Source organism: Heloderma suspectum, chromosome 1 (assembly GCF_057233095.1).
Source record: "Heloderma suspectum isolate Gila_16-S chromosome 1, 16-S_ref, whole genome shotgun sequence".
NCBI classification, from domain to species: domain Eukaryota; kingdom Metazoa; phylum Chordata; class Lepidosauria; order Squamata; family Helodermatidae; genus Heloderma; species Heloderma suspectum.
The window spans coordinates 267,434,447-267,506,044 of NC_139458.1; the positions used below are offsets into that span (position 1 = coordinate 267,434,447).

Here is a 71,598-nt window from a genome sequence, read left to right on the forward strand (position 1 = left end):
CTGTATTCTATATCAAATTTGGTGTTGTTGTTTTTAGTTATTACATGACTGGGTTGTTGGGGTTTGAGCAAACTGCTTTGAATTTGGTGTCATGGGTGGAGTGTTGAATGAGGACTAGGGAGACCTGGGTTCTAGTCCCCACTCAGCCATGAAGCCCACTGGGTGACTTTGGGACGGTCACAGACTCTCAGCCCAACCCACCTCACAGGGTTGTTGTGAGGACAAAATGGAGAGGGGGAGGATTGCATATGCCCTCTTGGGCTCCTTGCAGGAGGAAAAAGGGTGGGCCATAAAAGTAATAAATAAATAAATAAATAAATAAATAAGTGGAATATAAGCACTTCAAACACATAAATGCAGCTGACATTGACACACCTGGTGAGTGCTCAGGGATGTTGTAGCACTGCTGAAGCTGTGGAGAGGTTGGCCTGATTGGTGACTAGCTAAAGGACCAGAGGGGGTGCTCTGATCTTTCTGAGCTTTCTAATGGAAGAGCAGGACTGACACACAGGGATGTCTTCCATAGGCAAATGAGATGACACAGCTTGTAGAATGAAACGCACAACGACTTTTCATTTCCATTCAACGGCATGTCAGAGGTGCCCCTGTTCTTGTTTAAAGGGCTTAGCAAGATGGACAGGACAAACATGAAATCAGAGGATGGGCTTGACGGAGACAGGACCGGCCCTACCCTTAGGCAGAGTCGCCTCAGGCCACCGATACTGGGAGGCAGCACCAAGGTGTCAGAAGAGAGAAGTCTGTGCCAAGCGGCCTGCCGTGTGCCCTCTAACCTAGTCTGCTGCCTTCAAGCATGCTTAAGGATATGGTTTCATTGCCAGTGTTGAAGAAACAGTCCAGGTGGCTTTTGCATATCGAATGGGAGAGGGCAGCATTCTGTTCTTCGCCTCAGGCTGCAAAATGCCTTCGGCCAGTCCTGGATGGAGACGTAGTACGGACAGAAGAAGAGGGGGCAATGGGTACAAGACCAGAGTCCTTGTATGAATTCTTGGTGCTGGCCAATCACTCATGATGTGTCCTTCCTTGCCTCATCAGAGCCACAGCTCAGGGAGGCACAGCAAACAGTCAGTGGACTGACCAATTGCCAATGCAGCTCCCTGCAGTTTTACTAGGATTGTGCTACTGTCAATATAATCTTTCCCAGAGAACCATCTCCAAATGGAAATACCAGGGAAGCCACAAGTTCAATGAATGCTGACCCAGTGAGAGGGTGGGGAGTCTGACTGGGGTAGGCAGATGGAAAAGCAACTCGATGGATGCACCCTTTACCTACAGCTAGGAATGTCAGAGAAATCTGCAATGGATTCAAATGAGTTTGGATTCCTATGAAACTGCCCCATGGATTCCACAGCAGACCAGCTTTTTCTGAGTCATGCAGATTCCACGGACTTACAGCCCAGTTTTTTACCGAGGTGAGGGGGTTCACACAATTGTGTTCATTTGCAAATGTGCATCAGTGCTTGTATGCAGTTGTGTGGATGAGCATTAGTGCAAATGCCCATTTGCAAATGAAAACATTTGCCCTAAAATCTGATTCTGTCCGTGAGCGAACGATGGAATGAAAGACACCTGACAATCCATGAAACACAGACGGAATGGATTCAACACAACCTGTACATCCCTACCTCCAACTCACACTCAGTGGGCTCCCAGCCACAGCTGCACCTGCCCTCCATTTTGCCTCACTGCTAACTGGTTTGGTTACACACTGATTCATGTATTTATTTATTTTATTTATATGCCAACCTGTCACAAAAAGTGCTCAGGGTGGCTCGCACAATAAAACAGTTTGAAAAAGAGGCAATGATTAAAATCTAAACTATCTGGACTGTCTAAAATGCCTGGGAGAAGAGGAATGTTATCACCAGGCACAAAAAAATTGCAGCATGGGCACCAGGTGAACATTCTTGGGGAGGGCATTCCATAACTGGGGAGCCAAAACTGAGAAGGCCCTCTCTCTTGCAGCCACCTTCCTAACTTCCTTTGGTAGGGTCACCTGGAGGAGGGCCTCCAAAACTGAGATAAGGGGCAGGGCAGGGTCAGAGGGGATGGTCCTTTTTTGAGCATCCATGTCTAGGGAACTGGAAAGTGAATGCACCTGCATCTGGATAGATTGGGTCCCAAAAGTTGGAGCAGCACTCATCAGCAGGGCAGAGGGATCTTGTGGCTGGGGCACAAGAAGAGTCAATGGGACAGTGAAGAAGAGTCAAAGCTGATTGAGGCACTCAGGTCAAGGTTTGGTGAATCTAAAAACAAAAGGAGTTCCAGAGCTTAGAGTAATGATTTAGTCCAGGGGTGGGCAGAAAGTAAATCTCCAAATGTGTTGGACTTAGCTCCCAGCATTCCTGACCATTGGCTTTGCTGGCAGGGGTGTCTGGGAGTTGAAATCCCAAACATCTGGAGATCTACCCTCTGCCCACCCTTGATTTAGACAATACCTCTCTGTGTGCAATGATTTCTATGGAACATACATCCAACCAGTATCCCAGTCCTGAACATATACTTCTCTAGTCACATGCAAGTAGTCCTTCACCAGTGCTAGTGGTCACGGACAGGAGATGTGCATCTCCCCGCCCCCCACATCAAAAGATGTATTGTGGGTTCAGTGTGGCCAGATGAGTGTCCAGATTCATTTCTATAAGTTGCCTTGGATGCAGGTTTCCTGTAGAAAGGTGATAAATTCATTATTTATATACACGGCTATTATGTAGTGTATATAGTTCACTACAGCTGCATCTGCAGAAACCTACCACTGCACATGGCTCTTTCTTCCTGGATCAGGGTGTATAGGTGCGGTTTAGGACATTCTGGCTATAAATCGTAGACCAGCTTATCAGGGAGTAAGCCTTACTGAGCTCAATGGGACATACTTCTGAGGAGAACAGATATAGGACTGTGCTTTTAGGCACACGTAAATCTCCTTGTAATCAAACATAGTTAACTCTATACATTGAATTCAATGGGAATTAAAAATGCATCATTGTGTATCGGATTGTGGCCCTTGCATTTAGAGAGACATTTTGAAAAGCTGGTATTTGACCGGAGCAACCATAATGGGTCCAGAGGAACCACTGAGTCATTACAATCCATCAAATAAATGACTGCTTGGGGACATCTAAATCCTCAGATTATTTGACTGCTGTACAGGATGCACTAAAAGGAGCTGCAGAAAAGAGCCCCAAATCTGCAGGCAAAACATCTGCAGATGTATAGAGCAGCTCATGCATATTCACGCTTGTGCACAGCAGTCTGATAACTTGGTCATTTTGATCTCAAATACTCTTGAGTACCCAGTTCACATTATGGATGAGTTACTAGCAAATTATGGGTTTTAGCAAAGAAGGCTTTTTGACAGAACAGTTTTAAAAAGTGATGTTTATAGGACTCACTTTGGGAGGGGGAGGAGAGAGAAGGTGCTTTGATTCTGTACAGCCTGATAACTTTTTGTCTGCTATTAATTATACTCTTCAGTGTCTTCTCTTTTTCATATCTTGGGCAGAATCCATAAAGCAGAGTGCTATAAAACATATCTCTGTGTTCTCCAAACCCTGCAGTGACTTCCTTTTGTTGCACTCTTGCAACATAAAAGCAGATAGATGGCTTCCTCTTTCAAATGAAAGAAAGAGACACAGAGAGAGAAAGAACAAAAGAAAGAAAAAAGAGGGAAGGAAGGAAGAAAAGAAAGAGAGAAGGAAGGAAGGAAGGGAGAGAGAGAGAGAGAGAGAGAGAAGGAAGAAAGAAAGAAAGAAAGAGAAGAGAAAGAAGGAAGGAAGGAAGGAAGGAAGGAAGGAAGGAAGAAAAAGAGATAGAAGGAAGGAAGGAATAAGAAAGAAAAGATGGAGTGAAGGGAGGGAGGGAGGGAGGGAGGGAGGGAGGAGACAGAGACAGAGATGGGGACTCCTGGGAAGACTCTTAAGATACTGCAAAGTTTGAATCTGGATTTAATGTTTATAGCCACTAAAAACTCCCCCAAATAAGAAATAACCATGGAAATGCTGGATTTAACAGCAGCGATGTGAGGAGGCATCACTGCGGCACTAACCCTCAGCTAGAAAACATGTGGGAGAAAAAACAAGGCAATTCACACAGCTGACACAGCACACAAGTATCCAGTGATACTGTCTTCTACTAAAGTGATGCCCTAAGTCAGTCTTACTCAGCACATATGGGGGCACCGAGCTGGGGAAGGCTGCCCTAGGTTTTGTGGAGAAAATGTTCCTCTGATCCTAAACATAATTCTGTGGACATCAATCCCACTGATTTCCTTAGCATCTGCTTTTAATTCACAGCCTGATGGTATGCAGAGCTAGGTACACCTACCTCCATTGTCTTTTGCTTCTGCTCCATTGTGAAGGTGGCATGGAAAATGTCAGAGCTCCTTTCACATCTCTATAGGGAAGGTGAGAGAGCCTTTTCTAATGTTCTATCATGATACAGTCTGAAAATCCTGCTCATTACAAGTAGGACCTGCAACAAAATTTTGCAGCATAGAATGCTGCTGTTAGGATCCCAGTCAAGCAGCAGGGAGGGTCCTTTTCCATTTGTCTCCCATGCCATGCCAACTGAACATGCTCAGTCCTCACTGAGCTGTTTGGGGCTCCCCCACCCCCACCCCCTGCCACCTGTTAGGCTTTTTTTTCCCCCTTTTGCGGGGGGGGGGGGTATTTCTGCCAACCTTTGGATTTCACCTGCACCCCTGCACACAAGCCTGCTAACACCTCCCTTTTCTATGTAGATGGTCCCCTTTCTGCTACATAAAGATCCACACTGAGAGAATGAGTTTCCTATTAGTACATAGATTGAATAATTCCAATAATACAGCCTTCCCCAACCAGGCTTCCTCCAAATGGGTTGGACTTCAACTCCCAGCATCCCCCAGCTTATGCTGGGAGTGTTAAGTCCAACCTACCTGGAGGGTACCCTGTTGGGGAAAGCTGCAATGATATGAAATCCAGAAAATATTAGGTGCCCCCAGGGTGAAACCAGGGGCACTCAAATAAACTTTGAAATACTTTTAAATCCTATGGGTTCAAATCAGATTTAGATATGCCTGCCCTTCACCTGGATTGCCCTGCAGGGATCCAAAAAAAGACAGTTCTCTACTTTAGTAGAAGGCAGTTTCCCTTCCAGAGCTTCCATGCATCATGCATAAATGGGAGCGTTCCCAGTTTCTTTTTCTTTTTCTCCTGCTGCAGCCAACTTTCAAGGGTGGCTATTTGGGCAGTGCAGTAGACAGTTGGATGGGGAGGGAAAAGTTATGCTTCAGTGTGTGTGTGTGTGTGTCCAGGCCACTGGACCTGCCTGATTGGTCCATGGTCTCTCAGTGGACTTTATGGCTTCTCTGGAATTTGAGCCTGGGCAAGGAAAAGAGTTGCTGTAGCTCAAACCTGTCTAGAAACAGATATCTTCTCTGGCATGGAAGACCTGCCTCTCCAATCCCAGAGATAGGGCAAAGACACTCTGCACATGTTCAGAGGTACTCTCCTTTGCTATTACATTACATGTTTCTGGGCTAAGGCTAAGTCACCATAAGCCCTGATTCAAATGAATCTGAGCCCCGCAACATGCAACCCACCCACCCTCTGCTCAAGTCATTCCAAGTAATCAATTCCCACATAAATGGTGTTGCTATTTGATATACTGCTGGTACTGTACATTATAAATAATGATTAACCATACTGGATTTCCCAGTACTTTGGGGATAAATGTTGTTGTACTCTATATTACAATGGGGCTAGTGTGGGGTGGGGGGTGTAGGGGCAGTTGCACAGTGACAGAACAGTTTCACCAAAATATGATCCTTCTGCTTGTGTTTATCGTTTGATCCGCCTGACTGCTCCCTGTATGTGCAGGAATGAATGATGGCCATGCAGTTCTAAATGCACAAGAAGCCCGTTTTTACTTTTTACAACGATCAAGGATCATGCAGGAAGGAGTGTTTGCATGCTGGTTTGAAACTAAATGTTCTGTTTGAACAGATGACGGGCTCTCCATGAACGGTGTTTCTTGCTTTCTGTATCTACCAGCTTCACCAAAATGTAATATAGTTTCCATCATAGCCATAAAAAAGCTTTTGGCTGGTATCCCCTTTGCCCCCAGACCAGAAGTCTGGCAGAAGCAGAATGCCCTCTCCCCACAACAACAGCAGAAACAATGGGAGACGTGGTGGTGGGTTAGTTTCTGTACTGTAGGTTGGGCATTGCAGATTTGGCAGGGGGAAAGGTGAGAAGAAATGAGTCTGAGATATAGTGGTTTACACTGACCTTGTGATGTAGACCAGTCTTGTTATCTCCATATTACAACCACCACCTTGCTTTGTGATCTCTGCATTTCAGATAAGGACAGAGAGGGTTGATAGACAGCGATCTGCACTGATTTATTTTATTACATTTTTAAAAATCGGCCCCTTCCTCCAAGGAGCTCTGGGTGGTATATAGTTCTTCCCCCCACCCCCATTTTATTCTCACAACAACCCTGTCAGGTACGTTAGGCTGGAAGAGAGAGTCATTGTCCCGCGGTCACCCAGTGCGTTTCATGGCCGAGTGGGAACTGGAAGCTGGGGCTCCCAGGCGTTACTCCAGCACTCTAACCACTACACAGCACTGCCTCACTCGTTTTCCAGCTGCTTCTCTTACTGATTGAGGTTTCTGTGGAGTCAAACGCTGCTGCTACCAAGAGATTCAAGGTCCTGGCCTGCAGAGATACTTGACGGGCTGGGGCAGAGTGGGCGGGGTGGAAAAGGGTTGTTGTGGTTTGTTGCTTTGCGTTTGAGAGAAGAACTGCAAAACCGGGAAGCCTTAGGAAAGACGGGATCCCTCCCAAAGCTGCCGCCCTTTCCCCGCCGTTTTCATAGCGCCTGCCTCGGAGTCGCGCCAGTTGGAGCTCCGGATATATGTATCGTAGCGGACAGCTCAGTTGCGGGACCGTGAAAAGGACGCGGCAGCCGCGCCAGTGTGGCCGAGCCAGACCGAGCGGCCTTTTACGGGCGCGCGGCGAGGAGCGCGGGGGCGTTGTACGGATCGGGGCCACAGCATCCAGCAATCTGGGCTCGATTGGTCTATAGCGGGGGGGGGGGGCAGTTGCGCGCCTCCAGCTCAAACGCTTTCGCGCTCGCGTTCCCCGGGCGCCTGGCATCCTGTAGGCAAGGATCGCGCCACGCTTCTGCCGCCGCCGCCGCCGCCGCCGCGCTTTTTAGCCCACGCAGCCCATTACCAGGACACGTTTCTGCGACGATCGGCTTAGTCCCATTCTCCTGGTGGGAGCGGGTGGGGTTGCCTTCTATGGCTGCGATCCCGCGCACGTTCTGTGGAAGAAGTTGAATTCAGTTGGATTTCCTTCTGAGTAAACATGCCTAGGATCACACTGCCCCCTGCATTTCCCTCACACCTTCCCTTCCCGTGGATCATGTGCACGGAAAGTGAGTGGAGATGGTGGTGGCCGAGGAGGAGTCCCTTCCAAAGGCAGAGCAGTTATCAGGGGATTTACCCAAAGGCCTTGGTGGCAAAAGACCAGGGGTGGGCAGAAGGGAGATCTCCAGATGTTTTGGACTTCGACTCCCAACATTCCTGACCCCTGGCCAAGCCGGCAGGGGCTACTGGGAGTTGAAGCCCAAAACATCTGGAGATCTCCCTTCTGCCCACCCCTGGTGTAAAAGCAATCAGTGGTCCTGTCCTGGGTACATTTCAGGGCACACACACACACACACGCAAAGTTTTTACTCGGAGGATTTTCAGGCTCCAGTTTATACAGTTTTATAGCACAATCCAACACAGGTCTATCCAGAAGTCAGTCCCAAAGACTTCACTGGGGCTAACTCCCAGGTAAATGGGTACAGGATTGCAGCCATACACAATGGTCCTTATAACTCAGGGCGCAATCCCGTGCATGTTTAGACAGAAAAGTCCTACCCTCAGCCTCTAGGACGGGAGAGGGGTCCGACACGAAACTGAAAGGCGGCGTCCCTCAGCTCTAAAGGAGGCACCAGGAGAGTATGAAGTCATGAAAAGGCCCCGCTAGACGTCCTTCCCCTCACATCTCTAGGCAGCCTCTCTGATCTAGTCCTGATCCTCCAGAGTCAGATTTCCCCATTCTGAGGTTTTGGACTTCAGCTCCCCAAAGCCCCAGCCAGCATGGCCAAGAGTCAAGAATGCTGGGAGTTGTAGTCCAAAACATCTGATGGGCGGGCAGGCTGGGAATGGCCGACCTAGGTCATGTACACGGGGAGCGGGGTGTGTGTGTGTCACATAATTTGATGACGAATTCAGAATAGCGACGACCTCTGAGCTGGTGGTCACAGCGACTAGCATAGAGCGGGATCCTCCCTACTTCCTGAAGCAGAATGAAAGATTTGCCCTTTCACCAGGGGGTCAAGCGCATCACTATCTAAAGAACACGTGTGATGAAGGTTTGGTTGATGTGCGATATGTAACCCGCCTGGCGCGATCTTGCGCCTGTTTTCGTTCTGAAGTGTTATCTCTGAGGACAGGGGGTTGTATCCAACGTTAGTCTAACTTAAGTCCGGTTCATTAATCATTTCAGTGGGTCTACTGTAAGGAGGACGAACCTTGGATACAACAACCCGGGCGGCGTGTGCTTTTCCCTTAAGGAAGCCAAACAAGCAACCCCTTACAAGGTGCTGTAACGACGAAAGCCCCCAGAGGACCTGATGGAGGCGGACGTCGAATCCTGCTCTACATGAGGCGGATACCCCGGTCCTGCCAATATTTACTGAGACACAGCAGTTATACCGTTATCATACTGCAGTGATAACTATCGCTGCCCATCGGTGTCCCGTTGTGCACCCATAGTTATCATCGCAGTATGATGACGGTATAATTGGTAGGTGTAGATTCAGCCCTATACCTCACCTCGGTCACACAACGGATCTTTCCGGAAGGAGTCCGTGGTACGGAGAAGGGCTCGGAGCCGCGGAGCGTTGCAACCTTACGCGCCCCTTGCGTGGACGGGCTCCGCGGGACTGACTTCTTCTGAGTCGATGGCGCTGCAAGCCAGTGGAAGCAGCAAATGTCTGTTTCGGGTCCCAGCCGAGACGGGACAATGGCTCTAAATTAAGAGAGCAGGAGCGGGGCAGGAAACCGGCTTTCATCGGGCGGCAGATAACCGCGTTAAAAATACTCGCACGCAGCGCCAAGCCGGGTTTCCTGGAGCAGCGCCTGGATGCAGCGTGGAGACGAACACCCGGTGGAAAATGCCCACCTGAGAGGCTCGGTCGGTCTCAGTTGCAGAACGCGGGTTCACGGTCAGGCGCTCTGCCCGATCGCTCCCCGCTCCGGCTCCGGCTTCTGCCTCGTCGTCTCCCTTCCGGCGAGCGAACAGAGAACAAAGTGACCCTTGGGTTGGTGCCTGTTTGGGGGCTATGGGAAATCCAAACCAAACACCGGGTCCTCCAGGTGTGTTAACGACAGATGTACTAGAAGGTTTAAAAATAACATTAAAAATTAAAATTAATAATAACAATAATAATAATACCAATCAAAGGCTCGGATAGAGTTCATATAAGGACTACACCGTTCAATGACTGAAGTGGGAGTAAGACAGTAAGTCCATCTTTCTAGTTAGCTCCCTCGGGATTCCTGGCATTCGATTTTCCGTTGCGTGATTCTATATGAGGGACAGCATTCCTGAGCTCATTCCGAGGGGGCTAACCGGGTTTATAGTCCAGGCTTTTGGTCTGACTTCGGATATGGGTGAAAGCGAAGAATATTTAGAATTGTTAACCTTTGGGGCAGCCAGGGACCATCTCCCCGTGGATTCTGAGTAATTCTGTCAGTGGGATTTACTTTTAAGGGTGCAATCCTGTGCACGTTTAGACAGAAAAAAAAGTCCTACAATTCGCTGGCTGGGGAATGCTGGGAGCTGCAGGACTTTTTCTGCCTAAATATGCATAGGATTGCGCCCAAGTAAACAAGTTTAGGATCTCACTGCGCCCAAGTGACAGCGGGAGAGGATTTAAATGGCTACGCCTGGAATTGAACCTCCTAAGCCTGCGATCCTATGCAGGAGAGAAGGCATCATTGACTTACTTCGGACTAATCGTGTTTTGTCTGTAAGGATCTGGCTGCCACAGTGCCTTCCAGACAAAGCCGTACACCGGCTAAACTTGATTTTCACAGCCCACCTCTCGGTGAAGTCCACCATTTAAGCAGATTTACAGCCGGATCCTAAATATGCTTATCCCGAAGTAAACGTGGCACCGAGTTCCATCGACGCCCTAGGATATAAAAGGGAATCGGTCCCTCCAACCCAAAGTGGACGCGTTTAGTTCACTTTGGAATACCAGACAAATGGGAACTCAACGGAACCAGCTTGGCTGTACTCCCGAGACTTCCCTGTCGTTTCGGATTCTAATCCGTGAATCAGTTAAAATCCGTTTATTTCAGCCTGAAGAATTTGTGCAGCGGAAATTACTCTCAGTCTAAGAACACCCCTCTTTCCTACCATCTTCCTTACACACACACACACACACACACACCACTCCACACCCGATGTATCTCGGTTGCACAGTTTAAAAATGCCTTCGGCGAGAATTCCCGCGATTTCCGACGGGAGGAATTTAACACTTCCATCCCGAGCGCGCAAGGTTTGGAAGCAAACCTTACCGACCTCCAGATTCGTGGGCCAGACCTCCAGCTAGTAATATGTTTAGGAAATAAACGAGAGGCTAATTTCAACACAACGGACACGATCCAGCCAAACAGAAACGTTCAAGGCTGCAATCCTATTCATACTGACCTGGGAGTTAGGCACATTGAATGCGATGGGACTTACTTCTGAGTAGTCATATATAGCAGTGCCCTGTAAGTCTTATGGGACAGTGGTTAACTTTCGCCCTGAAGGCGCTGAAGCAGGCTGCAGTTTTAATTCAACCGGACTTACTTCTGAGTGAACATGTTTAGGATTGCGCTGAAAGGGTAGGATCGGCCAAGCCGATCAGGACCACTAGGTTGCAATCCCACACACATTTACCTGGGAGTAAATTCCATTCAACTCAATGGGGTTTGCTTTTGAGTAGCCATCCATTGGATAGCACCGCCAGCGCTTCTGAATTCGCGCACCCAGGATCAAGAATCAACTTGGGGGCGTCACCTGGGCTTATCCATACTGTTGATTTTAGTGTGCCGCTCGGAAAATCCAGATGTTAAGGGGGACTGCTGTGGTTGGGTGTTTTTGTTTTGCTTTTGTTTTATGGTTATGAGCTCACTCTATACGTCTCCTAACACTTAAACCTGCCTTTGGGATCGGCTCCCCCCTCCTTTTTTTAGAGAGGCTGTTTAAATCCCAGCCTTCATTCTTAATCGCCTGCAGATCCTTCCGAGGGAAAAGACAAGGGTATTTCCCGGGGGGGGGGGAGGGGGGTTGTAGTAATATTGGGATGATGGCGATTCCGCTCCCGGTGTCCCTCTTTCTGCCGCGAGCGAGAGGACGAATTTAATAGAAGTCAACGAGACTCAAGGACTTGGTGAAACTAAAGCACAGCTCACGGGAGAACTGACGGTTTTCTGGAGCGATTCCCACGCCCGATTATTCAGTCAGCAGGTAGTGCGTACACCTCTCGCCTCACTTCGCTTTCAGAAATCCGCCGCCTCGAGAGACTATACCAAATATTTCTACTTTAAGCATTCAGTATTCCGAGGGGAGCATCCAGTGGCAACTTGATTCAGGGTGTTGGTTTGTTTTTTAAACCTTTATGGGGCTGTTGGATTCCCACGACCCGTTTTATACTCCGGTTAAATCCTTCCAGTAATTAGAACTCGGGTGACCATTCTATCGGCCTCAAACGAACCAAAGATTAAACCGGCTCGTCGCCACCTTTCTGAACATTTTTTTCCTTTCTAAATTTGGAATTAAAATAGAAATCAACGGGCTCCAAGCCGTTTAGGATCGAGTGTATGTATCTCGACTTAAGTTCAAACACACCCCAAGTCCTTAAACACATCTACATTGACTTTTACTACAATCCTATGCATGGTTACTCAAAAGTAAGTCCCACTCTGTTACCTGCGGATTACTTCCTAATAAAAAGCTGTATAGAATCGTTACCTTAGACTCTTTGGGAGGCATTTACTGACAAGTAGATGCACACTTACCATTGGACTGCGTGAAACGTACTTGCAAGTGAAGGTGTTTAAGGTCGGGATGTAAGTAAACCTTCTTGAGGAGTAACAGTGTTATCCTATACATGTCTACTCAGAAGTAAGTCCTAGTGAGTTCAAAGGGGCTTATTAGGAGCGCTGCCTATAGGAGCGCAACCTAACAGCGCAATCCTATACATGAGTATTCAGAAGTAAGTGGAGGTAGGGCTGCAGGAATCAATTTTAGTGGCACGTACTTCCAAATCAGTGTTCCTTCGTTGTAACCGGGTTGTAGGACTAACCTATAAACCAGCGTTTTAAGGCATTATCTAATCTCAGGTTGTTGGTGTGGGTTTTTTTGTGTTTTTTTGCGGTATCATAGATAATTGTGTGTTTGAACTAAAAGCGTTGATTATTTATGAGAGCGAGTTTGGCGGAGGAGTAAAGGAAGAGTGGGGAAAACAGAAGCAAGGAAGTCACAGGCGCTCCAAATTGCTTTGTGGTTAGCTTTAAAAAGAGCAAACTTTTTTGTTGAATTCTTCAGTTTTACGTTTCTCAATGGGTATACAGAATTGAAGGATGTCTAAAAATTCCATTCCAAGCTTGTTTTTATGTGTGGGCCAAAACACGGGGGTGAGGGTGGGAATCCTATAGATCTCTAATCACATGCTCTCTTATATTGAAAATCCAGGGCCTGATCCAGCCAATATTAAGCACGCTTTAAGTCCTATCGCTTTTCTGCGGGAGAGAGGTAAGCGTGTGCGTTACCCTCTCCCATTGAAATCACTGGGATGTACACATTCTTGGCTGGATTGTGGCCCCAAATGTGTGCAGAGCACGTCTACAGACTTCACCAACAACTCTCAACGTGCCAGATCGGTTCCTCTGGAAGCGACATTTCTGCGGTGACTTTCTTTTTTACGCCTGCTCAAATTGTGGGGACCACAGACATGCTGCTACGATCGTCATCACCGGAAAGAGAGAGAAAGAGCGCCGTTGGTTTTTCTGGAACTACGTTAGCGATTCCCGTCCGCGTTTTTTGACACCGGAGAAGGGGAGCCTTGAAAGTCATTTCCCCTCTTTACAGAACTGAACCCCGGGGGGCCGATCCTACGCATGCTTCCTGGGGAGACATTGCCGCTGAATTCGGCGAGTCTTCCTCCGAAGCAAACGTGCAACCCCGATCTCAGGCATGTTTTACTCGGGAGTAAGTCTCTTGCGCCCATGGAAGAGTGAAGCCTCGGATTCCCAGCCCGGTACCCCGACTCAAGTGTGCTTCTCTTCTGGAATTCGGAACAGCGGCCCAAACGTGCTGATCCGGCTCATTGCACCCTTCGCTTCTATTCGCGTTCCCTCGGAATAATGCGTGCACACACACACACCGCTTCCCCCTCCCCTGAAATGTGCCATTTGGAGCAGTTGTAAAACGGTGGCAAGGACTTGATAGCAATAACCAGAACCTGTTGGGGCTGGAAGCCCCAGCTGGTGTTATCTGCACGGATCTGTCTTCACCTCCCTGCTATCTGACGCTACCTTGTTCTGATCGGTACAGAAAGACCGCTTCGCCTTCGCCTACTGCTGATGGATGGCTAAATAGGGACGCAAACAGAAAACAAGGCTTGAAGGGGGAGGGGTTCACTGCTCCCCCACCCCCTTCCCAAGGGCTGTCGCGCTTCGCCTGGAGGATCTGCAGCTGGGGATTTAAGCCCAGATCACGGCCTCTACATTTTAGTAAGCTGGGGTGGGAAGGGACAGTATCAGTAGTTACGGGACAGAAGAGAGACATCAGGTCCTTTGACCCGCGCGTGAAAATTCAGAGGGAGGGATCCGTGGAGTCCACCTGGAGTAGAGGATGGGTGTAGATCGGCGGATCAGGGCCAACTGCGGATAAAGGTGAGCGCCGGTGGGGTTCTAGCTTCAATGATGGGGCAGACTGTGAAATGGATCCCACTGGGGATGTCCGGAGTGGGATCTAGGTGGGAGAGAAAGGGCCAATTTCGAATTCCAGCTACGATGCTGGGCCATTTGGACGCTACTCTCTCAGGGAAGACGTGGATCCACGGGAGAGCCAGGAGAAATATACGGTTTATTCCAAGAGGTTTCTGATGCTAAGGCTGGAGCGCTAGAATGCATTTATCCCGTTTACTCCAGAGTAGCAGGATCTAAACCTGCTGCTCCAGAACACGGTTCCTGAGCGGCTCTGTCTGTTGTCTTGTGCCAGGGAGAGAGAGGCCATCCTGCCACCTTGGGACCGCGATCCCTTGGCGAGCGCGCCTAAGATACCTCCTCTCCCAGCCTGCCAAGGGACGGGAGGATGATCTGAGTCAAGGGTGGGAGGCAGGAGGGACCGAACCTGCATTCCCTGGCGATCCGGGCGGAGCTCGGCTCCCTCCGGGGTTGGAGGTGCCGTCTGTCAGAACGGGGGGGGGGGTATCTCATGAGCCCCCGCCAAGGCTTCGCTCCTCGGTGCCCCAGGGAGGCGTGGGGGAGCGGTGCCACCGGAGCGAGGGCGGGGCGCGCGGGGGGCACTCGGTAACCGGGAGCAACGCGCGGCCCAAGCGAGCCGCGTCCCAGTGAGAAACTTTTTCCCCCCTCTCAGTGCGCATGCCCAGGGGTGGGAAGGGAAGGGGAGGGGAGGGGAGGGGAGGGGAGGGGGACGGGGGGAGGGAGGGAGGCAGGCAGGGGGTTGAAATAAGGAGGCGGCCGAGGGAAGGGATCCGCTCAGTCGGCGCTCGCCTCCTCCAAGGCGCTCTTGCCTTGAGCCGCCCTGCTTGCTCGCCTCGCGCTCCAGCCCCGCGGAAGGAGGGCGCAGAGGGGACGCCCCTCCCGCGCTCCGGCACCTGGCGCGCCTACCCGGCCCAGGATCCGCCTCTGCCCAGCTGGAGAGCCGGCGAGACCAGGGCCCGGCCGGCCGGGGCAGCTCCGCCGCCGCCGCCGCCGCCGCTCTGCCCAACTCGAAGCCGCGCCGGTTTAAGCCCCCGGGAGGATCTCGGACCGTCTGCCAGCGGAGGAGCTGAGATCGGGATTAGGTGAATATATATCGAGAGGAAGAGAGGCCCTCTCCCCCCTCCCCACCCCCCAGCCCCTCTTCTCCGGCTGGGCGTCCCTGGTCTTCCCTCCCTCTCCCGTCGCTTCCAGGGAAAGGGTTTCATGTCCGACTGCAGAGATCGAGGGCTCAGGCGGGCCGGCAGGTCTTCCTCCTCCTTTTTCACCTTCATCACCTTCTTCTTCATCACCTTCTTCTTCTTCTTCCCAGCGCTTCGCTGTCAGGAATCAGGATGCTCCGATCTTGCTGGGAAACGCGGGAGGAGAAGCTGTTAAGCGGCCCAACCAAGAGGTTGGAACTGTAGCCGCAAGTTAGCAGGCGCGGTCCCCCCCCCCCCGCCTCCGGGCACTTCCTACATCCCTTCCCCTCGGCAGAATTGGGCCCCTCTTTCCAGCATCCCCTTCCTCTAATCCCAGGGCCCTGAGGCACACTCAACTGGAAAGTCGAACTCCGATGGGGATTATTTGCCCCTAAGTATAAATGTGCGCAGGGATTTTTCAGTCTAGTCAAGTTGCAGGGGGACCTCAATCGCCCCGGGCTGCTGCGCCGTCCTAGGCATATTTATGTTCCACTGAAAGTGCGTAGAGCAAAGTAACGCGTAGTAGACTAGAGCTGTGAAATCCCACCGGGAGATCCCACATCTTGTAATCATCCTAAGCACTCCACAGTTTATAATTAGGGGTAGGCAACCTGGCGCCCGCCAGATGTTTTGGACTCCAACTCCCATCAGCCCCAGCCAGCATGGCCAGTGGTCTGGAAGGTTGGGAGTTGAAGTCCAAAACATCTGGAGGGCTCCAGGTTGGGGAAGGCTGAATTTCACCCCCTTCCCAGCAGAAAGGGTGCTCAAAGCTTGGCATCCATGTCATGAGGCTGCAGTCCGATGCTCGCTTTCCTGGGAGTACGTTCCATTGAACTCAATGGGGCTTGCTTTTGCATCGACCTGAACAGGATTGCAATAGTTAGACCCCGATCTTTAACCTTCCGGATTTGCTATGGGGTGCAGCCCCAAGACACTTCAGGGACCGGTTTGTCAAGCACTGGCCTTTCCTCTGAGTAGATTCCGGGATGTTTTGCGAGGAAGCCACATTACGCGTCGATCGATCCCCTATTGACGCGATAGCAAAAAATAAAAATAAGCATTCTTCCCTCTTCGTATGAATCAGAATTGGACTTACTATCTGCACTCGGTGGAGGAGGGAATGGTCGGATCCTAAACGCAGCAAATGTTTGGAAGCTCCCCTGAAATAAATGGGAACGGACCTCCGAAAGTAGTTTCGGATTGGTATTTATTTAAAGCCGTGTTTCTAAGCCAGGGGTGGTGATCTAGGGAGGGTTCGGGCATGTTTGTTCGTGCTTGCTTATCAACTAGCTCAAACCGATATAGCTCGGATTTAGCCCCCCCCCCCCCAGCACGCTTGTAGACCGATCCTGCCCGCATTTGCTGGGGAACAATGAGTCGATCCGGACTTTACTCCCAAGGAAGCGAGCGCAGATTGCTGCAGCAGCTTCCCTTGGAAGTTCGCCGCGGTGTTTCTCCATTCGATCGCCTTCAAACGAGTTCCAATTTTAGACTGCGATCCGTCCCAACCTCTGCCCTATCGATTTCACTGGAGTTTATTTTCAAGGCAGTATTTCTAGCAAGGGCGAGGAGGCTGCAGTTTTAAATGCAATAATAAATACTGTTGCAATCGATGGAACAAACATCGGAGTAAATGTGTCAGGTCCGCTGTGGTGAAAAGTAAGGATTTCCGTTCAACTGGGCTGGATTCTAATCCAACCCGGATCGGATCTCTGTGTTGTAGTATTTTACTTTCTGGACCTGAATCTTACGCAGGTGAACGGTTGGCTTGTCTTAAAATTTCATATCCTTTCTGTTTTAAACTCTTTCCGTCATATACCTCTATGGAAGGGGAAGAAAGTCCCATTCATTTTGAATGGAACTCGCGTCCCTTTTTACAGCTCAGTCGTAGACATGTCTGCTCAGAACTGTAGCCCATTGAGTTCAATGGGACTTCCTGTCAGGTAAGTGGCTACAAGTTTGCAGCCTTAACGTGTTTTGATGGCGAATCCTAACGGAGAGAAACTGTGGGGGTTGGTTGCTCTCGCTTTGCTGAAAATAATGGGTTGTATCCCCTCGTTTTATCACTTAAGTCCCATTCATTTCAATGGATCTACTCTAAATGGGACTAACATTAGATACAGCCCCATGTATATGATTACACAAGGGATGGGCGAACACATCCACCTGAAACTACAAGGCCTTCAAGAGTTTTTCTAGCTGGCTGGCTGTTCGGTTTACTTTCGACAAGTAGATTTTTCAATTGAGTCTCACTATTTCGTATTAGCGACAAGCCGGTACATCTGAACAACTCGCCTAATCTCGTGAATCTGAGCTGTTTAAATAAATGGAAGTGCTACGAATGAACCGGTTTATTTTTTAAATCTGTCCCCAGGCATTAGCCATGTTCAAGGCTGTGGTATGATGTCCAAACCGTCTGAATGTTCAAAAGGGTGCAAGTTTGGATGGAAAGCAAAAGGCGGCGGCTTTAGTAGAAATAATTCGTCATTCCCCACCCCCATACTGATGTGTAAATAAACAATAATAAATAACTGGGCACTCGCTCCTAAGGCCATATATATTACTAAAAATCTAAATTCGATCCTGCCATGGGGTTGTATGTATCCCATGTTAGTGCAACTGAAGTCCGATTGATTTCAGTGGCGCTACTGTAAGTAGGACTAACATTGGCTACATCCCACGGTTATTTGGAATGAACGGGAAATGCTTCTCAGCGACACTGCTTTCGATCGAGCGGAGGGGTTTTAGCATCGCAGCCTAAAGCATTATCCAGTAATGGTATCTATTTTGGATCGGAGAGGGCTTTGAAAGGATGTGTGGCTGGCATCCTTTCCCGCAATCTCTTTTTTTTTCCTGGAGCGGTCGGTTCTTACCCCCTTGCCGCTTTTCTAGAAGCAGGAATACGTTGCCCTTTCTGTCGTTAACAACAAAACCTTGTCCACGAAGGGAAGCTTCCCTAACTTCGCCAGCGAAGCTTCGGATTATAGCTCCATTGGACAGCGAGGCTGCAAATCCTGTGCACGCTTACTGGAGAGTAAGCCCCATTGGAACTTGGTGGGACTTCTTTCCGAGTAGGTTGTGTGTGCTTGTGTCAAAAGTGGTGCGCTGCTGAGACAACGGGACAGGTCGCCTCATGCTGTCTATTTTCGACGGCTCCCTCCGCTGTGTTGGTGTGGAGGAGTCCGTTTGCAAAGCAGCGAGACCACGCCGAGGAGCGATGCTACAATTCTGCGTGCGGGGATGTGTATTCGATTCTGCGACGGCCCAGTGGGAGTTCTTTCCAAGTCATGTGGTTTATATGGGGGGGGGGTGTCTGGAGGAGGGGGGAAGGAATTCCCACATCCCAACTATGTTTACTCGGAAGTACCGACTGAACAACAACCTCCAGAGATGTTTAGGATGGCACCTTCTAGCTATTGGTCTCTCTCTCCCCCCCCCCCCCAATTTCCCAATGTTCCTACCGCCAAACCATTGCAAATCCCACGGAGTAAAACTGTTGCTGTTGCTTAAGAATATAGCTCCATCACTTTACAGAGAAACGAGCAAAAGAACGAGAAAGACAAGAAGAACGGCAGCATAAACGGCTCCCTTCCCCCTTTCTGTCCCATATTCACGTTCATATAATCAGGAAAAGAGACCAAAAACGGTTTTAGCGTCACCTGAGAAAACACCCTCCACTTCAAAGGGAGGCCACACAAGATGTGGAAAAGATGGGGTTTGCCCCAATCTTATGCACGTTTTCCTTGCAGTCGGGACTTGCTTCTGAAAAACCTTCGCGGGACAGCGCTGTCGGTCAAGACCGAATTGTAAGCTCCCTAACCCCCACAGGGTGACATTTCCACAAGTGACGTTGGCGCGCGCGCGCAGACACCAGTTCCTAACCAGAACCACGTCTCATAGCTATACATTCACTTTACTTTAAACCTCGGGGCCTCGGGTTGTTCGTCTGATTGAATTTGGAGTTCCAGAATTTCCAGACATCGAATGAAAACCTCCTCCTCTCCTTCCCTGAAAATCTACTCTATTCCCTGTCTTTGCTTCCTCCTCCCTTATCAACACCCACAAAGTAGATCTTTCAATTTTTAGCGTTCCTATATTTTCCGTGTGTGGGTGTGGGGGGTCTGAATCCACTGTGGCAGAACTGTTTTGCAGGTCGTAACTACCGTTGCTGACAGTAGGACCTATTTCAAAAGCTGTTGTGAACGCTTGATCCCGGAGATCTGTAGTATTCGGAGGGAGGGAGAAAAAGGGTTATTTTTCTGCTGTCTGCAAGCAACTGAGGGGGCTTGTCAGCACCGATTGCGTGATACAAGGTGATTTAGCCCCCCCCCCCCATCTCTTAGCGCAGATCTCCGAGGCAAGGCTCACGACTGCTCCCAGACCTCATTAAGGGACGCAATTAACTCGTCCACGCTCAATTAGAGCCGTACGTATCTCCGTTAGAGGAGATCCTCGTTCTGTCCTTTCCAGAAAGCTGAATTTACTCCAAGCCTGGAGCCAACCGAACCGCCCGCCACACCAATCCCCTTTCCTGTTTTGTTTCCTAAACACTGGTAGAGGCCACGCTCGATTTCCTCCTGGGCTGCCCGTGGCAAATGGCAAACCAGAGAAAGAGAGAGAGAGAAAGTCACTCTGGAAAGGCCCCAGTGGGCCAGTTAGCTTTGGGCTCAAGTGGAGCAGAATTAAACGGGCGGGCTAGGTCAGAGATCAGGCTGCGATCCTAAGCGCTTTTACTAGGAAGTAAATTCCTTTTGCATTCCGCCAGATTCCCCTCCACGCATTTGTGTAAAAATCTGTAATTATATATGTATATATGTATATATCTCGCCATTGCTATACACGGAAGCTGTGTTAGTTGGCAAGATGAGCAAAAACATGGATTTTCTGCCCCGAGGAGGTTCCAATCGGAAATAAATTAAAACGGGAGGGTGGGAAGAAAGGAAGACCGCATAAGGAAGAAAGGGTGTTGGTAAGAACGGGCCATTTCCAGTGTGAAAATGTTATAAACAAAACAGCTACAATCCGTTTCTTAAAAAAAAAAAAAATCCATATAACCTGAGACTTAATCGTGCTTAGAGAAGACCCACTGCAATCAGTAGAACGTAGCGAATCATGACTAATTTAAGTCCCATTGATTTCAATGGTTCTGCTCCAAGTCTAAGTCTGGATCAAACATGAATAGTACACGTTTCCAGGTATTCATCAAAAATGCAAGAGTGGTCCTAATAAAGGTATGACTCTAGACACTCTTAACTGGACATTAACTGGACACTCATTAACTGGACATAATCCTGGCCATTCCCCAGAAGTGGAGGCGGATGGAATTTTCACCACCCCGCTTTTTAGGTCAACAACAAGGAAATGTGTCCAGGACAAGGCAAAACAACGAAACAGCAACAAAAACAGCCTATTTAAGCTAATTAACCGCCCTCCCCCAGCATCACGTCAATAATTTAACACACACCCCAACACCGCCAACCTCCAAGCCCATGGTGCTGTGCAACTCATTCGTTCCATTGACAGTTGAGTTGGTTTGCAACTCCTGCGGCATTCCCCCCCTATCTAGAGGTTAGTGTGTGTGGGGGGGTGTTTAATGTAGTCATTTGAAAAGCCAGCAAGCTAATTTACTTCAGCCGTTCCTACATGTGGAACTAATTAGGGAGGGGGGAGCCCTCGTCATTATTTAAGAGTCGAGTATTTCATCTGCAAATCCCCCCTTTAAAAAAAAACACACACACAACCCTAGCAGACTCAATGATAATTTAGACTGAAAAGTCCAAAAACCAAACCACAAGATGACCATAAAATTAAGAGGAATTTCATTGCGGCCCGAACGCAAGAGAAGGGGGGGGGGGGTTGGTTTGGGAGACTCTCTCGCCGCTGCCCCGGTGGTGCTAGTTAGAGGAAGGCGATTACTATTCCTCTGTGAGATCCAGTGGAACCGCAGTGTAAATCGGGCTGAAATCCATTTACAAATCGCCTCTTCTCCGTCCACCGTCTGACGCCTCTGACTGCACTGACCTCTGCGCGTCAGGGCAGTTCGAAAAGACGGAGATGGAAGCGGACCGTCCTATGCGCGCACGCCAGACGCCCCTGGCTTGGAAGTAGGAAGGGCGTTTCGTCGAGGCCCGTGGAAACTACTTTTTTTTTTTCACTCTGCACCCTTGAAACCATCTTCGTAAGACCCTTCTGTCTCCTTCCTCCTTTTGCCCAGCCTGCACGTGTCTTCGCCTTCTCTGGGGCCCAACACAGGCGTTAGCTTACAATTGTGTCTAGCTGCTGTGTCTTTTCCTTCTTCTCATTTTTTCATTTTGCCAGGGCTTCTAATTCAGACTGGGACCCTAGCGTGGCGCGGGTGGGAAGCGCTTCTAAGATCCGGTCAGCCGCCTGCGCCAGAGCAAAACTGGACAGAAGACGTAGCTGCCAGACACAAATGTCATGTCCGTTTCGGGCCTTTTTCCTCCAGTACCAGCTGATGTCCCTAACTCCACAGGCGTCAGGAGAGTGCATCGATACAGGAGGCTCTTGGCACCGTGTGCGCGGGACTAGGCTAGGCTGGGTCTGAATCTGAAACCTTCTTCTGTGAGCATGAGGCTGGCCTCCTAACCTAAAGTCACGAAGTAGGCTGAAAACGCCACTGACTGGGCACAGTAGGACCGGCTTCTCTTGAGTCAACAGGCGAGATGGGATCAGGCCGCGGAAGACTAGCTGCTGGGCCCGAATCGCGGCCTCACTCTAAGCAGAGCTGCTGCTCGCGCGCTCCAGACTGGGTAGAGGTGAAGGCCACGCCCTATTATTTTGCATGTGGGTAGCCGGCAAGGCCAGAAAGAGTTTCCTGGCTTTTGCTAGCCTGCGTCTTTCCTTCCCCGGGGCTCTGCTTGTCTGCCATCCGTTTAATACGACTCTTAATAATTGGATTCTCACGTTTTGCATTCGATTTCCTTCTGAGCTCACTGTTTACAACCCCCCAGCCCCCTCTCTCTGCACGCAACTCTCTCCCAGATACTCCATGCATCTGATGAAGTGGGCTATCGTCCACGAAAAGGTATGCCAGAATAAATTTGTCAGTCTTTAAGGTGCCACAGCTGGCTCTTGGTTATCCCTTCTGCTTATTGCCTTGACATAAAACCACGGAGAGATGTGACATAGGGCAAAATATTTCAGTCAAACAGGTGGAAGATGACAAATTTGATCAGCTGCAGAATGAACTAAAACCCCGGTCATCTCTTAGTCCCCAGGTACGGTGGGGTGGGGTGTTCCCCTTGGGGCAGTCACTGTGGTGATGAGGCCCAGCGATAGGAGGAGGAGGGGAAGTCAGTGCCCCCAACTCCCAATATGTTTATTTATTTATTACTTTCATGCGCTACCTTTTTTCCTCCTCAGGGAACCTGAGGCAGTGTACATAGTTCTCTTTCTCCATTTTATCCTCACAACAACAACCCTGTGAGGTGGGTTGGGCTGAGAGTCCGTGACTGGCCCAAAGTCACCCAGTGAGCTCCCATGGCCGAGTGGGGCCTAGAAGCCCGATCTCCCGACTCCCAGTCCAACCCTCTAGCCACTACGCCCCACTGGCTCTCCCCAATATAGGGAGTCCAACGTTATTTTAGTAAACAAATGGACAACTTAACACAAGGAATTCTTAGTCCCTTTGCATCCATTGCCCAGCCAGCACACTGGAAGGTGGGGAGGGGAGGAGATTTAGGTCTTACAGACCAGTCCTGTGCCTGTCTACTCAGAAGTAAGTCTCATTGCATTCATTGGTGCTTACTACCAAGTAAGTGAGTATAGGACTGCAGCCTTACTGATCAGTTGGGTGGCACTCTACCTGAACATTCCACCCCCTCCCCATCTCTTTGAAAATAAAAGAACTAGACTGGAGGCTTAATTAATTATTACTACTACTGCATTTATATTCCTCCTTTTTATCTCTCTTATTTTATCTCCTTCTTTATCTCTTTTATTTAGCAAGGAATGCAAGGCAGCTTACATGATCCTCCTCCCCTCCATTTTTATCCTCACAATAACCCTGTAAGGCAGGTTAGGCTGAGAGTCAGTGACTGAGCCAAGGTCACCCAGCCAGCCAGCTTCATGGCTGAGTGAGGACTAGAACCCGGACCTCCCAAGTCCCAGTCCAGCACTCTAACGCTACATCACTTTAAAGTGAAAGCTGCAAAATTGGGACAAGGGCCGGTGTGGAATCTCCCTAAAACGGGCCTCCTTTCCCATCATGTTAAATTACACCAAGAACCTTTATCCCCTCCTCAAAGTGGTGGAACTTGACTGGGACAAAAAGCAATAACTGGGGTGGGGGGAGGAAGGGACCCCATTTCCAGATGCTTGCAGCACAGATGTGGTAGAACAGCTGTTGGTTAAATCAGCTTCATCTCTTTGCTGACCCAGGCAGGCAAAACTCCAAATGTAGACAAGACCTTTTTGGGCAGTCAATTCGATTGAAAGCAACAGGATTTGCTTCCAAGTAAGCATGCCTGGGGCTGGATCAACGTGTGGATAGATGACAATCCAATTTTTATATGGCAAGATTTAGACACCACCTTATCTCTATATTACAGGCGGATTCCTTTCCCGCCCTGGTGATCTCTCTCTCTCTCTCTCTCTCTCTCTCACTGTTTGGAAGTAAAATCCGATTGCTATCAAAGGAGATTTATTAGTACTTAATGTGTTTGGGAGCAGGCCTATATGGATTTGAATCCAATTGTTTTGATTTACAACCCGTTCTTCTACTGGGAAGTAAAAATATTCTTTTCAAAGAACCTTGTTTAGGATCTCAGGTGTTAATTGGGTTGTGAGGAGGGGCTTCACGGTTATATCCAATGTTAGTCCTACTTAGAGTAGATCCACTGACATGAATGGGGCTTAAGGTAGACTAACATTGGACACAACCCTAAGGCTGTAGACTTAGAGAAAAATCCTATGCATGCTTACCTGGGAGGCTGGGAGTAAGCCCCACTAATCACTAGGGCTCAAGGTGACCTTCGAGGAGTTTCGAGGAAGTCTCCCATCCAGGCACTGACTCGATTCAAATCTGCTTGGTTTCAGCAAGAAAGACAGAAGTAAATCTGTCGCTTACACTCACACCATGACCTGGAAGGACAGAGGTTCGTGCTGTTAAACACGCGTAGGGTGCAATCCTATCCGTGTTTAGAAAGAAAAAGGTCCTACAATTCCCAGCATGCCCCAGCCAGCATGTCTGGCTGGAAGAATGGTGGGAGTGGTAGGAGTTTTTTCTTGTCTAAACATGCGTAGGATCGCACCCTTACCCGAAAATAAGCAGGACTGGGATCCTAAGCACGCTTTCTTGGCGGATTCACTTACCGGGATTCACGGAGGGGGCTCAATCCTATGCGTAGTTGGTCGTAAGCAATTCCCCCTGAACTTGCTGGGGCTGACTTCTGAGGGCCAAAACAAGCCATCACTTTAAATGTGTGCCTAGCAGGTCTGTAGTCTTTTCATTCTTACTCTGGAGTAGGTGCAGGAGGCCTGATCCTGAGTTTAAAAGCGCCCCTAACCCTCAGCTAGGGTCCCGATGCAGATCACTCTACTCCAGAGTAGAAATGAAACAGAGCGAGCGAGCGAGCGAGAGAGAAGAAATACACATTTAAAATGATGTCTGTTTTGGCCCTGAGAAAGTCGGTGTTGGGATCAAGGTGTCAATAAGTGTGTACAAAGGGGAGCCAAAGGGCCGCCGGTCACGCAGTCGAGGCAAGATTGGTCACGGTCTTCACCGGGATGTGGATTGGGTTTGGGAGGCTCCGCCTTGCCTGGCAGCTCCGTCGAAATCCGCGGGGCTTGTCTGCAGCGACGACGCCCCCTAATAGAAAGCCTGGCCAGGCCCGTGGAGATGCGGGGGGTCTGGTTTCGAGGCGGCGTGCTTTAGGGGCGGCTTTCCAAGCCCAGCGCGGCCAGTTGCTCCCTCGGCAGCAATCGGTTCGTGTGTCTCGGGCCTTCCTCGGGCATGGAGGGCTGCGCGCTCGAGAAGCGAAAAAGCCCAGGCGCTGGAAGCAACGAGCCAGGCCAGATACAACTCCGAGATCCCAAGAGAGCGTAAGTAAAGGCACGCGGCCCAATCCTAGCCATCTTTACTCGACAAGTAAGTCTCACTGCGTGGCCAAGGAAAGAGGTGGGTGGGATTGGGGCCTTTCAGGAATGCGATCCAGCCCAAAGCGAGTCTGATTAACATCAACGGAGTGAGGATACTGAGTCCCCACAAAACTTGGGCAACTCATATTTGTGTAATATCTTTATTAGGTCGACATCAAGTCAGATTTTTTTCCCTCACCTATCCCCTAACCCGCAAAACAGCTCCCCTTGCATTTTGTAACATCTGATGAGGAGATCTGGAACTTCTCACGTTTTTTGTGGCCTTTGAATGTGGGATTTTTTCCCCTCATGGCCCAACACGGCTACCTTTGCTTTTTTTTGCGACTTGCAGTGCCATCCTATACATGTCTGCTCAGAAGTAAATCCCACTGAATTCAATGGGGCTTTCTCCCAGGTAAGTGGATGTAGGATTGCAGCCTTGGAGTTCGAACTTGGGTGGATCGTGCCTTTACAACACCAGCCTTATGCATGTTTACTCGGAAGTAAGTTTCACCCGGTTCAATGGGGCTTACTCCCAATTAAGTGTGCATAGAATCGCAGCCCAACAGCGCAATCTTATGCCCCTATACTCCGAAGTAAGCTTAATTGTGCCCAATGAAGTTTATCCCCAAATAATTGTTTTTAGGACTGCAGCCTCCATCTTTCTTCTTCTCCTTCTCCTGGACCCAAGGAACTGGTTCTTCAGTTCACACAGCAATTTGTGCCCCCCTTCCCATTTTTTAAAAAAACAGGATCCTGGTTTATTGCCATTGAGGGCAGGGGAAAGGTGGGAGCGTGGAGTGGCTGAGAACTCCCAGACTCTTCTCATTAAAAAAAGAGAAAGAAATGCTGATAAAGATCTGTTGACATGAAACAGAATTTAAAGGTGGAGGTGACACTGAAATAAAAGAAACAACCCGTTCTGTGGTGGGGAGGAGAGGAGTACGGCGGCGGGATTGGGGGGCGGTCTGTCACGGCAGACCTCCAGAAAATCCTTGCTTTGATGTCCTAAAAGGGTCCCTGGGACGTTTCTCCTCGTCGCTGTCTCTTTTCTCGGTTGTGTAACAGGAGAAAAGTGTAACTTACAGATCTGGACCCGGGCCAGCAAACTTGTACAAGCCTGAACTGTCTCCCCCCCACCCTCGCCCCACATCTCTCTTTGTTTTAAGCTCAACTGTCTCTAGAGAACAAAATTATTACCACAATGGATGCTATTATGAATAGATTTCCCTTCCTTACAGAGTCGGTTAAAGACCGTATTTTATTCGTTTTGTGTGTCTCAATATTTTTTGTTTTCGTTTTTCTGTAAAGTTCTCTCTTCTCCCTCTACACAACCCATCACCCCCAGCGGGGACAAAATTTATGTCCAAGATCCGGTTAAAACTCAGTCTCTGGATTTAAAACGAAATGTATTCGGTAGTTTTAAACAAAACAAAACGAGGAGGCTACATCCTTAACACGTTGACAGTTGGAAACTGGAATCGGATTAAACTGTAGTGTCAGCTTGAGGCGTGTTTACTTGGAAGGAAGTTCTATTGAGTTCAGACGGGCTTAGTCCTAGGCAACTGCATAGGACTACAGTCTTAATTCCTAGTAAACCGGCCTTAGGGCCTGGATTTATACACGTTTAAATAAAATGAAAGGGCTGTTTACTGGGCAGTGAATCGAATTGTAAATATTTCTGGCATATATGTTTTAGATTTCAGCAAGGTTGAAGTGTACGGGGATATACTACACCACATGCCGCCTTCTTGCTGAGAGTCTCCCCGCCTTTCGAATTATCTCCATTCAGGCTGGAATCCCACATTTACTTACCTGGGAGTAGGCCCACTGCACTCAATGGGACAGTTATTTCCCAGTAGAAGTGAACAGAACTGCAATGTCAGTGTTGTCCGGCATTCAGATCAAAACGGTCTAATACCATTATTCTATGGATATTTAATCAGAAGTAAATTCCACTGTGTTTAATGGGCTTACACCCTTGTAAATGTGTTTGGGAGTGGAGCCTAAAAGGCACAATCATGAACTAGGCTGCAATCCTAAGCACACTTACTAGGAACTAAATCGCATTGAACTCTGTGGTACTTACACGTTTAGTAAAGAAGAAAGAGAAGAGATAACCCGACCAGGTGATCCAATATTTGTGTTTTATGAATAATATACGTTGCATTTCTGATCCTAATAGGAAAGTAAGTTTTATTGCTTTTACTTTCACCTAAACCATCTTTAGGATCACTTACACCAGTTTGCCCTGAAAAGAAACGGGCTCCGTTGAGATCAGGTGACCACTCCGCTTCAAAACTGGTCAGAACGCCCTAAAACAGATGCAATTTCATATTAAAGACACGCTGATAAAAGGGATTGTTCAAGCGAATAAAGAGGGAAGGGAGTGAAAGACCTGCTCTGCCTCAAACAGCTCACTGGCTCTTAAACAGTTAATGGGGGAGGGGGATTTAGAGGAAGGGAGGCTGTAGTGTGTGTGTGTTTTAATCAGCCACTATACCAAATTTATCCAATTAGAAAAGGCAAATCTTGGCGAAATGTCACACTCATTTATTCTGGGTCAATGCGATGGAATTTCTCTAGGCTTCGGGAGCCCCCCCCCCCCCTTTGAGACTGATTTATGTAAAGTGGTGTGAAAGGTGGACTTGGGGCAGCTCTGGAGTGAGAAGATCCGTGAAAACCAGAACCTCCAGACAAACAGTTCGCCGCCTTTTAATCTTTTCCCTTTTCACCGAGGCTGGAGGGCACGTTTCCTTTCCCCTCCCCAGTCCACATGTTCTCTCCCCTCCCCCCACATGCTTATTACAGCTCTCATACGTTGCAAAAATTTCCTTCTCGTTCCTATTTTGCTACTCGTTAGTTTCTTTTTTGCGTGTTGTGGGGTTGTTTTATTCTTTTTTGTAACTTCTCCGTTGGGAAAAGAGGGAAATTAAAAATAAACTTGGCAAAAACAAAACGCACGAAAACAAAAAAAACCCCTGCAACTGGCAATTTTTGATCGAAAGCCAGCGAACTCCCACTCACCCCCGCTGGGTTCAGAAGCACGCAAATCTACGTTCATATTTTGCGAAGTAACGCATTCCAAAGAACCGAAGGCTTGAGAATCGGGTATAGCAGCCTCCCCCGATAACTCCCAGCGACCCCTGCCCACAAGCCAAGGTGGCTTAGGGGGACGCTGGGAGTTACAGTCCAACCTTTCTGGAGGGCGCCAGGTTGGGGAAGGCGCGGGTACGGCATGCCCTCTCGAAGCATGATCACGTGTGGTGACAACATAAGACGCAACCTTTGAAGTTGTCGCGACCGCGAACGCAAAGCTGGAGGCAAACGCCCCCTCCGGCTGCCCCCCTGGCCCGCCGTTGTGCTTCACACCGTGCAATCCCAAGTGTTTCCTCCGGGGGAAATCATAAGATAGCAGCCTTAACCTGCATGGAGTTCAGCGACACTTTCCCCTGTCCAGGGGTGCAGCCCCAACCCAAGGAAGCGAGTAAGGAGCAAGGTCCAAACCAGCCTTCCACAACTGGGCGCCCTCCAGCTGTTTTGGACTTCAGTTCCTATCAGTCCCAGTCAGGCATATCCGATGGTCAGGAATGCTGGGAGCTGTAGTCCAAAACATCTGGAGGGCACTCGGCCGGGGAGTCTGGTCTAAACGAACCCCACCACGTGAACCGCTGTATAGGACATCCCGGGCCATAGGTACACTCAGTTCTATACGCGGGAAATTTCCCCCCTAACCAGAGCAAGTATGGATGCATGCTCCCCACCCTTCAGTCCCGCAATTCTAACTAAAGTGTGCTTTTCTTACGATTGCAGCCTTAACACCTGTTTAAACCCACTCACAGGATTTAACAGTGTCTTACCTTTGGCTGGATCCTGCCCCCAAATCCTTGTGAATGTATACTCCTGCATAACGGGTTAGAACAGCCTTCCCCAACCTGGTGCCCTCCAGATGTTTTGGACTACAACTCCCTTTATTCCTGACCATTGGCTATGCTGGCTGGGGCTGATGGGAGTTGAAGTCCAAAATACCTGGAGGGCACCAGGTTGGGGAAGGCTGGGTGAGAGGAGCTCAGTTCTTCCTGGGCAAAAGCACGGGCAGGCATTGCGAGCCTCACGATGGAGGCGCACAGGGCTCTTCTGATGTGTGTGCGCTTATAAGGAGATCCTACATCATAGCAGTGGAGGCGGGTGGCTCCGATTTCGGTGGGGCTGTGAATCCATTCTGGGTTTCAGTCAAAGCCAGCCAGAACTCCAAAGGAGCTGTCCAAGGTGCTGAACCCCGTCCCCAAAATACGGGCAGTACCTTGGACAGCTCCTTTAGAGTTCTGGCTGGTTCTGAATGAAACCCCGAATGGAATCACAGCCCCGCAGAAAACGGAGCCACCAGCCTCCACTGCATCGGAAACCTCATTGTGACGCGATTGGCAGCGGTGCTCATTGACAGCCCAGAGGCGCCCCCCCCCCGCCAATCTATTGCTATTAAAATCCGGGGTATTTTTATTTTATTTTTGACCACTGACTTCTGCGAGAGCTGGGTTGTAAGGAAGCCGCCTTGTACTGAGTCACACCATGGTCCATTTACCCCAGTATTGTCGACACTGACGGACAGCAGCTTTCCAGGATTTCCAGACGGGGGTCTTTCCTCAGCCCTGGAGAAACCGGGGATTGAACCTGGGACCTTCCTACATGCAAAGCAGGTGGTCTACCGATGAGCTACAGCTCCTCCCCGATGGAGGAAATTTGAGGGACCAGATCTTACGCAGCTGTCCCCTCGCATTTTAGGACCGTGATTTCACCTCCACACAAACCTTCCTACTTTGGCTGGTTGAAACCCTCCGGCTTGGCTTGAACCCCGCTCCCCGAAATCCGTATAAAAAACACGCCGTCGCTTTTAAGGTTGATCCCAAATATAGCGAGGAGATTGGAGTTTTCTCCCCACCGTACACAATGGCACGATAGATGGCAACGGAGAAAAAAAAGACTCCGATGGCTTCTGTTAATTTACGGTTACTATGGATCGAGGCCACAGTCGCAGGTCCACTTACCTGGGAGTAAGTCTGAGCTCAAAGGGACTTCGTTCTGAGCAGATATGCGTATTATGTATTTATTTCTACACCACCCAAAAGCCGAAGCTCTCTGGGCGGTTCACAGAAATTAATGGGTAGGACTGCGCTGCAACGGTAACTATCCCATTAACTACCTACCCGTCTCCTGTTAACTAAGGGCGCAATCCTATGCATGTTTAGACTGAAAAAAGTCCTACAACTCCCAGCATTCCTCAGACATGCTGGCTGGAGGATTCCGGGGAATTGTAGGGCTTTTTTTATATCTAAACATGCATAGGATTGCGCTTTAAGGCAGCCTCCCCCAGCCTGGCAGCCCCCAGATGTTTTGGACTACAATTCCCAGCATTCCTGTCCATTGGCTATGCTGGCTGGGGCTAATGGGAGTTGAAGTCCAAAACATCTGGAGAGGGCACCGGGTGTGTGTGTGTGTGGGGGGGGTGGAGGCTTAAGTTAAAGGATGGTGCGTGGGAAATGGCGAGCAGCCCTCTCCCCCCCCCCTTCTTCCAATAAAGCCTTTCCGACGATGTAGAAAGGGCAGGCCACGCTCCGCTGAAATGGACAAGGCGAAGGCGGGAGGGGGCCCCTGCGCTGAGGCCAAGCTTTGAAGTCAGCTATGTTAAACCCTTGTTCTCTGCTTTCCGAAGCAAATTGGAGGTCAAAGTTGACGCGGCTGGGGCGGGGAGAGAGAAGAGGCAGAGAACTCGCATAGAAGGCAGCAGCTAGGAAAGGCAGCAGCTTCTGGCCGGGGTCAACCCAAACCTGGGCTCTCCTCTGCCCACTGGGGACGGGGACTTGGGCTTGCACCTAAGCTCCGCCCCCAGCGTCCTCGGTGAAGACTTCCGCGTGTGAAGGTCCGCACAGGGCTATGTAATGGGTCTACACGGAAGCCGGGCACGCGGAGAGCCGGCTGACGAGCATCTCCCGCCCCCTGTTTAGCCCTGCACGCAAGCTGCTACATGCCTGCACTGGACTCCCGTGTTCTTGTGGTCAGTGACATGGGTATGGCACCGCCATCGGTCCCCCAATCCATGGCGGAATCCAATCTGTCAGTGACACGGGTATGGCACCGCCATCGGTCCCCCAATCCATGGCGGAATCCGATCTGTCAGTGACACGGGTATGGCACCGCCATCGGTCCCCCAATCCATGGCGGAATCCGATCTGTCAGTGACACGGGTATGGCACCGCCATCGGTCCCCCAATCCATGGCGGAATCCGATCTGTCAGTGACACGGGTATGGCACCGCCATCGGTCCCCCAATCCATGGCGGAATCCGATCTGTCAGTGACACGGGTATGGCACCGCCATCGGTCCCCCAATCCATGGCGGAATCCGATCTGTCAGTGACACGGGTATGGCACCGCCATCGGTCCCCCAATCCATGGCGGAATCCGATCTGTCAGTGACACGGGTATGGCACCGCCATCGGTCCCCCAATCCATGGCGGAATCCAATCTGTGCTGAACGCCACCGAAAGGGGAGGGAACGCGAGGGGTTTGGCGTAGGGATCTGCAGCACTGGATAAATCCCATTGGTTCCCTACAAAGGATGGACAGCCAATGGAAAGAGCCTGGGGGTTGTCACGTAGGTCAGTAAGTGAAAACCCGCTCCTCACACTCCAGCATGACCTACGGGGAAGACTCTGTTTTGTTTCTGCTATGTTAGTGCTGGGGAAGGTGCCCCTCTGGATGTTGGGCTGTTTCTCCCATCGGCCCTAGACAGCATAGCCAATGGCGAGGGACTATGGGAGTCGCAGTCCAACACCATCTGGAAGGTGACCTCTTCCCCATCCCTGCCCTGTATACATGGGCGCCTTTAAGAACTGAGTCAGAATTAAGAATTACACGGGAGAACGTAAACCTGCCTGGGGTGGTGGTGGGTGGACAGCAAAACCTCTTCCTTGAAGAAATAAGGGACAACCTTCGCTTCACCCCAAAGGTATCCCCAGGCCTTGTGCTTTCTCCCACCGAAGTGAATGGCTTGCCATTGTACTTGTGGTGAAAAAGTAAAGCACCTCACTTTGGGATCGCATTAAAGTGCAGCCAAAATCTCTACTTCCCAGGGCTGGCCCAAGACATTTTGCTGCCTGAGGTGAAAGACAAAATGGCGCCTCTCCCTGTTACATGTACAGAAGCTTACCAGATTGGCAGCTGAATCTTACTTCAACACTGGCAAAGGGACAGTGGCTTCCCTCACAAGCAGGCTAGCCTAAGGAGCACAGAGCAGTCCACATAGCACACACAGCAATGTCCTCTTACCCCTTGCCCCTGGTCCCCTCAGCATCTGCCACCTGAGGTAGCTGCCTCGCTCTGCCTAATGGTAGGGCCGGCCCTGCTCTTTCCCACTGGGTAGCACAAGCCTTTTAGAGAGTGACCTTATACCCATCAACAGATTCAGTAGGAGCTTGTTCTTTATTTAAAGCAGTTTTATTCCACTCTTTAGCCAAAAAGGCTCCAGAGCAGCTTAGGAGGATCAGTGGTATGTCAGTCTCTGCCCCCAGGCTTACAATCTAACTTGCAAAATCCACCATTGTTTGTGAGGCAGGGCCTCAGCCAATAGTTCACACCCCTGGCTGATCATTGCCAGTTGTAGACTTCCCCTTCCTTTTATCTTTTAGTTTCTCCTCCAGAGTCCTTGCTCAGTATTCCCCAACATAGTGCCCTCCAGATGTTTTGGACTACATCGCACATCAGCCCCACCCAGCATAGCCAATGGTCAGGAATGCTGGAGTTGTAGTCCAGAACATCTGGAGGGCACCAGGGTGGGGAAGCCTGCCTTACAGTGTACATGAGACACAGACAACATCTGTCCCTTGTTTTGTACAGCACCTCACGGACTACTTGAGATTCCCTTGAATCAATGGTTTTAGTTGTTATACTGACAGTACGAATAAGGCTTAGTATTTGTATAGTGCTTCCAATTGTTCAAAGTGCTTCACATGCATTTTCTAGTTGTAGTCATTAAAACAACTCCTGTCAGGTAAGTCAGTGCTATTGCCTCACCCCCTACTGCAGATGGGGAAGGGGATGAGGCTGAGAGTGAATGGCTTCCCTAAGGCCACTTTCAGGGCAAAGGCAACATTTGTACCTGATATGCAGGTCAGTCTCTTACATTACAGCCCTCTATGTGACTACTCAGAAGTAAGTTCCATTTCGTTCAGTAATGCATACTCCCAGGTAGTCTGTGTAGGATTACACCCTTAGCCATACACCCCATGAACCACTATGGTACACCCTCTCTCTTCACTCCATCCAGTGTGGTTGTAGCGGTTAAAGTATTGGCCTAGGACTGGGGAGACCTGGGTTCAAATCCCCACTCAGCCATGAAGCTCTGTGGGTAGCCTTGGACCAGTCACTCTCTCTCAGCCTAACCTCCCTCACAGGGTTGTTGTGAAGAAAAAAGGGGGGAGTATCATATGTGCTGCCTTGAGGTCCTTGGAAAAAGGCAGGATATCGCTGTAATAATACAATAAATAAAATGTAAGTGTGTTCATGTAAACTAAATGCAAAAGCTCTGCAGTTCATTTACTCAGCCCAGTAATAATGAGACCCTTTTGTGTGTGTGTTTCCTCCCCTTTCTTGCAGGCACTTGCCTTCTCTCCCAGTCTTCTCTGCCATCATGGGTAGCAAGACTTTGCCTGCCCCGGTGCCCATCCACCCTTCCCTGCAGCTCACCAACTATTCCTTCCTGCAAGCCTTCAATGGCCTACCTGCAGTGCCTTCAGACCACCTGCCCAACCTCTATGGCTTCAGCGCCCTCCACGCCGTTCACCTCCACCAGTGGACCTTGGGCTACCCAGCCATGCATTTGCCCCGTTCCTCTTTCTCCAAAGCGCCAGGTGTGGCCAGCCTGGTGGATGCCCGGTTTCAGCTGCCGGCCTTCCCTCTGTTCCCACATGTCATCCACCCCAAGCACGAAGCGGCGAACATGCCACTCAAAGCCAAGCCCAGGTTTGATTTTGCCAACCTGGCCGTGGCAGCCACCCAAGAGGACCATTCGAAACTGGGACAGATGGAGAGCCAAGGTTCCCCTCCAGGCCTGGGCTCCTTGCTCGAGGTCACCAAACTTTCGCCTGAGAAGAAACCCACCCGGGGGCGCTTGCCATCCAAAACCAAGAAGGAGTTTGTGTGCAAGTTCTGCGGCAGACACTTCACCAAGTCGTACAACCTTTTGATTCATGAAAGAACCCACACGGACGAAAGGCCGTACACCTGTGACATTTGCCACAAGGCCTTCAGGAGGCAAGACCACTTGAGGGATCACAGGTAGGCCCGTGTGTTTGATGGTTTATATGAGGATGAGTATAAACACAGCCATTAAAAGATTTGAGGCCCAGTCTTTCCATTGGCATCAATGGATGTTTCCCCCACCCCGTAAACTTAATTGTCATGTTGTGGAGGGATTGGGGGGGGGCAGAGTGCACAGGGAAGGGATGGTTAACCCTTCCCTCCCCAACTGTGATTCCCCTGGGCACCCCCCACCCCCCTGGTCATGGTAGATAAGCTTAGGAAAAAACTTATGCTGGCACCAGTGTGAAGATTTCTTCTAAGCTTAATTGCCTTGCAAGGGGGAGGGTTGGGGAAGGCATTGCAGCAACCCAGGGAGGTGGCTTAACCCTTCTCTCCCCACCTGCAATCAAATTGCCCCCTGCATGGCAATTAAGCTGAGGAAAACAACTTTCCATTGGCACCAGTGGACACTTAGGGCTCTGGGGAATGGGGCTGAGACCCATAGGCCATTGGCTGGCTATGCCCCTGATTACAAATAATTCTAGAGTGCATCATTTAATAGATTATTTACCATAATATGGCTTGGATAAGTGTTGTCAGCTGGGCCACTTTTGGCTCTCTAGGTGTTTTGGCCTATAACTCCCATCAGCCCTAGCCAGCATAGCCAATGGTGAGGGATGATGGGAGTTGTAGTATAAAACATTGGGAGGGCCACAAGTTGCCCACTCATAAACAAACGCTATGGTGGTACTGTATCAGAGTTAAAGATGCCCTGCATGTGTGGGTAAATTGTGGATATGTTTGGTGGGTCGTTCTTGTTGTCGGTTTAGAGCTAGAAAATCCAAAAATATGAGAAAACAAAGGCAAGATCTGTAACATGTGGTGGTTCAATTAGATCAGCCATTCCCAACCAAGTGTCCTCCAGACGTTTTGGACTACCATACCCAGCATTCTTGTCCATTAGCTATTCTGGCTGGGGCTGATGGAAGCTGATGTCCAAAACATCTGGAGGGCACCAGGCTGGGGAAGGCTTGAGTTACATATTTTTAAAATCTGGATGTAATGGTCTTATGGCTTGTTAGATGCTGATGTGCATTATGTCACTTACTTCAAAATGTGGGAAGCCAGCCCTGCTGCACTTGGTGATCTTCCTGCTCATTCTGCTGTGTGGGGTCATGGACATCTGCCCAAAGGTCCTTCCCCGATGGCATCACTGGTAACATGATGTATAACAGTTTCTACTATTTTCTACTGTTATGCACAAGCCAGTAAAGATCTTTGTGAAAGGTCACTTCCATCAGTGGTGTACAACCCAAATGAGCTAGAAGGTCAGCTTCTCCACTGAGCAGATGCCCAGCATCCACATGTTCCCACAATAAATATCAATTCTGCCTCATTGTAGAGAGCACATTCCATTCCCCAAACTCCTCTTTCTGATTCTCCATCCCCCACCCCCTCACAAGTGTATATATTTGCCAGGGCAGGGGAAAAAGAAGGCATCTAAAAAGGATCCATTGCAAAAATCATACCCAACAAATGCCTCACCTCTCTAGTGTGAGCTACACTAAGGAAAGCTGCAATCCTACCCAGTAGGAAGCCTGCTTTGAATTTCATGGGACTTCCTTCTGAATAGACATGCATAGGATTCCAGTGTTCAAGAGGAAACTAGGGCTGAGACACTGGATCTGCTTGTTAAGAAGCTAGCCAGACTGCCATTTGTCACTCTTTGGCCCTGAAAATGATTGAATAGTGTAGAACAGTGTTCATCGACGTGGAGCCCTCCAGATGCTTTGGACGACGACAACCAGCATTCCTGACTACTGGCCATTCTGGCTGGAGCTGAAGGGAGTTGAAGTCCAAACCAACTGGAGGGCACCAGGTTGGGCAAGACTGGGTAGAATGTCAGGAACCTAAAATCCTGAAAATAATTCACCAAAGCAGCTTGCAGGTGGGAGGAGGGATGAGACTCCATAGAATGGCCCAGGGTGTCTCCGGACGGTGAGGTCCTCCTAGCACTAGCAATCAAAAAGGCATGGAGCACCTATTCCACCTTTATGGATTTTTCACAGTAAGTAGAAACATGCAAGAAGCAGTGGGAAAACACAGGAGAACTATGAGCAGAAGACAATGTCAGGCCCTCCAAAAAATTCCATGAATAAGGCAGGACAATGGCACAAGAAAAGCCTCCTCTGGAAGCACCCTTAGTCTTGTCTTGAGTCTTCGCCAGCCACTTGAAGACATAGGGAGATTTTTCAAACAAAACTATTTCTATGAGGGCTGGGCAACTCCCAGAGAGGGAAATTCACACTGACCTCTGGGTGATTCCTGCAGGTTCCTGCAGGTTCCATAAGGCTGAGTCATACTGATAGAGGGAGTCATCCTGGGATGCAAATTTTGCTGCCTGGTCAGGTAGGGGGGTATTCTTTTTGCAGAGACGTTTCTAGGAGGCCCAGTTTGTCACAGGGTACCACGCAGATGACAAAGGGCCTGATAGGACCCAGGGCCTTACGTTCGTTACCCTTGTTTAATATACAGGCATATTGACAGCTGCTTATAGCAGGCAAATGGAAAATGTGGCAAGCAGTGGCAAAGCTACTTATGAACATAGGAAGCTGAGCCATACTGAGTCGGACCATTCGTCAATATATCCCAGTATTGCCTCCTCTGGCTTGGAGTGATTCTCCAAGGCCTCAGGCAGAGGTCTCTCCCAACGCTACTATCTAAAAGCCTTTCCCCCAGAGGTGTTGGGGATTAAGTTTCTGTATGCAAAGAGTGTGCTCTCCAAGTGAACTATGCCACCTCCCCCCCGCCCCCGCCAAATATACTGAGTTATACACTTATACTAGACAAAATGAGCTTGCATTGACACAAACTCATTTGGATGCCAAGATAGCCCTATCCACAATCCAGGTAAAACTAGGTATTTTAGCTGAAGCCCCTTTCAGCCAAGTCCTGCTCAACACTTTTCTTGAAAGTTCATTCCACTGAGGGAAAGTTCGTCCCACTGAGTGGAACTCAGTGGATTACAGTTAGGGATGTAAGAACTCACCCTAATTCGATTCTCCGTGCACTCGCCAAAGCAGCATCCCTGCTCGCTTCCCCCCCAAACTTGTGCTCGAGCCACCCACGAGTTTGGTGAATTCCCCAGCACTCACCCTGAACCTGTTTGGGGAGTGCCGCCATTTTCGCGCCTTTGCTTTCTAGGAAAAACGGGAAGTTAAAAAAAATGCGCATATTCAAATATGCGCAGTTTGGAGCTGGGAAAGCTAAATAAGCACAATATTAGAGGGATTATACCTCTACTATTGCGCTTCTTTAGCTTTCCCAATGGTGGCACTCACCGAACGGGTTTGCGGTGAGTACTTTGGAGCGCGAGCGGGAATGAGCGGGGGATGAACAAGGACAGCATCTCAGCGGGTGCAGTTCGGTGGTCACGGGCAGGGGTTGCTCAGCAAATTCCCGAACCCCCAACTGCGCTCGTGACATCCCTAATTACAGCCTTGGTCTGATTCAGTTGCGTGGGACTTTTAAAAAAGCAGCAGCAACTTAAATACAGATCTACTGGTATAGCTACAGTGTGGGGCAGGGCTTTTATTTGCGTCACTTTTAAACTCTTTGTTTTGTATCGCACATTAGGACCTATCCTAAATGACATTTCCCAACAGTGAATACTTCTGTTGAAATGAAACTCACCAAAAGCAATGAGAATTTGTATAGATTAACCGTGGTGTAGCAGAGCCAGGACTTGCAGGGTTGAAGCACCAGGACCTTTTGATTAGCAGGGATGATGACATCATCTGCCATGCCCCACCCTAGACCTGTGCTCTCTGAGCTTTGCTCTAATCCTCCAAGAAACTGGGGGGAAATGGATTTTTCCAGCAACATATATACACGCGCACGCACGCACGAGCGCACACACACACACACACACACACACAGATGGATCGACACAACCGCCTGTATTTTTGGACTACCCTTAGGGACTGTTATGATGAATGCCCCCAGTTAAAAATTTACCACTACACCACGCCTAGTTCCCAAGCTAGATTGTCTGTACCTTTTGGTGTGGTCTTCCCCAGAGTCAAGACAAGTGGTGACATCTGCATAAAGGAAAATAAGTAAAATCTCACTCACCATAATACCTTTCTCCACCTGATACTGATCCCCACATTTCCAGTTGTAGAGTAAAAGCATATCTGCACCACAAATTTAAACCATTTCCAGTTGTAGAGTAAAAGCATATCTGCACCACAAATTTAAACCAGTTTCAAACTGTAGTGGCTGCCAAGCAAAGAACTGTGGAAACAACTGTACAGACACCTAACAAGGAACTCATGGCACCCTAACAAAATTATCACCCCCACAGTTCTCTTGAAGAAGCCATGGCAGTTAAACTGGTTTCAGACCACTTTCAATTTGCAGTGTAAACGTGTCCCAAGTCCATTATTGTGGGAAGCTCCTGTGTGGACAAGGCCTCTGTCACCTACAAAGGATGTCAGTCCTGCTAGTTTCAATGTTTCAGACATTTCCCATCAATTCGTTCCCCCTCTGTTTTATTGCTGACAATTATTTTGAGCTGGAAAACATGAGTGAACTTCTAAGAACTTTTGTTTAAAACAACAACAACAACCCAGTAATGGGTCCCATAGGACCTAAGCTTTAGTTATTTAATTTATAGACTGCCCTAGTACAGAAGCTCAGTAACAATGCTGAACCATAACTTTATAATGATTCCCATCTTAAAGATGGGAAGTGAGACGTGCCTGTTTGTACTCTGCTACGAGGCTTTGGGAGGGAGCAATTTTAAATTAGGGAAAGGGATAAAACTGGGGGAAGGGATAAAATTGGGAGGGCTGTTTTTAGGTAAAAATTAAAACGTCGGGAGATCTGATCACAGACTTCCTGTGGTTCATCTGTTTTGGCCTTTCCAGAGGCTACCTAGAGAGTCCATATATAAACTGGAGATTTAAACTCAAGTGCCATAAACCAACATACAGTTATGTGTATTTCCCTGAGAGTAAGCAGCCCCGCTGAAAACAATAGGAATTACCCCAGTAAACGGGTATATTGAAGCCAAGCATTTAAATCCAGTGACCTCCTGTGGGGCATGGGAGCACAGATACAGGGATATATGAGAATTTCATTTCAGTTTGTTAAACATCAGAACTGGCCCCATTCGCACCCCTGAACATGAATGCAAACGCAAGCTCATTTTTCAGCCAAAGCTTGCATATTTCCAAGCTTGAGATTGCATTTGTAAAATGTGTTCATCAGAAAAATGCACTCTTTAAAAATGTGCAAGGGGGGGGGGGAATATCACATGTTTTCACACTTTAGTCAATGGGAGAAAGGTGCACACTTTAAAAAATGTGCACCTAAATGCACACTTTCCCTGTTCGAACAACTACAAAAGCTTGCATTCGGGAACAAAATAGACTGAGCTTCAAGGTGGAACTTCAAGCCTCTCTGATTCTCCAATCCCTACTCTGATACTGCACATTCCCATTCAGTTTAATGGAGGAGACGACTCCAAGTGTACCTTCCTTTGTGCGGAGTGTAACTTTATATTGACATGAATGGAGCAATTTACATGCACTGGAGCTCTGTGTGTGCATAGTGTGTTAATGTAGGATTTCTAGATCCAAATCCATAGCCATTACATTTTTCTTCAGTATATATCAGTGCTCCCTGTTGAACAATTTTCACCAAAACTTTGGGTTCCAGCAAGCTGAGATCAAAGTGTGTTTTGATGAAGAGGTCAAATGTACACTTTTTAAAAATACCTCTCTCTCATTTTCTCTCCCCAGATATATCCACTCTAAAGAAAAGCCCTTTAAGTGCCAAGAATGTGGAAAAGGATTTTGCCAGTCCAGGACTCTAGCGGTTCACAAGACACTGCACACACAAGTAAAGGAACTTAAACCTTCCAAAATGAAATGCTAGAGCTTCTAGCCCCTATTAACTTCATCCCCGCCCCATTCTAAACTTTAGACCAATTCTTGTCAGAGACAATGGGGAGAACTGAATATGATTAATTTAATTTTGTTTTTAAAAAATAAAGAAAAGAAAAAAATACAAACCTCCTCTGCACACAAATCCAGACAGCCTTTCCAAACCCTGGGTGCTTCTGAGTGTAAATCTTGCATGTCTTCACTAAACTTTACGTCAAAAGGTGGTGCTCAAGTATTGGAGAGGAATCTTCATTGTTAAGACACAACACCAAAAGTAGCTTCCTGAAGTTTTTGCTCTTTTTTAAACTTTATCCTTTTGTTTGTGCTTGTGTGTGACTGTTTAAAGGCTTATGATTCATACACTTCAGAAGAGAAAGTCTAGAAGATCATTCAAGTAACTAGCTTCACGTTTTAGGCACCGCTGAGATGGGAAGGAAGACCACCGATAAACTCTGTGTTTGAAAAGAGGCAATATTCTGAATGACCCTCATGTCACATAATGGCTCCTGCTGTCCTCTACAGATTTTAACACCTTCCATCACTGGGTTTCCTTCCTGCACACTCTGGAGAGCATCCTGGGCTTTCTGTTTGTTTGTGGTCTAGTGCCTTGGGAGGTGGTTTGTAATTTGTGGATTTAGTTTAAAAACACACACCACCCAAGATAGGAATGGGGAAGGTTGACAACAATAAGTCAATGACTGCCATGCAGAGTGTGTTTTTAGTGGTACTTTCAAGTTGTGTCCACAATGGGGACTGAATGGATTTGGGGGGTTTGACAAATCTCAACCTGATAGTTTTATTCAAAATTGTCTTTTTTTCATAAACAGTGTAAAAAAAAAAAATGAGACATTCCAATATGTTTTTGGTTAAAGTTATTGCTATTTGGCACTTTATGCTGATTCTTGATAATGAACATTTATCACTGGATTTATTTGGGTTTTTTTAAGTATTAAAATAAATTGGTATTTTACAGGCAAATGTTGTTGACTGAAATTTTCAATGCCCTTGTTAACAAAAGCCTTTGCTTTCTCTTGTGATTTTACATTGCTGTTGTCTGTTATTGTGTTCTGGAAACTGAATCAGTTAATGATGTTAGGCTTGAGAAGTACAACTTTTTTTTTTTCTTTACTAAACACTTGGTAACTTAGGGGGACGTACTTTATAGGATTGTCTGTAACTGATTAGTTAACTAACAGCACAATCCTAGACATGTCTACTCAGAAATAAGTCCAGTTGGTTTCAATGAGGCTTACCTTGCTCCAGGTAAGTGGGTAGAGGATTGCAGTCTGAGGCTATAATCCTATAGATAGTTGGAGATCTCAGTGCAAGGGACTGAAATCTGAGTAAACATGCATAAGAATTGGCTGCAAATATATACTGCAGGATTAAGATGGGACATTTGAGTATTACAATGAGTTACGATTTGAGGTTTTCTGTAAGAAATGGTGTGTGTGTGTGTATCCTCCATAATAATCAAAATAACAGCACCAAACCTATGTTGAAAAAATCGGTTGTGTCCAGTGTTAGTCCTACTTTAAGTTAATGACTAACTTAAGTCCAATTCATTCTAATAGGTCTACTCTAAGTAGGACTAACACTGGACACAACCCAATGCAATTGTCTTTGAATAAGGACCAGGCTTCTTAAAAAGAAAACTAAAAGGCAAACTTGGGTGGAAAGGCAGGTTAAGTTACACATTTTCTTAAAAACAAATAAAATCCAATTAGAAATTGATCAAAGCTTTCGTCTCTTCCAAAAAGCCTCATTCTGTAAGTAGCTTTATCAAAGCCAATGACACTGATCTGGAAGAAGTGATCTGAGGGCTGCTTTTACTGTGACCCACCTAAACCTTAACGCAGTTACATGGATAGGTCAATAAGGGTTTCCAATACAAGCCATTTAAGGGCTGGTCCACTTAGGCATATAGTATGATTATTATTAAAATAGTGCCATCAGTGTGCACAGTGCTTTACAGATTATAAGAGGACAGGTCCCTGTCCCAAGGGGCTTACAATCTGTAAGCAAGGGAAAACAACAGAGGATGGGGAGGGGAGGGGAGGCAGTGGGAAGCAAAATGGGATTGTTTCAGTTATGTGTGCTTACAGTTGGTTACAGGCTCAGCTGCAATAGGGAACCTGTGACCCTCCAGATGTTTTGGTACTCCAGCTCCCATCAGCCCCAGATTAGCCAATTGTCAGGGTTAATGGGGGAGTTGTAGTCCGGCTCCAGGTAGGGCATGGGAACTAGGGGGTTGAGGCTAAGGTCTCACAGAAGAGGTGTGGTTTTGAGACAGGATGTGAAGGAGATGAGAGAGGTGGCATTACACAAGTGTTATGGGAGGCAGCTGGAAGTACGCAGGCAGTGACAGTTCCAGGTTTTGGAGGGCCCTTGGGCAGGGCTCCCCCAATGGGCCCACTTCCTCAGTGGGCTTCCCTTCTCATTCCCATTGGTACCACCTGCTCTCGCTCCTCATCCTCTTTCTCATTATTGCTTCCTCTTGTTGGCTTGATAGCAGTGGCAGCTACTGCTCCACCTTTTCACCACCATTATTATCTGGGCCATAGAGAGAAGCAGGTGAATAACGTTGCAATGGTGAAGAGGAGGAACAACTCCAGGGGGTTCTTGTCATTGGGCCCCTACTCTGGCTGGGGCCCTCGGCAGGTGTCCAACCATGCCAACCCTTGACGCTGGCCCTGCATGCAGGACAGCAAAGGAAGAAAAAACACTTGCTCTCAAGATTTGATTACTTGCCAGCAAGCACTAAATGTGAACTGGCTCCACCAAAAAGCTTTGTATCTGAGGTGGTGTGAAAACCGTATCTGCAGTGAATCATGTGAGGGTTTATCATACCTGCAAGTCCACACAATGCCTACATGTTAGCTTATGGATTACGTGTTATGGTTGCTCTCTGGAATTCGATCACACAGCTCATAGCCCTATCCCAAATGTATCTAAATTGAAAGGCTCAGATTAAGGTTGGTATATGTCAGCCTTCCTCAACTGGCTGCTATCCAGATGTGCTGGACTGCAGCACTCAGGACCCAGGCTGGCATAGACATGGCACATGCTGGCTGAGTATGATGGGAATGATAGTCCAACACATCTGGAGGGTACCAGGCTAGGGAAGGTTGATCTCTGTCAGTGGTCTTCAGCTGATGGGGCAGGACTCACTACTGGCTTGCAGCTTGAGCTAAACTGGGTCACAACAGCAGGCCCACCACCACTTAAAAAATGTAAAAGCAGCTCTGTAAAGTCATATTTGGGCTAAAACAGGGATGCAGAACCTCAGGTTTGTGGGTGCCCATATCTGATTGTGGCCCACTTGGAATCCCTATCCAGCCCTCAGGGATTTCCTTGGCACCAGCCTCTTTCCCGTGGTGGTTTCCCAGCTTTTGCGTGTCCCCTGACCCATTCTGAAAGGTTGAAATGCCTCTCCTAAGGCTCAGTTATTGGTAGTAGGCGTTTTAAACTGAAGTACACTGTTATTTATGGCCCTGCCCCTTTTGCCTTTGACCCCTCCCACCACCAGAATGTGGCTCCTGAGAACTTATCTGAAACTGAATTCGACCCTTGGGCAGAAAGAGGTGCAACACCGCTAAGCTGAAAGGCGGGCTCTAGGTTTGAAAAGGCTGGAGGTTATTGATATGCCACGTGCAAAAAATCCCATGCTTTTAATCCAGGGGTGCCCTTTAAATGTTCCCCCAGCGGTGCGGAAGCTCCCAGCCATGTGGAAGGAGCTGTTTGAATGGGTCTATCCCAAGGCATGGGGGACCCCATGATGGGACAGGGGAGCAATTCTGTGGGAAAGACTCATGCGATTGGACTCATTCATGTGGTTGGATCACTTAGGCCTGGTCTGCGCGTGCAACAGAATGAGACAGTAGAACGCTGAAGTATTAGGGCAGATTGTAGTGCATCTGATTGAAGGTGGGTGATCTCCCTCTTTTCCTCTTCTTTTTTGATTTTAAACCATAAGTAAAAATGTACCACAGCAAATAGAGAGTTGGGCTGGAATCTTACTTGATGTCCTAGATTTTTACGTGCAGACAGCACTGTAAGATAGAGAGCATTCAGACCTCTCCTCCTCCACTTCGAAATGACTACATGCAAAACTGACAAGGACTTGAAACAGGCTCAATAGAGCAGTCTGTTTCTGGTCCTTGTCAGTTTTGCATGTGGTCATTTTGAAGTCAACTCTGTCCTCTTTCTGTGTTATGGTGTATATCTTTTTAAAAATACATATGAAAATGTGTATTTAAAGATATTCTTAGGGCCAAAACAGACAATAGTTTGTATCTGTGTCTAGCGGCTCAGTCTTTTTTCATCTTTACTCTAGAATAGGTGCAGGAGGGCTAATCTGGATCTTAAAAGCCCCCCTACCTCAGATGCTAGGGTCCCTATCCAGAGCAGGAGCCCTGTGCCTACTCTAGAGTAAAAATGGGGGAAAGAAGACAAATCCATGCTAGACATGGATTTAAATGTCTGGTTTGGCCCATAAGGTATTATGGAATGGCCTGATGGCTGCCTCCTAATCCACACCCCCATCATTTCGTGAAGGGAAGAGATGCTCGGAGTGGCTAGATAGCCTGGCTGCTGCCACACACATTCAGAATGGGACTGCAAATCAGGGATGTTGCTGGGCACTTAAAAGGTTCAGGGCCTAGGCCCATTAGATGTCAACCTGCAGAAAATCTGCATATGCTCATTTATATCTATATAAGCAAATTTAGAAATAATTACTAGGATTTATTAAATGCCACAGGAGGAAAAATCAGCCAATCAATATAACATCCAAGTAATCTCAAAATAAATTCTTCAGTTAATTTGCACCCTGAATCATCCCAGACCAATGGGAAAAGTTTTTTCCGCACCGTAATTTCCATGCACAGGAAGATTACTTTGTAGGGGGAACATGTTGCATCATGTGGGAAGGTGAAAGTTAAGTCCCCCCCCAGCTGCAACCCCCTTTGAAAATTGTCCCCCGCACAGCAAGTATGTTGAGGGGAAAAACACACACCTTCCATTGGTACCAATGGCCCCTCAGGGCTCAGTGCAATAGATCCAGGGCTTTGGGAAATAGAGTTGGGCCCCAGGCCTAGCAATGCACCTGCTGCAAATGCCTCCAGGAATGATTCAGCATGACCTAACATCCCTCCCTGGGACATTGTGTGTGTGTGTGGGGGGGGAGTTGGCTTTCCCCTGCCCTTGCTTGGAGGCAACCATCTTTTTTCTCTAAAATGTCCCAGGGAGGAACAACAGGTCTTCATGTCCAATCACTTCCCGGGCCATTTGCAGCCCCATTTTGAACATGAGTGTCACCAGCCAGGCTTTCTAGTCACTTAGAGCAGCTCTTGCAGGCAGTCTTTGGAGCACTTCATAAGTGTTAGCTTTTTAAGGACCCCCGAAACCATTTTGGAGAAGTGTGAAATCTAAATGAGAACTATATTCCAATACAATCCTCACATTATTCCGGGAGCAGAGGTATGGATCAGGTCAGTTCATATAGGAATATGAAGTAAAGTAATTCCTGGAATATCTATACCTCCAGCTACAGTCTGAACTGTTGCAGTCTGTTCTGTACTTCAGGACTTTACAAAGCATTGTGTTAGAGGCTCTATCAGAGTTCTGTCAGTGGTTGTTGCTTCTTGATGACTTATTCGTGCGTGCAGTGCTGTCATGATGTCACAGTGGGTAGTATCCAAGGTTAGTCCTACATAGAGGGGACCCATTGAAATGAACAGGACTTAAAGTCAGTCATGACTAACTCAAGTCTCATTGATTTTAATAGGTCTACTCTATGTAGGACTAACATGTGTGTACCCAAGTACCTTAAAGTCACAGTAGGGCAATACCTTTTCTTAGGGTCAACTAAAATGACACAGAGTAGCAATCAAGGCTCTAGAGCTCTTCTTTGGACTGGATGTTAAACAAAACAAGGAGGGGTGGGGAGGAGGGGAGAAAAAACTGGGCCACATGTGGTTGAACACAAAAGTTTACAGTTCCTAATGGTCTTAAGATGGAGTGCAGGAGATGTTAGGCAGGCTTCATTAAATTTGATCCTACTAGGTGCAAAGCAGATAACAAGATGTATTGATGGATGAACAATAATGGCTGTTCCCCCCATTTTTTTTTTAAAAAAATATAGAATCTAGCAGTCATTCTGATTTGTTTCTTGCACTAGGCAGAACACTAGCCCCTTGTGAGGTAGAGAAAAGTAAAAAGAACAGAGATACTCTTCACTATTATTTATTTACTATTAGGAAAGCTAGAAATTAATTTTAGATAGTGCTCCAGGTGAACAGTAATTGGAAGCCCAATTGGGTAGCCAAATGAGAACCTACCCATCGTAGCGGTTGGAGAATCCATAACATTCCCAGCCCCACGCTTGCACAAGTTAAACATCCTATGCATCCTGACTTCCAAGAAACTAAGACTACAATCCTATACACACTTACCTGGGAGTACTCCCACTAAACTGAGTAGACATGCATAGGATTGCATTACTTATCAATTTAAAGACAGGGCTTTTATTTTAACTGACATATGGATAGAGTTGTGACGCATTTGCAGTGCAATCCTATTCATGTTTATTCAGAAGTAAAAGCCTGTGTCATCTTTTATTTTTATTTCACATTTAAACCCCTCCTTTCCTCTAAGGAGCTCAAGGTGGCATCCAAGTACATTGCTGATGGTTTATTTTGAATTGCTGAGGAGCATTTTGTGAATTAACAGCCTCACTAGAAGAGACATAACTGGATTTAACTCCATGTAGTCTATTCAAGTCTCTGGGAGTACAATGATTTTAATTTCTAAGTGGGCTGTAGACTGGACAGGAAAAGAGACGGATTAAGGCTGCACACCTATGCACCTTTACCTAGGAGCAAGCTCCTTTGAACACAATGGGACTTACTTTTGAGTAAATATGTATTAGGGGACCGCAGTGGCTTAGTGGTTAAGACGCTGAACTGCAGACTGGAAGGTCGGCAGGTCAGCAGTTCGAGACCAGAGTGCTGCATGACGGAGTGAGCTCCCGTCTTCAGTCCCAGCTTCTGCCAACCTAGCAGTTCGAAAGCAAGAAATTTCAAGTAGATAAATAGGTACCACCTCGGCGGGAAAGGTAACAGCGTTCCGTGCACCTCGGTGTTCAGTCATGCCGGCCACATGACCACGGAAGCGTCTTCGGACAGCGCTGGCTCTTTGGCTTAGAAACGGGGATGAGCACCGCACCCTAGAGTCGGACACGACTGGTTGGGGACACCTTTACCTTTACCTTTAAACATGTATTGGACTGAACTGTTAGGGACAGTGCACAATATGCTTTTTTTTTTTTTTAAAGGGCGTGCTTAAATCGCCTTCCCCCTTGTCACACTTTGCCCCATTTGACTCAATATTATCCAGCCCTTGTCACGCTGTTGCAACATCCTCCACGTGCGCCATAATTTATGGGTGTTACACAGAGGGGATCTCTACACCTCAAGTTTATTGCACATTCATGGTTGCTCACTCACTGAATTGTGCGGGTCTGTTACACAACGTCGACATTGTCCAGTCATCATTCCATTATTTCCTCCCACCCATCTCGATGGAAAAATGGGGTATTTTTCTGAATATGCACCAATGGAGCGCCATGTCCTCCCCCTGTATTTCTCCCCTGGCGTGAATGAAGCGCTGTGGTTGTTGGGGGCGTGGTCATGATGTCGAAGGTGGTGACTGACGCCTGATGGGCATTCAGCCTTCCCACTCCTGCGCCATTTTGGCTCCTCGCCATTTTCAGCCTGCCTGTTCAAAACGGAAGGGGGGCAGAGCAGAAGAGCAGCAGGGGGGCTGAGTGGCAGGGACTGGCCAAAAGCATGGAGGAGGGGCGAGGGAGGAGCCCCCCCCCACTTATGTGCAAGGAGAAGGGGCAAGAGCCCAGGAACAGGTATCGCTGAATCTGGAGCGTGCGTAATGCCTCTTCATGGAAACAACGCTATGGGAACGGCCATCTACGGAGAAGGAAGCGCGTGTAAAAGGAATCAGTTGTGAACCTGCATTTAAAACGGAAGCGGAAAGCCCCGTTTTAAATGCAGGATTTTAGGGAAAGCCGCAGAGTAACCTTAGCCCCGTTTAACTAGGAAGTGGATGTCACGGTGTTCAACAGCGCTTACTCCCAGGTATGCGTGCGCAGACTGGCAGCCTCTCAGCGTTATCCTATACCCACTGTCTATGTCTACTCAGAAGTAAGTCCCGATAAGCTCCATGCGGCTTACTCCCAGGTAAGTGCGTGCACAGGATTGAAGCCCTCGTCGACGACTTTCGATGTCCGTGCCACACTGGGGCTGCTCCCTCGACGGGTTCGAGCTCATGCGGGGGCTCTAGTCAGGAGCAGGGCAAACATACTTTAAAGAAGCGGGGAAAGGCGGCTCCGAGAAGGTTTATGGCAGAATACGTTTGGGAGACTTTGAAGGTGACACAAGGCTCTTCCGTTGTTTTTGCTGAGTAAGGCGGCTCAAATGAGATCAAATGATCCGTGCCACCGCCACGGGTGGAAAAGGGAGTCCAAGCAACGCGAGCCTGGGAGATACGACCGAGGAGGTGTCCGAAGCGCTCCCGAACAACCGCCGGGGGGGGGGGGGGGAGGCGGCTGCTTCCCATCAGTCGCAGCGGGAGAGGGGCGGTTGCAGGCCGGCGTGAATGCGTGGCCGGCAGCTGATCGGCCCGGAGGAGGCGATTAGAGTCAGAGCGGCGCTTTCGAAGGAGGCGCTTCTTTGCAGACGGAGCCCCCCCCCCCGCCGCAAAAATGCCCCCGGGCCAGCGCGAGCCTGCGCGTGTGTGCTGGGAAGAAAGCCCCGCCGTGTTCGGTGGAGCTCACTCCCGGGCTGTGCGTAGTAGACTGGGTTGCAGCCGGGGTCAGGCCTAAAATAACGTAGGGATAGCTCCAGCCTCTCTGTTGTTTGCTCAGAAGTCAGTCTTGCTGTGCCCAGTCGGGATTGCTCCCAGGGTAACTGCGAAAACAAAAAAACGCAAACACACACACACACACCATCTTTATACTCCCCCCTTCGCGATCGCTAGAATTTTTAAGCAATCGATGCAACCGACATGTTAGCGAAAAATAAAAACCGATCTGAAGTTGTTGTTGTTCAGTCGTTCAGTCGTGTCCGACTCTTCATGGCCCCATGGACCATAGCACGCCAGGCCTTCCTGTCCTGCGCTCTCTCCCGGAGCGTGCTCAAGTCCATATTCATTGCACCGGTGATGCTATCTAGCCATCTCATCCTCTGCCGTCCCCTTCTCCTTTTGCCTTCAGTCTTTGCCAGCATCAGGGTCTTCCAGGGAGTTTTCTCTTCGCATTAGGTGGCCAAAATATTTGAGCTTCAGCTTCAGTATAAGGCGCTCCCCGTATTGGTAACTGGACAGCGCTGCGAGTTGTAGGACTTTTTTCTAGGTATGCATAGGATTGAGCAGTTAATAAGCAATACATAGGGTTGCACGGTTTTCAGCTGCTTCCAGAGGTTTGTGGATAAGATAACCCTGTCAGAATTCTTTAATCGAGTATTTAGAATTCGGTTTAAAAGGTGTGTGTATGGGGGGGATCAACTATCGCTCACCCTCCCTTTTATATCTGGTGCCTATACTGAGATTTCGCTAATATACAAATACATTACAATTTAATTAAGGCACAATCCTATGCATGTTTAGAGAGAGAAAAGTCCCACAACTCCCAGCATGCAGGCTGGGGAACACTGGAGTTGTAGAACATTGCAGAGGATAGCACTGTGAATAGATTAAACATCTGAATTTGACTCAGTCAAGGCTGCAGTCCTACACCCACTTGTCTGGGAGTAAGCCCCGTTGTATTCAGTGGGATGTTCTTCTGAGTAGACTTGTATAGGATTGCTCTGTAATGCTCTTAAATTCTTTAACTGGTGAATAGCCTTAATAATATTGACACAATCAAAAGAAATAATGCCTCAAATGATAGTTCCATGAAATTTCTTCGACTCCCACTATGAAATTTCATTTTTATTTTGAAATGAAGTTAAAAATACAGACAGCAAAAAAGAGGAACACAAATAACAATACAATAAGATCACCAAATAAACTCAGTGATTATAATTCTTAGAGTCTTATGGAAATGCTTGTGAGATAACTAGAGTAAAACAGCCAAACAGCTCACTGTCTAATGAAAGATTGGATATATAAACAATGTAGCATATATTGGTGTGGTGTGTGTATATATGTACTAGTCAGGAAAAATACAAAATACAAAGGCAGCCATGCTGGCCATAAGAAAAAACCCAGTATCCATATAGTGTAATACCTGATTAAGCCAACTCAAAGATCACAAAGAATGTGCAAGCTTTTGAGATATCCAGATCACTTCATCATGCAAGGTGTTGCAAAAAGCAGCTTGTGGGGATGCAGTGGTGAGGCAGTAATAGGAGAGGGGAAAAGGCGTGACTGGATGTTGCAGTCAGAATGCCTGCATAGTCAGAGTCTTAAGATGATATGGAGGGGAAGGCTTTCTAGGGCTCTGCCAGATGATGTGATGGTTTTATTGGCCCTAGGGCCAGTGGGTAGCAGACTTGTGAACCACCCAGAGAGCTTTGTCTATTGGGCGGTATAGAAATGAAATAAATAAATATTGGCGATCCTCCACTTTTGAAAATATAAAATCCAGCGGACAACCCAAAACTGTCTTCATTCTGGGTGAACCAGACAGTTCTCTTGGTTGATGGAAAAGTGAAGTAGAGATCAACTAGGCAGTCCTTATACACACAGAGCTAGAGATAAATATAGATGCCCTGTTTGTGCTAGGAACCCTCTACCTGGCAGCATCCATAGTCCCTCAGACATTTCTTTCTGTTTTTCCTTCTTTTTCTTCACCCTTCATCCTTGCCTGGAGAAGGTCTGAAGGCTACCAGAATGGGATCATGATGTGCCCCCCCCCCTTTTTTTGAATCTGGGGATTAGGTTTTCTCAAAGACAGCCCAAAAGCATTAATTTATTTGTTCAGATTACAGCAGCTTGCTTTTGTGAAACACTCTGGGGAACAGATTTAAGTAAACCTTGTTTGCAAATGCTCCAGTACACAAACGGGGGGCAGCCAAAGTGCTGTTGCCTGGATTATCCTGTTATCCTTTATGCTGTTATCAAACAGTTGGTACATTTTCCAAAGACAGTGCAAGAACAATCCAGAGATCTGTATTGATTCCAGGCAGATTTGTGGAAGTCATGGATAAATGAACAGGGCTATTTGAACACTCTCTTGCTTAATCGGCCCTGATGGTACCATTTTAAAAAAAAAATCTCTTCAGTGGATTACAAAAAATAAAATACAATTCAATTTTCCCCCATAGCCTTAGGCCTTTGTTCTCAGTTTCTTTCCCTCACAACATATAATGCTTTACATCGCCCGCCCCCGTTTAAATGCTGTTTATGTGTTTACTAGGGTGGCCAGATGCAAAGGAGGACACAGGACTCCTGCACCTTTAATAGTAGAAATTCCCTCTTCTGCATAACTATTAAAGGTGCAGGAGTTGTGTCCTCTTTTCCACCTGCCTGCCCCAATTTTTACTGTGCATGTATCTCTTCAATGCATTGGGTTCATGTTTACTTTTTAGACTGTAATCCTTAAGCATTTCCAGCTCCTCTTAGTTCTACAGAATCTGCAGCATGGCTGAATGTACTTGTTGCTCCTTTCTCTAGCAGTGCAATCCTGTGCATAGTTACTCAGAAGTAAACCCTGCTGAGTATAAAAAGGGATTACTCCCAAGAAATAAGAATGGGTCATACTTTCAAGTAATAGGACAACAGTCCTCCCTATCATCTTAAGACTCTGTGCAGACACCCTGACTACAACATCCAGTCAGCTTTCCCCCGCTGCTATTTACCCTCCCCTCCCCCACGAACCTGCTTTTTATAACATCTTGCCTAATAGACAGATTTGGAGATCTCAAACGCTTGCACATTTCTTGTAACTTTACAACAGATCTTTGACTTGGCCTGGTAAAGGCATTATATCATATGGGGCTGGATCCAGATTTAAGCTGGATCAACTGCACTGGCAGAGGTGGACTTTCCCATCCCTTCTTTCCCAGGGTAGCCCCTCCAACCCACTGAAAATGAAACACAGAGAATCAGGAGACTCTGCTGAATGAGGGGAGCTGTAGTGTGGTGTGGAGTGGGGGATCCCCCCAAATTGGGAGGATGGACCTTCCTCTAGCAGAAGGCAGATCTTGGATCCAATCCATGCATTTATTCATTTATTATTACATTTATAGCCCACCTTTTCCCTTTTGCAAGAAGCTCAAGGCAGCTTACATAATCCTCTCCATTTGATCCTTACAACAATCCTGTGAGGTAGGTTAGGCTGTGAGTCAGTGACTGGCCTAAAGTCACCCAGTGAGCTTCATGGCCGAATGGGGATTAGAACCAAGATCTTCCAAGTCCCAGTCCAACACTCTTAACTACTACACCACACTGACTCTTCAACATGGCTGCCTTTTTTTTTTTGTCCTCCATCTAATCAGGGATGGGCAATTTATGGCCCTACAGATCTTTTGGCCTACAGCTCCCATCCTCCCTCACCATTGGCTTTGCTGTCTAGGGCTGATGGGAGTTATACGCCCAGACGTCTGGAGGGCCAGAAGTCGCCCTCACCCTTGATCTGCGTCTTGGTCCCCTCCCTTCTGTGAAGTACAGCTGTGAAATACAAAGTGCGCAACCTTGATGGGTCCTGTTGGCAGTTGGCCTGAGCCACAGAGCAATACAGAGACTACTGGGCTGTGTGAACCCTCCACCTTCTCTGCAGGTGAGTCACTTGCAGGGGCTGGGACCCAGGAAGCAGGAATCCTTTCATTTCTTTGCTGTGACATGGCTTATTGCATGTGGCATGGCCATGATGGCACTGGTGAGGGGCATTGCACTGATTCTGTTCCTTGAGCCCAGGCAAGGCCTCTACCAGCAGCTGTCCTATCAGGCCCAAGACAACAATAACAAAGAACAGGGGCGGCGGCGGTGGGGAACAGCTTGAAATGGTGCAAGGCAATATTTCTTTGGCGAGGGGATCCCCAGGCATTTTGAGCAACAGGAGAGAAACTTCAAGACAGTCTGAAAATGCGAGAACAAACAAAAAAGCGTATTTAAAATGGCTATGCTGCTGATAGAGATTATAAAACCACTAAAATTCGTGATGATAAAACCGTTACAATTGTAATAGTGAACGTTGACAGTCAGTCCACACGTTGTTGCCTCCTTAAATGTGGTCATGTAGGTAAATATCCATTAAACTAAGAAAAGGACATCCCTCCCTTCGGAAGGAGATCCTCAGGCTTGAAATGCAGTAGCCCTCCCCCCATTCCTGAAAATACTAGCTTGAAGCGTTCCAGATTTCTCTTTGTAGTGGTCAGGGCTGTAGTGGAGCCTAGGCTCACACAGGGACACCCACAGGGACACCGTGCCTGCGCTTCTTCGTCAGCACCGATGGTGATGTCATCTGCCACCTGCATCAGACTTCCCTGTTCCTTCTGAGCTTTCCCAGCAACAAGATATTGTTCCCTGCTGTAATGTAAAGTGTTCTGAGGTGGCTGGCTCTTGAATGGGCAATTCAGACCCTTTAGTTTTACCGTATAGACCTGTTCCCGATGGACATGGAAATTCCTAGAACCAGCTTGTTGATCTGGATCAACACCGCTGCCTGAATGCTTGCACTCTCCTCAGGAGTGTGGCTATGGGGAGTGTCATGATGAGCGCCTGCATGTCAAAATTTACCATTACACCAATGGGGGTGTGTGTGTATGTTGGATCTACCGCTACCAGCCTCTTACACTGTTTTGTACTCATCTTGGCCCCTGGTGCACTGGCATGTTCACAGAGCTTTGGCAATTTGCCTCCATGGCGTGTACTATTGCGGGGGAAGCAGGATCATGTACATACTCAACAGTTCTAAACTCATCCCTGCCTGCTGCCCACCACAAGGTCGCAGGCTTGTGTGTCCAGTCCAGGCAGTAGTCCAACTTGCAGGGACACGGTGAATCATAGACCTGTTTTACACGTTACACAACACAAGCTTGGGTTTCCCATCCAAGGGTCTACTCAGCAACAAGATGCAGCCAGTCCTGGCCTGCTGGATGCAGATGTTTCTAAGAACTCCAGTTTGTAACAACAACACTTTATTTGTTTAGATGTACACGAGCAGCATCTGAGATGTATAGCTAAGAGGGACCGTGGGCAATGCAATGTTTTTTGCAATGGCCACTCTGGACTGTGCCCCCCTTGTACTGATCCTGACTGATGTCAGGCCAGATCTACACTTTGTGTCATATCATCATTATGACCCCATCACGGTAAAGCTCTCCCCATCTTGTGCATTTATATCTCGTAGGACACACAATGACATCTGTTGTGGGATTTTGGCTAATACAGAATGAAAAGCAGGAAATAACACTACAGTACCCCAACAGTTATCAGTGTACTTCAATACTGCTGTAAAGCAGTAGTGTAGATCTAGCCTCAGTCTCTCTTGTCTGTCCTTTGGCGTTGTCCCTGTACAGCAGGGGTGCTGAACCTCTTTCAGCCTGAGGGCTGAATTCCATTTCGGAGAAGCTCTCAGGGGCCACATCCCAGTGGTGGGCGGGGCTGAAGGCAAAATGAGGCAGGGCCACAATACCAAAAAATGCCCGCCTATTTTATTTGAATGCTTTTAGTGCCAGTAACTCAGCCTTAGGAGAGGCACTTCGGCCTTTTAGAATGGGGAGAAAATGGCAAAAGCCGGGAAGACACCAAAGTGTCAGTGATTGGGGGAAAGGGGTGGGACCTAGAGAAGGGTGCGTGGCTACCTGGGCAAGCCTGGAGGGTCAAAATGGAAGCCTAGGCAGGCCAGATTTGGCCCATGGGCCTGGGGTCCTGCATTCCTGACATGTGGCATGTTGGTACAAGGTGCCTCCAGCCACCTGAATCACTTGGCAAACGTGCAGCCTGGAAATGCCCAGAAACGAAGGGAGCAATCCTATGAGTTGCTTTGTGGATTCAACAGCTCACTCCCTGCAGCACTGGCGTCAGGAGGATGTGAGACAGCTTGGCTCAGCTCTGCATTTGCTACTTGGCCTCTGTCTTTCCACTCATCAAATAGGAACATTAATGGCTGTCCTTTACAACATTGGTGTGGCCATGTACGGAAATGGCTGCCATTCCCTCTATTTCCAATATTTGGGCTGTGAGCACTGTCTGTAGCTGAAGCGGCAGTACCACATGCACTGGGGGTGTCAGCAGGCTTGGGAATGCAAACTCCAAGATTTGCAAAAGTACAAATATGGGGGGGGGGGAACCATAAGTACTGGGGGGGGGGAACCTCTAAAACAGCCCAGTGAAGACTGGATGTGGTCTTCCAGCATTCCAGCAGCACATGGAATGCTGACTGACTGTTGGGGAACCCCCCCCCCCAATAAAACAAAAGCAGAAAACTGTGGAATGGAACGGGGTGGAATTCTGGACAGCAGCGCTGTACGCTGCAACATTTTGTTGCAGTACTGGCTTATAGAAACCATTAATGACAAAATTAAAATATGGCATGGAAGTGAGCCTGCAAGCTATCAAGCCTGCAGCTAAAAGCATTTAATAATGGAGGGGCAGGGGAAAATAGATATTGCTGCCTTCAAGAAAGTATGCCAAGCATCTGGGAGTGGTATTGCATTCTAAAACTGTGGGCTGCGCCCTTTATATATAACTCTATGAAAGAAAGGAAGAGCTACAAATTTCAGAGGTGTCAAGAAATGACAGGAATACACACCTATCTGTGTTCTATTTTTTTCAGGCATTACAGTGGGGAATACACGAGCGGGAACCTCTCCCCTGTAGTTCACACATGGCGGGGGCTGAGCGAGAAGACAAGTTATCTCCCGGAGTCCTGTCTTCTTTTTTATCTGAGCCATAAATAAAAGAGCATTTTCTGATTCAAGTCCAAGGAGGTGATCAGTCAGATGCAACTTCCCCCAGATCCTGCAATTCTCTTCGGCTATGATTAGGGCCCCTTGAATTCTGAGGGGGGGGGAATTCAACTCAAGGTAAGAAATCCGTCTTATCATTTAGGGATCCCCAAAAGGACTTTCACCCCAGAAAAAGGGCAATAGTTGGTAATGGGGGAGGGAGGGAGAGGGAGCGATTGGAATAAACTCTGCAGCAGGAACACATGGAAATCCAAAGGCTTGTGCAGGGTTGTTTGACTGAACATTCAGTGCTGCCAAGAATGTCTCTGTGCATGTGTTTTTATGTGCTACAATAAAAAAAAGAGGAGAAAAGAAAAAGAAAATTGACATCAGAATTAAAGATTAATCAATGATATATACAGAGTAAATATTTTCTAAAAGTGCTGGACCAATCCCTGTAAAAACAAAAATAGTTCATTTTCATGCTGTTCCTGGTTTTGCTTGTGAGCTGTCCATATTCGGTCAATCTATTCTCCTAAAAACCAGGGTTAAGGCTGCGTGGAGAGGGCCCCATAGCTCTGGGTTCGAGCACCTGCTTTGCATGCAGGGCGTTCCAGGTTCAAACCCTGGGATCTCTGGCTAGGGATAGGAAAAAACTTTCCCTGCCCTCCCGCGCCCCCCCCCCTTGCCGATCTTGGAGCATTGCTGCTAGCAGACAACATCCCATTGGATGGACCTCCATTGCTTCTCAGTATTAGGTAGATTCATAAGTGTGTGAATGGTTCCAAAGGTTTGGCCAGAGGTTGGCTACTGTAGGCCAAATCAGAGAGTGGGAAAGAGTAGTTGTGAAGAAGCTTCTGAAGTTTTAATGGCTCTGTTAGGGAGAATCTTGGAAAGTGCAGCACTGTGATGTGAGCTGCCATCTTTCCCAAACATTTCTCTCCCATGCAGTGACAAAAAGGTGCAGGGGCCTCTGAGAGGCAATAGTATAATGGTAAAATTGGAAGTGCGGGCACTCTTCGTAACCATCCCCATAGCCATGCCTCCAAGGACAGTCCAACATTTCAGGCAGCTGTGCTGATGATCCATCTGTGTGCACGTATGCCTTTTTAGCAGGTCTTTTGTAAAGATGCATGAGAATCTTGTTTGTGCTCATTTAAGAGTAAAACGTGCCCCCCTTGCACCCCCGAATGCAAATGCAAGCGCATTTTGCAGGCAAAGCTCGCATATTCCTGAGCTTGAGAATGCTTTTACAAAATGCGTATTTTAGAAGAATGCACATTGTTAAAATGTGCATGGGGAAATACACACGTGGGTGCACACTTTTTTTTAAAAAAAACCCCTGCATGCGTAAATGCATACTTTCCCCATTCGAACAACTACAACAAAAGCTCACAATCAGGAACAGAACAAAGCAGACTGGGCTTCAAGATGGAACTCAGAGAACCTTGGCCCCCTTGAGTCTTGAGGGTTCTCCTATCCCTAGTCTTTTATAAAACGAATAGGTCTTAACTGCCTATTCAAGGCTAAGCCATCCTAAAATACTCGGCATTACAATAGGGATATGCATTTTTGCTGGGAAAATCCATCCCCCCCCCCCGCCCCACTCCCCAGCTCCTGTGAGGAGAGCAGCTAAGTTCAGAGGGAACAGAGACACCTGAGTTGTCTGGCAGGTGACTTAACTGTCCTTGCCTGTCCAACATTCCTGGGGTTTCGACCCTGCCAGCCTTGGCTCCACTACACCGCTGCTCAGAGGTTGACAGCTCTGCATGTGAAGCCTATCTGGAGCCGCCATGTTTTTTTAGGCCGAGGTTCTACCAACATGTTTCTGCAGCAACAACATTGAGGAGTTTGGAAGGAAAACACCTACAAATTGGTGGAAGTCACACTACAAGTGTTCATTTCCTTAGAGTGGAGACAGCTAAACCGGGCTGGAGGTGTCCCCCAGAGAAGATGTCCTGGTTCCTGCTAGGCCTGTTGAGTCTTTTTGGTCAAGGTTTCAGAAATAGAGTTTCTACATTTATAGAAAGGTCATCAAAAATGTGTGAGCTTCTGATCTCCTCATCAGGCAAGATGTTATAAAAAGTACATTGGGGCAGTGGCTGACTTGATGTTGTAGTCAGGGTGTCTGCATGATCTTAAGATAAAATAGGAGGGATGGCGCTGCAGGCATTCAAATTAGGTTCGGAGTTGTAGTCCAAAGCATCTGGAGAGCAGCAGGTTGGGATCTCTTGGCTCGACTGTGATCCTTTCCTCTGCATGTACAAATGGATCATGCCTTTAGATTCACCCAGGAGAAGTCAGGAGCAACATTAGCTTTTTTGTGAGTCATCTTGATGTGGATTTGTTTTATTATTCACAACATTGACTCCAGAGTCCTGCATCGTGGGCCAACAGAAGGACAATGTTTTGATTTATGAGAGGCTCTGTGTGTGTGTGTGTGTGTGTATGTGCGCGCGCGTGTGCGCGCACACACACACACACATGTGCTTGTGACAGCAGGATCTGATTCTGAAACTGTGCAGTAGAATCTGAATGGGAAGATTATACAGCATTGGTTTCTAATCTATGTCAGTATTAAGCTATCTTTGTAAATGTGGAATTCCACTCAAACCTGAAGCACAGTATGCCTTTCTGTCTTAACTAAATGTACTGTGGTTATAAATGGATCGAGCACCACGACTCGGATTCATCCCTGGAGGAACCTAATTGAACTCAATAGTTTTTGCAGGAGGTTTTGCACTGAAGTCAATTGACTGACTTTGGGCAAATGTTTGCTGCCTTCACTTGTGGATTTGGCTTGCTGCTAAAACAAAGTTCACCTTCCCTTCCTTTCATATGAAACATTTTCTCCAAGTGGGACGGAACTGAAGGCCTCCTCCGCCTGGACATAGATTAAAATGGTTTTCAGCTTTTATCTGTCCTCTAGTCAAAGCGCTTTTCAAAAGAGGCAACATAAAAGGCTTTATGTTGTTTTACATTTGTAGGATGGGATTTCTTTGGCATGTCGGCTGAGATCCACAAACCTGTTGAATCTGAAAGCCATTTGGATTTAAACCAATTTAATCTTTAAGTGAGATTTACATTCCAATTCTAAACATTTTGACCTGATAAATCTGGCCCAAGACTCTTGCGGCATTAGCACAGCAAAGCATCATGTTCAGAGAGCATATAGCAAAACTGTGAAATGTCTGATCAAGCCATTAGATGCATTTGAATCAAGACACTGACTAATTTATTCATTCTTTTGTGGAAGGAAAGTTGTCTCCCTGTGAAGAGGGCTCATGGGCTCTTGCCACTGATATCCCAGCCTTCTATCAAAGAAGTCAGGGCAGCTTACATGGCTGTTCTCCCTCCCCCCATTTTATCCTCGCAACAACCTTGTGAGGCAGGTTACGCTAAGAGACGGTGACTGGAACAAAGTCACCCAGTGAGCTTCATGGCTGAGTGGGGATTTGAACCCAGGTCTCCCAGGGTTTGGGGTTTTGCAAGAGAGGAAGACAACATGTAATGATACCACTTTGGGACATTTCCTACTTTACCTTTTTATGTGCACATCTTTTGTTGTTCAGTCGTTAGGTCTGTGTCTGACTCTTCGTGACCCCATGGACCATAGCACGCCAGGCCTTCCTGTCCTCCACTCTCTCCCGGAGTGTGCTCAAGTTCATATTCATTGCACCGGTGATGCTATCTAGCCATCTCATCCTCTGCCGTCCCCTTCTCCTTTTGCCTTCAGTCTTTCCCAGCATCAGGGTCTTTTCCAGGGAGTTTTCTCTTCGCATTAGGTGGCCAAAATATTGGAGCTTCAGCTTCATTATCTGTCCTTCCAATGAGCACTCAGGGTTGATTTCCTTTAGGATGGACTGATTTGACCTCCTTGCAGTCCAGGGGACTCGTAAGAGTCTTCTCCAGCACCACAGTTTGAAAGCATCAATTCTTAGGCGCTCAGCCTTCCTTATAGTCCAGCTCTCACAGCCATACATTACTACTGGGAAAACCATAGCTTTGATTAGACGGACCTTTGTCGGCAAGGTGATGTCTCTGCTTCTTACTATGCTGTCTAGGTTGGCCATAGCTTTCCTCCCAAGGAGCAAGCGTCTTTTAATTTTCATGGCTACAGTCACCTTGCAGTCCAGGGGACTCGTAGGAGTCTTCTCCAGCACCACAGTTCGAAAGCATCAGTTCTTCGGTGCTCAGCCTTCCATATAGTCCAGCTCTCACAGCCATACGTTACTACTGGGAAGACTATAGCTTTGATTACACGAACTTTTGTTGGCAAGGGGATGTCTCTGCTTCTTACTATGTGTGCACGTCTAAAATCTGCTAAATGTAAAGTATGACTGCACCAGACACTTATAATGGCAAATGATTGTGGACAGAATGTTGAAGCTGAAGACAGTAGGTTGCCGAAAGAAGGGATGGGGAATGTGTGGTCCTCCAGATGGGGTTGTACTGCAACTCCCATCATCCTCCATGGGCTATGCTGGCTAGGAATGAAGGGAGTTGCCGTCCAACCACATCTGGAGGTCACACATCCCCCAACCCTGTGTTAAAGGCACCCACATCAGTTTACTTGATGTGTGACTTGAACCAGGGTCTATGTGGCTCACCATGCATGTTGTTAACCACTGGTCTATGCTAGCAGTTTCATGCTTTGATAACATCTTCAGCTGGGCAGAAAGTGCTCACTTTTCTCCTCTGCTGAAACGATGGATTAGGGCAGGGAGGAAACACTTCCAGCTATCTGACTGGGGCTGCAAGCCTATACACCAGCCTGGTGCTCGCCAGATGTTTTGGACTCCAGTGCCCATCATCCCCTGCCAATATGACCAATGGGAGTTGTAGTCCAAAACACCTGGAGGGCACCAGCCTGGGGAGGGCTGCTATACATGGATTCCTGCATTGAGCAGCGGCTTGGACTTGATGGTATTGTAGGCCCCTTCCAACCCTACTATTATTCTATGATTCTACATACTTATCTGCAAGTAAGTCCCACTGAATTCTACAGAACGTACCTTTGAGTAGACATGCCTAGGAGTGTCCTGTGGAAAGAGGCTTCTCTTCCTGAGAATCCTTTCCACCTCCTTTGCCCCCTCCTACAGTGTCTTAGGTGTTAGAGAGAAGAAGTCAGGCCGAGATTTCAGAGAAATAGGCTGAGTAAAGCCAAGCAAAAGAGGAATGCTGAGCACAAAGTAAAAGGCAGGCTAAGAAATTATGAGCGAGTGGTGGTTTATTTATATAATTTCTTGGGCCTCCAGAGGCATCTAGTCTGACCTTCTCCTTCAACACAGGTGGTGGAATTTCCCCCCAGGCACTCTTCCACTGGAAGGAATTACTTGTCTTTCCGAGAAGCAAGTGAATACGGCTGAGTCCAACAACCCGAGCTTGAAGTAGAGCATATCTTTCAGAAAGCAATCCAGTCTCAATTTCAAGATTGCTAGTGATGATGAATTTACTATTTCCTTTGGTGGGCTGCTCCAGCGGTGACTTATTCTTGCCGTCCAGACAGTTTTTGTCCTGTTTCCAGTTTCAATTTTTCTAACTTCAGACTCCAGCCATTATCTATGCATGTACCTTATTGCTTTGCTTTTGCTCCCAGACTTTTAAATAGCAACACTTCTTTGGCCTTAATTTTAGTCTGGCGTCATTTCAGGTTTGTCTTAAAATGTTGTTCCGAACAAGAAGGAGAAGAAGAAAGAGGGGAAAAACCATCTTCTGACTCTGTGCTCGCTCATCAATTCTGCCTTGCAAATGTTTCCTTGGCTTCTTCTTCATGAAGATCTGCCTTCTCCCCCATCTTCAATGGTCCAATCCACCAGTTAATATAGGCACGCCACTTCAGATTTTGGGGTGCAGAAGGTATTTCAGTATGGAGGGAAAAATTAATCAAGACCCAAAGCCCCATTATTGGCTATGCTAAAATACGGGTACGGAAACTCCAGCCCAGGAGCTATATCTGGCTCTTTGGAGTTCCCCAGATGTTCCTCTTTCCCCCGGCCACCAATCATTTGGTGATTTCCTGGCTTTTGTGCAAGTTTTTTCCCCATTCTAAAAGGTTGAAATGCCTCTCCTAAGGCTTAGCTAATGGCAGGAAGAGCTTCAAGCTAAAATAAGCTGGAATTTTTGGTATATTTGTCCCTGCCCCTTCTGCCTTTGGTCCCACCCCTTTTGGTTTCAGCCCCGCCCACCACTGGAATATCCCCCCCCCCTGCATTCTCAGCTTCTCTGATGGAATTCGGTCCTCAGGCTGAATTCAGTCTTCGGTGCCTCTGCACTAAAACAACGGCAGCCACCACCACCTCTGAATTTCAGAACGCTTATGATTATTTTCTTTTCTAAAACTTGCTTCTAATAACTCTGGCAGTGTTATCATCATAGGGCAAGCAGGCTCCCTTTAGCACGCTTACCTATCACCTAAGCCAAAGGAAAGCATTTGAGAATGAGAACCCTCTGATCTTAATGGTTAAAGGCGCAATCCTAGGCACACTGAGACAGAAAAAAGCCGTACAACTCCCAGCAGAATCCTGGGAGTTTGGGGACTTTTTCCTGTCTAAACAAAACATGCATAGGATTGTGTCATAAGGCAGCCGTTCCCAACCTGGCATCCCCCAGATGTTTCGGACTGCAACTTAATCAGGCATGAGCTTAATTCTCTCCCACTGAAATCAATTAGACTGAAAAGTGCTTAACTTTGGCCATTTGTGCTTGGAAATGTGTAAAATTAGCTTGTTTAATGGTTTAATATGTTTTTAGCTGTTTAAATTATTTGTTGTTGTATACTGTTTAAATTGATTTTATGTGTATACTGCCCTGAGATCTTAATGATATAGGGCAGGATACAAATGTTATAAATAAACAAACAAACAAATTCAGTAAGCTGGCCAGAGAGAAAGGAATACACAAATGTATTCTAAAACATGAGAGAAGAACTCTCTACCACACATCTTCTCTAAACAGCTCCACTATTGACTAGTTTGCTTATGTGTTCTTCTTACTAAGGCTGCAGCCAGATCCCCCCCCCCCCCGCCCCCTTTCCCCAAAAGGTTCTCCTGCTGCAAAAATGTGGGCGGATTGTCTACTGATTTCTTGGGGTGTGGGGTGGGGAGGAGAAATGTAGTCAAAATGTTTGGGGTACAGCTTATCTTACTTAACCTTACAAGGTAGCCATGGGTTTTCCAGTTCTGTCCCCTGTTACTTTGAAAACTGGTTTCTAAAGCACCGCACTGTCACAGAGATGCAAGGCTCTCCATGTTGTTTCCTGCTGGCTGCGGTCCTTGGATTGCCTCAGGGGTGATGCAATGCAGTATGACATTGCTGCAATCAGTGGTGCAGCTAGGCCTGGACCTTGCGGCCCAAATCCAAAGTCTCCCAGAACCCAGGGGCCACTCAAAATGGAGAGCCAGTGTGGTGTAGTGGGGAGAGTGTTGGACTGGGAGCTGGGAGATTCTGGTTGTAGACCCCACTCAGCCATGGAAGCTCACTGGGTGACTTTGGGCCAGTCTCAGACTCTCAGCCCAACCTACCACACAGGGTTGTTGTTGTGAGGATAAAATGGAGAGGAGGATAATGTAAGCTGCCTTGGGTTCCTTGCAAGAGGAAAAAAGGCAGGATATAAATGCAACAAATAAATAAATAAATAAATAAATAATAAAATGACCACTCGGAGAGCAGCACGTGATGAGGGCATCAGGAGCAAACTCCAGGTTATAACTTGAATCGTGAGGGTGCTGTTATTTAAGTGAGTTTAAAATGCAAAACTGCACATGCTCAGAGTTGTTTTTTTTTTAAATGAGGGTTGTGGTTGTTATTCTAACGTATCAGGACTGTAGAAGTAAGTGTAAAGCATGGAATGGTGGTTGTGGTGGGGGGAAATGTTAGTTGTGTGCTTCACAATTGAAGTAATACACCTGCCTATCTAAAGCCCTCCCTCCAGTGGGGCTGTGATTCCACTCTGGGTTTCAGCCAGAACCAGCCAGAAATCTAAAGGAGCTATTCAAGGTGCTGAACCCAGTTTTGGGGTTGGGGTTAGCACCTCGGATAGCTCCTTTAGAGTTCTGACTGACCCCCAGAGCAGATTCCCAGCCCTGCTGAAATCGGAGCTACTAGTCCCCACTGCCTCCCTCCAAGACCATTAGGTCCTGCCAAGGTCTAAAATTACCTAGCGGCAGCCCTGGCAGCTCTGCTGTGTGTGAGCCAGGAGATCTGGGCTCTAGTCCCCACTTGGCCACAGAAGCTCACTGGGTGACTTTGGGCCAGTCACAGACTCTCAGCCCAGCCCACCTCACAGGGTTGTTGTTATGAGGCTAAAATGGAGAGGAGGAGGATTATGTATGCCACCTTGGGTTCCTTGCAAGAGGAAAAAAGGCGGGATATAAATGTAATAATAAAATAAATAAATGTACTACAGAACTGCAGCACTTGCATGCATATGAAGACCATCAAACCCTCTTGCTCTGGCTCCAAGGCAAGATTCTTTAAATATTCCCAGCAGATGCGCCTGTGTAAATGAAGGAATGTTGCCTATTATTAACTTAGATGAGAATGTGCTACAAAGACCTGGAGTCATCATGCCAGACGGAAAGAAATATTAGGTTCTAACAAGCCAGCTGAGTTTCAGTTGAAGGCAAAATCCCGTCCCTAGCCCATACACAGCCGCTAATCTAACTTTGGAGAAAGTTCTTTGCCAGCTTCAGATAGAGCTATCAGATGGATCTGTCTGGTGACTATTTAGAAGACTTGTTTTTTGAAACAGGCCACCCTGTCCCCTCTTGAACTGTGCCCATCTTTGATGCCTCGGTGAAAAAAACACAGTTCCAAATTTTAGGCCACCCCTCCCCACTTTCCTGACACTACAGATCCTGTGTATTCTATTAGGCATGTGTGAACAATTGCTGTTAAAAGCTTTTGTGAAAAATGTGTGTGAGCTCTTCAGATGACTTGATCGCTTGAATTATCTAGGCATACAATAAATGTATCCCTTAAAGAAGGCAGACATTAAGGTCTGCACAGCAGTACACCAGGGTCCCTTGAATAAGAATACCACATTTCTCCAGCATGTTTTGTTTTTATTTTAAGTTTAAAGCTTGGCCTTGCTTTACTAGTGTGTGTCCTGCAATAGCTCACAAAGAAAAATAGGTGTGGGATCTGGGATGGACTGAAGAGAGGTATGAATAACCTGTGTAAATATGTCCCTATGGCAAAATGCGGATCAAATCCAATCAAACAAACCCTGTGCAGTGTAACCTTATACATGCTTACCCAAAAGTAAGCCCCACTGTGTTCCATGGGGCTTCCTCCCAGGTGAGTGTATATAGGATTGCTGCCTTATTCTCCCAAAGTCCCAGAGATGGCTTAAAACAGCCTTCAAACTGAACTCCAAAACACTTGAGGAAATGGGGACATAAAACATTAATACCAAATTTATCTACTTCTCTTCCCCCACACATCCCCCATTCCTGAAGCAAGCCTTCCCCAACCTGGCGCCCTCCAGATGTGTTAGACTACAACTACCATCACCCCTGGCCATTAGCCATCTAGCTGGGGATTATGGGAGTTGTAGTGCAAAACATCCGGAGGGTGCCAGGTTGGGGAAGGCGCCCACCAGATGTCTTAGACTACAACTACCACCACCCCTGGCCATTAGCCACCTGGCTGGGGATTATGGTAGTTGTAGTCCAAAACATCTGGAGGGCGCCAGGTTGGGGAAGGCTTGCTTCAGGAATGGGGGATGTGTGGGGGAAGAGAAGTAGATAAATTTGGTATTAATGCTTTATGCCCCCACCTCCTCAAGTGTTTCCCCTTCATGGATCACTGCCTTGTTGTGGCGAAGGGGCTTGCGTAACTCAGTGAAGCCATAAGCTATGCCGTGCAGGGCCACCCAAGACGGACAGGTCATGGCAGAGAGTTCTGACAAAATGTGGTCCACTGGAGAAGGAAATGGCAACCCACTCCAGTATTCTTGCCAAGAAAACCCCATGGAACGTATCACAAGGCTAAAAGATATGACGCCGGAAGATGAGCCCCTCAGGTCGGAAGGTGTCCAATATGCTACTGGGAAAGAGCAGAGGGTATTTCCAAGTAGCGCCAGAAAGAGTGAAGCGGCTGGGCCAAAGCCGAAAGGACACTCAGCTGTGGATGTGTCTGGTGGTGAAAAGAAAATCCGATGCTGTAAAGAACAATATTGTTTAGGAACCTGGAATGTCAGATCAATGAATCAAGGTAAGCTGGAGGTGGTCAAACATGAGATGGCAAGATTGAACATCGACATCTTGGGAATCAGCGAACTCAAATGGACAGGCATGGGCGAATTTAATTCAGGTGACCGTCATATCTACTATTGTGGGCAAGAATCCCTTAGAAGAAATGGAGTAGCACTCATAGTCAACAAAAGGGTGGGAAAAGCAGTACTGGGGTACAATCTTAAAAATGATAGAATGATCTCAGTACGAATCCAAGGCAAACCATTCAACATCACAGTAATTCAAGTCTATGCCCCAACCACTGAGGCCAAAGAAGCTGAGGTTGATCGGTTCTATGAAGACCTACAACACCTTCTAGAACTAACACCCAAAAAAGATGTCCTCTTCATCATAGGGGATTGGAATGCTAAAGTAGGAAGTCAAGAAATCACCGGGATAACAGGCAGGCATGGCCTTGGTGTACAAAATGAAGCAGGACAAAAGCTAATAGAGTTTTGCCAAGAGAACATGCTGATCGTAGCAAACACTCTTTTCCAACAGCACAAGAGGCGACTCTACACATGGACATCACGAGATGGTCAATATCGAAATCAGATTGATTATGTCCTTTGCAGCCAAAGATGGAGAAGCTCCATACAGTCAGTAAAAACAAGACCTGGAGCTGACTGTGGCTCAGATCATGAGCTGCTTCTTGCAAAATTTCGGCTTAAATTGAAGAACGTCGGGAAAACCACTAAACCGTTCAGGTATGACCTAAATCATATCCCTTATGAATATACAGTGGAGGTGAGGAATAGATTTCAGGGATTAGACCTGATAGACAGAGTGCCTGAGGAACTATGGACGGAGGTCCGTAACATTGTTCAGGAGGCAGCAACGAAATCCATCCCAAAGAAAAAGAAATGCAAGAAAGCCAAGTGGCTGTCTGATGAGGCTTTACAAGTAGCTCACGAAAGAAGGGAAGCGAAAAGCAAGGGAGAAAGGGGAAGATATACCCAACTGAATGCAGAGTTCCAGAGAATAGCAAGGAGAGACAAGAAGGCCTTCTTAAATGAACAATGCAAAGAAATCGAGGAAAACAACAGAATGGGAAAGACTAGAGATCTCTTCAAGAAAATTGGAGATCTCAAGGGAACGTTTTGTGCAAAGACGGGCATGATAAAGGACAAAGAAGGCAGGGACCTAACAGAAGCAGATGAGATTAAGAAGAGGTGGCAAGAATACACAGAAGAACTATACAGGAAAGATCTGAATGTCCCTGATAGCCATGATAGTGCGGTCACTGAACTTGAGCCGGACATCCTCGAGAGTGAAGTCAAGTGGGCCTTAGGAAGCATTAGTAACAACAAAGCTAGCGGAGATGACAGTATTCCAGCTGAGCTATTTAAAATCCTAAAAGATGATGCTGTTAAAGTGCTGCACTCAATATGCCAACAAATCTGGAACACTCAACAGTGGCCACAAGACTGGAAAAGGTCAGTTTACATTCCAATTCCAAAGAAGGGCAACGCCAAAGAGTGTTCAAACTACCGCACAATTGCGCTCATTTCACATGCCAGCAAGGTGATGCTCAAAATCCTACAAGCTAGGCTTCAGCAGTATGCGAACCGAGAACTACCGGAAGTACAAGCTGGGTTTCGAAGAGGCAGAGGAACTAGAGATCAAATCGCCAACATTCGCTGCATCATGGAGAAAGCAAGAGAATTCCAGAAAAACGTCTATTTCTGCTTCATTGACTACGCTAAAGCCTTTGATTGTGTGGATCACAACAAACTGTGGCAAATTCTTAAAGTGATGGGAGTACCAGACCACCTTACCTGTCTCCTGAGAAACCTGTACGAGGGTCAAGAAGCAACAGTAAGAACCAGACATGGAACAACCAATTGGTTCAAAATTGGGAAAGGAGTACGACAAGGCTGCATATTGTCACCCTGCTTATTTAACTTATATGCAGAGTACATCATGAGAAATGCCGGGTTGGATGAATCAGAGGTCAGAATTAAGATTGCTGGGAGAATTATCAACAACCTCCGATATGCAGACGATACCACCCTAATGGCAGAAAGCAAAGAGGATCTCAAGAGCCTCTTGTTGAGGGTGAAAGAGGAGAGTGCAAAAGCTGGTTTGAAACTCAACATTAAAAACACTAAGATCATGGCATCTGGCCCCATCACTTCCTGGCATATAGAAGGGGAAGAAATGGAAGCAGTGACAGATTTTACTTTCTTGGGCTCCAAGATCACTGCAGACGGTGACTGTAGCCATGAAATTAAAAGACGCTTGCTCCTTGGGAGGAAAGCTATGGCCAACCTAGACAGCATAGTAAGAAGCAGAGACATCACCTTGCCGACAAAGGTCCGTCTAATCAAAGCTATGGTTTTCCCAGTAGTAATGTATGGCTGTGAGAGCTGGACTATAAGGAAGGCTGAGCGCCGAAGAATTGATGCTTTCAAACTGTGGTGCTGGAGAAGACTCTTACGAGTCCCCTGGACTGCAAGGAGGTCAAATCAGTCCATCCTAAAGGAAATCAACCCTGAGTGCTCATTGGAAGGACAGATAATGAAGCTGAAGCTCCAATATTTTGGCCACCTAATGCGAAGAGAAAACTCCCTGGAAAAGACCCTGATGCTGGGAAAGACTGAAGGCAAAAGGAGAAGGGGACGGCAGAGGATGAGATGGCTAGATAGCATCACGGATGCAATGAATATGAACTTGACCACGCTCCGGGAGAGAGCGCAGGACAGGAAGGCCTGGCGTGCTATGGTCCATGGGGTCACGAAGAGTCGGACACGACTGAACGACTGAACAACAACCTCAAGTGTTTTGGAGTTCTAAGGCAGGTTTGGTAGGCTGGTGTCCCTGTCGGGGGAGAGAGGACCGCAGACTTCTGGCATTCTTGTCATATGTGCAGTGGAAGCTGGGGGCTCTGATTCTGGTCAGGCTGTGAATCCATTCTGGGTTTCAGTCAGAACCAGCCAGAACTCTAAAGGAGCTATCCAAGGAGATGGACCTCTTTTGGGTATATGGTTCAGCACCTTGGAAAGCTCCTTTAGCGTTCTGGCTGGTTCTGACTGAAACCCAGAATGGATGCGTGGCCCCACCGAAATTGGAGCCAACCACCTCCACTGAATATGTGTGCATTTACTACACAAGCAGGCACGCAGACAGGCTGTGCAAAATCCTTCAGCAGCATCAGTTAGTCCCCTCAAAACAAGAGCACTACTCTTGAAGCCCCCTTTCCACCACCATGGCTGCTGCTTTCAGCATTCTTCCAAAGCAGAAAGCCACTTCGTTTTTCCCAGGGCCAGCCTAAGATGTTTTGCTGTCTGGAGTGGAGCCCAAATGCCCCTGCCCAGTCGCTGAGGTCAACTCTTTAAAAAGTCTTTGAGCACCTTCAGGCACCGGCTCCTGCTTTCATCTCCCCACCCCCACTTCCCCGGTCATACCTGAAGCAGGCTGCATCACCCTGCTGCATGCCTGGGCCGGCCCTTTGTGGGCTGCCCAAATTCGAACTGCTGGGCTCCTCACCCTGCTGCATGCCTGGGCCGGCCCTTTGTGGGCTGCCCAAATTCGAACTGCTGGGCTCCTCACCCTGCCCCAGCGCAACGTCCAAACCTGGTTTTCAGCTTCTACCCAGTGGCTGTGCCACTTATGCACCACCAAATATGCAAAAGACCCAGATTTGCATCAAATGTGCACATACTCATTTACATGGATGAATGAAAATTTGGAAATTGTTGTTGTAATTATTAGATTTATATCCTGCCTTTTCCCCCTCTTGCAAGGAACCCAAGGCGGGTTACATGATCCTACTCCTCTCCATTTTATCCTCACCTGTGAGGTAGGTTAGGCTGAGTCAGTAACTGGCCCAAAGTCACCCAGTGAGCTTCATGGCTGACTGGGGACTAGAACTCGGATCTCCTGGGTCCCAGTCCAACACTCTCGCCACTACACCACACTTGCTCTCATACGATTTCATCTTGGGGAAGATTATGACCACCAGGCGACCTGCGTAGCTGCCTGTTCAGTCTGCTGTCCAGCTGCTGTTGATGGGTGACGTCAAGGCCCTGCTCTTCCTTCGAATGGCTCTTTATCTTTAAACTGTACTCGGACTCGACAGGCCTTCCAATAGAGGACGCCTTCAAAACAGAGGACCGTTCTCTGGCAGGCCTTCAAAGAGAGGGCTGCAAAAGAGGACACATGGCCACCTGCCCATGGCCTAAGGAAAGAGGCACTTTGCATTTCAGAGAGCAGATTTACATCAACTGCTTCACCCAGCTTGGCTGTCTGTGAAGTTTAACAAACCCAGACAAGCAGAGGGCATGGGTGATATGAGCAGAGCAGACAGGGCCAATTCTGCTTCCTGTCTAGGGCCTTCTTGCTGGCATTTCAGTCTGTCCTTCTGGACACGCAGCCATGGCTTAGAAGGGAGGGGAGCGCTGTGCGTGTCAGAATGCTGGGACTCGCACAGCACACACAGCCCATTTGTCCTTCTAAATACTTCATCTTAACTGGATTGCAGATTTGGCCAGATAATGCTAAGAGGATGATTCAGTCAATGTTCATTTGCTGAACTCTTCACTAGCGCAGGCAGAGGTCCAGGATGAAGGAATAGCTTTGCCTTCTGCTGTAGCCCAGACGGCATCTGTGGCAGGAAGCATGCAGCTTTTCTCCAGCATTTGGGAAATGTTGACTTCCAGCTGTTTACTCCCCTCCATAGATTAATAACACAGTTTTGAAATACAGCAGAGAGAGAAACAAGCGGACAGAGGGAAGGACTTGGGAGGAGATGCATTCATGGCTTCGATCAGCCTTTTCCCAACGTTGTGCCCCCCACACGTCTAGGACCGCAACACCCATCTGCTCCAGCCAGCATGGCCAATAAACAGCTATGGTGGGAGCTGTGGTGCA

At 47.8% G+C, this 71,598-nt stretch overlaps 1 protein-coding gene across 3 annotated transcripts; it reads left to right on the top strand.

The window, feature by feature from the left end:
* Nucleotides 1-13,840: 13,840 nt before the first annotated feature.
* Nucleotides 13,841-41,555, top strand: OSR1 (odd-skipped related transcription factor 1). Of its 3 annotated transcripts, none has more exons than XM_084830685.1 (3): nt 13,841-14,003; nt 33,985-34,665; nt 40,437-41,555. In XM_084830685.1, exons 2-3 carry the CDS (start codon nt 34,019-34,021, stop codon nt 40,570-40,572), a joined length of 783 nt encoding a protein of 260 aa, XP_084686811.1. In that variant the 5' UTR covers nt 13,841-14,003; nt 33,985-34,018; the 3' UTR covers nt 40,573-41,555. The 3 variants fall into 3 exon arrangements, with proteins under 3 accessions (XP_084686811.1, XP_084686802.1, XP_084686792.1); XM_084830676.1 differs by lacking the exon at nt 13,841-14,003 and adding an exon at nt 14,818-15,139; XM_084830666.1 differs by lacking the exon at nt 13,841-14,003 and adding an exon at nt 25,026-25,297.
* Nucleotides 41,556-71,598: the final 30,043 nt, after the last annotated feature.

What these genes read in the sequence shown, in the direction of transcription:
- OSR1 (XM_084830666.1), top strand. Translation starts at nt 25,209, where the DNA reads ATGGAGGGCTGCGCGCTCGAGAAGCGAAAAAGCCCAGGCGCTGGAAGC. An exon ending in CTCCGAGATCCCAAGAGAGC is followed by an intron (nt 25,298 to 33,984) that starts GTAAGTAAAGGC and finishes CCTTTCTTGCAG; the next exon opens with GCACTTGCCTTCTCTCCCAG. An exon ending in GACCACTTGAGGGATCACAG is followed by an intron (nt 34,666 to 40,436) that starts GTAGGCCCGTGT and finishes TTCTCTCCCCAG; the next exon opens with ATATATCCACTCTAAAGAAA.